At 47.0% G+C, this 60,566-nt stretch overlaps 1 protein-coding gene across 2 annotated transcripts; it reads left to right on the forward strand.

The window, feature by feature from the left end:
• Positions 1-19,058: 19,058 nt before the first annotated feature.
• On the forward strand, positions 19,059-50,133 carry COLEC10 (collectin subfamily member 10). Of its 2 annotated transcripts, XR_014474783.1 has the most exons (7): positions 19,059-19,266; positions 27,336-27,407; positions 27,883-27,954; positions 35,065-35,118; positions 42,344-42,439; positions 44,709-47,812; positions 47,851-50,133. XR_014474783.1 is itself a non-coding variant. In XM_083186729.1 (6 exons), exons 1-6 carry the CDS (start codon positions 19,125-19,127, stop codon positions 45,098-45,100), a joined length of 828 nt encoding a protein of 275 aa, XP_083042855.1. In that variant the 5' UTR covers positions 19,077-19,124; the 3' UTR covers positions 45,101-50,133. The 2 variants fall into 2 exon arrangements, 1 of the variants encoding a protein (XP_083042855.1); XM_083186729.1 differs by having other exon boundaries at positions 19,077-19,266; positions 44,709-50,133.
• The last annotated feature ends 10,433 nt before the right edge of the window (positions 50,134-60,566 follow it).

Consider the following 60,566-nt stretch of genomic DNA (forward strand, 5'->3'; position numbering starts at 1 on the left):
GCATTTCCCTTATTTAATAAGAGAGAACCTTTCGTCAAACAACTGTGTCTTTTTATGAGAGTATGTGACGTGATCAGTGTCACCACATCAGAAACTGGGGAAGAAAAACATTGGTGGATTCTAAAATATTGTTAGCTGAACTCATTGGAAAAGAACAGATAATACCAGTCATTTTCGGCTTAAACTCCTGGACAAACAATATAGCACTAAAACACTGTACGATATTGTTAACTAAAGTCAGGTCCATAAATATTGGGACAGCGACACAATCGTCATATGTTGGGTTCTATACAATACCACAATGGATTTGAAATGAACCAAACAAGATGTGCTTTAACTGCAGACTTCCAGCTTTAATTTGAGGGTATTTACATCCAAATCAGGTGACCGGTGTAGGAATTACAGAGGTTTCTATATGTGCCTCCCACTTTTTAAGGGACCAAAAGTAATGAGACAAACTACACAATCCTAAATCAAACTTTCACTTGTTAATACTTTGTTGCAAATCCTTTGCAGTCAATTACAGCCTAAAGTCTGGAACGCACAGACATCACCAGATGCTGGGTTTCATTCCTGGTGATGCTCTGCCAGGCTCTACTGCAAATATCTTCAGGTACTGCTTGTTCTTGGGGCATTTTCCCTTCAGTTTTGTCTTCATCAAGTGCAATGCTCAATCGGATTCAGGTCAGGTGACTGACTCGGCCATTGCATAACATTCCACTTATTTACCTTAAAAACTCTTTGGTTGCTTTTACCGTATGTTCCGGGTCATTGTCCATCTGCACTGTGAAGCGCCATCCAATGAGTTCTGAAGCATTTGACTGATTATGAGCAGATATTATTGCCGGAAACACTTCAGAATTCATCCTGCTGCTTTTGTCAGCTGTAACATTCTCGATAAATACAAGGGAACCAGATCCAATGGCAGCCATACATGCCCGTGCCATGCTTTACTGATGAGGTGGTATGTTTTGGATCATGAGCAGTTCCTTTCCTTCTCCTCCATACTCTTCTCTTCCTATCACTCTGGTAGAAGTTCATATTTGTCTCATCTGTCCATAGGATGTTGTTCCAGAACTGTAAAGGCTTTTTTAGATGTTGTGTGGCAAACTCTAATCTGGTCTTCCTGGTTTTGAGGCTCGCCAATGGTTTACATCTTGTGGTGAACCCTCTACATTCGCTCTTGTGAAGTCTTCTCCTGATTGTTGACTTTGACACAGATGCACCTACCTCCAGGAAAGTGTTCTCGATCTGGTCAACTGTTGTGAATGTGGTTTTTCTTCACCAGGGTTTTCCAAGTCTTCCGGGTCTTTTTTTCATCCATCTTACCAACAGCCAGGACCTATTTTATTGGGCCCTGTATTATTGTACCTAATGCAGATTTTTTTCTCACGGTCTCATGAGATGTGATAAAAAAATCAGTATTGAATGCAGTCTCTATTTCATAGTGAAACTCATAGGGATAAATGTACTAATGCTTCTAAAAAGGAAAAGAGGTTATAGCAACCAATCAAATGATGTGTTTTATTTTCTAGGATGCAATAGAGAAATGATGATCAATCGATTGTTTCCTGCCTCGCTATTGGCTTCCCGGAACTCCGACAGCTCCGGCTCCTCACTGTGCTGGAGAATCCGAGACAGTGGAAGATGGTGGATGTGTCATGGCGTGGTGTGCTGACTCCCAGGCTCCCGCAGTCCCTGGTCATATCTGCTGTAACAGCTGTGGGACACTGTTTGGAGGGGTTGCCATGGCTCATTGGGGATTTCTTTTTCATGCAGTGATTGACAATGTAGGCAGATTTGAGACCTAGCCATTGTCAACCTAATACTTGTGTAACCTTCCAACCCTGTCTACCTAACCTTCTGTGGTCGACCGAATGCATTTCTACCTAATATGGGTCGACCCAATGACCTATACTCCTTAAAAAAGGCCCTGACTGTTCTCTGTCATACTTGCCGACTTTTTATTAGGGTTCCCAGAAAGGGGTTAGGGGAGGGGACAGTCAGCTGGGTAGTATTGTGGCATGGCACTATCATCATGGTCCAGTAACGCTATGAACACCCACAATTCCTGGCTCTGGCAACCTGAGATTTTGGGAGCGTAGGCAATTACTGAGAGCAGATAAGGGGATAGTGGGTTTGGATAAGCCCTGTTCTCTTCAGGTTGCTACTCCAAGCATGAAAACACAGGGCCATCTGACAGTAGGGTGCAATAACAAAAACTGCATTTGATTTTATTCTGGGATCCTAACGAGTTTCCAAGCTACATAAAAAAACTTTCTTAGAAATAAATAGATTGCACGGTGAAGCTACAATTATACTTGGGTGTGTCTGGCCGTGACAGTGGATAATCATTTTTGAATGAGAAGATTTATTCAGTGTTTGCTATAAGAAGGTGGCCGGCCGCCACCCATAGCTGTAGTGATTGTTGGTATATTGATGACGGTCCCCTGTTGGCAGGAATGATAATGAAGTGTTATAGGTGGGTTAATGACTGACTTTGCAGAGGGTTGTGTTCCAAGAAATCTATTATTAATTATAGGGAGCCTGGACACAAAGTGAATTTGAAAGGCAAAAAAAAGCCAGGATTTTACTGTATGAAAAATTCTGTGCTACAGCTGCTAAATCCAGGTCTGATGTTCCAATCCAAGTGTATTTTCCCAAATCCTAAAGGACCGGCTCATATAGTAATATTCCCCGCCCCCCCTTCACTTACACCCCGATTCCTGCTGCAGTTCCAAAGAACAGGCTTCTTCATTGCAAGATGCCAATTAAAATGCAGCGCCAGGTGGTGAGCCAATCAGAGCTCGTGTACCGGCAACCGCGCTGATTGGCTAACGGTACACAAGCTCTGATTGGCTCAAAGATTTTTAATTGGCGTCCTGCATTGAAGAAGCACGTGAATTAGGAACTGCAGCAGGAGTACCAAATACCAAATCCCTGACAGCAGCCCCATTTTAAAGCAAAATCGGGGCTGCAGTTTCAGAAAACACCTTTTTTATTCATCTTTTGCAGCGCCCTAAACATTCACCACCTCTTACAAATACCGCCCAATTTTACACATTGTCTAAAGAAAGTGTACGGCTTTCCGCTTGCAGATGTAATTCTAAACTCGCCCGTACTGTATTTACACATCCCCTCTCCCCACACAGACCTTTCTGTCTTCAGACAACTACAAAGTAAACGTCGGGTAGAAGTGTAAAAATCCTGCACTTCAGTAAAATGGCTGAACTTTTATTATTATTATTATTTTTTAAAGAATACGTCTCTGCCAAACAATTTCTGCCAGTTTAACGAGTAACTGTTCTGCGAAATGAAAGGGGTCCTTTTCCGACATCTGGCAAGCGAAAGGTGTTGACATTGCAAGAAGCTGAGTTTCGGTGCTGGAGCGGATCTGAAGGTCGGTCTTTAAAAACTTTTACAAATTCTGGAGAATAAAAACATAAAACTGTGTGTGTGGGTGTGTGTGTGTGTGTGTGTGTGTGTGTGTGTGTGTGTGTGTTGTTAAAGCGCCTCATTATCATATATTGTATTTAAAATAATTTTCCATTCATGGTAACCGAAACGTACACAAATACGTCTTGATGGTTTTGCAATACTTTTGGAAAGATCCCATTACAGCCTAAGCTTAATGGAGTTTTATCCCTGTAAAATATCACTGATGGAAATCTGAATGCGACATAGAATTGTCTTATGTCTGAGGATGTTGATGTAACTAAACCAGGTTTCACAAATACTGTATGTTCCACTTGTGATTATTTGCAGTCTGAAGGCTGTTACAGATGCACGAGTGGATTTGGGAAATTCATGTGTTATGATACCTGACTCATAGCTGGTACAGAGTATGAATCATAAGCCAGCTCTCGGCAATGCTGCAAAATGTCTTCTAAGTGTAATGTGACAGATCACACGTCTGAGCACTGTTCATTTCTTACAAACAATATATTTCCAGTAGCGGAAGCAGGGGGGGTTTCTGAGTAACCAGAAAACAACATTCTCCCATCACAGAGGAGAGGAAGCGGGTACAATATTACTAAACCCCGCCCCAAATTTCTATGGGTCAGTGAAGAAGGGGGGGAGGAGCCAATAGGACACCATTCAAACCCTCACGATAGACTTGCAAATTACTAAATTTTAAGGGGGCAGAGCTTAGTTATATCCTGCTGGACTACAATATACAGATGAAGCCAGCCTAAACTTTGCAGGGGCTGGGGATACTTTCGCCAGCCCCGACAGCCGCCGGTTCCTCGGGTCCACACTGCCTCCCCTGTCGCTGCCGCCGGTCCCCCTCGCGTGCCCGACCCCCCTCCTAACACTGCCCATCTCCCTGAAGCAGAGACGGGCAGGATGCCGCTGCCCCTCTGACGGAGGATTGGGAGGCGCATGCGCGTGAGACGCAAATGCTTCCCAGTTCAGTGTCCGCCTGCGCTCGCCAGTGTTTAAACAATTCTGCCCCCACAGTAGCGCTAGCAGGCAGCGGAGGTCAGCGGTGGTGGCAGAAGAGTTTAAACACTGGGCAGCCCTCTGATTGGCTGAGCTATCTCAGCCAATCAGAGGGCTGCCCAGTGTTTTAAACACTTCTGCCGCCACCGCTGACCTCCGCCTCCTGCTAGCGCTACCGTGGTGGCAGAATTGTTTAAACACTAGGCAGAATAATAAAACTTTATTACATACATAGCCCACACATTTTGATAGGTACTCTTTACTTAGAACGGCGCCCACGATTTTGATCGTGGGCATCGTTAGTAAAAAATCTCGGGCATTGAATGCACTAAAAAATCGGGTGCGATGCGACCGACGAGATGCCCGCGATTTCCCATAGGGAACAATGTTAAATGTCTCAATTGACCCGATTTTTCCATAGGAAACAATGTTAAATGGGCCACAGAGGCCAAATAGGCACCCTGAAGTGTATAATGGCCACCCGAATTGTTAACGCCACCCCACGATCAACGTCAACCCGAAGCGTGGCGAGCGGCGGCGGTACGCGTCCTACGACCTTTTCATACCCCCACTATCCACGTCGGCGTGGAGTTGAGAATAGAAAGTGTGGCGAGCGCAGCGAGCCACCGAGCCCGAAGCGTGGCGAGCGCAGCGAGCCCCGCGAGGGTACGCGGACAGCTGTGAAGCCCGCGAGGGGACGCGGATACCTGTGAAGGTATCCGCGTCCCCTCGCGGGGCTCGCTACGCTCGCCACGCTTCGGGCTCGGTGGCTCGCTGCGCTCGCCACACTTTCTATTCTCAACTCCACGCCGACGTGGATAGTGGGGGTATGAAAAGGTCGTAGGACGCGTACCGCCGCCCCTCGCGGGCTCGCTGCGCTCGCCACGCTTCGGGTTGACGTTGATCGTGGGGTGGCGTTAACAATTCGGGTGGCCATTATTCACTTCAGGGTGCCTATTTGGCCTCTGTGGCCCATTTAACATTGTTTCCTATGGAAAAATTGGGTCAATTGAGGCATTGAACAGGAAAATTGGGTCAATTGAGACATTTAACATTGTTCCCTATGGGAAATCTCGGTCATCTCGTCGGTCGCATCGCACCCGATTTTTTTGTGCATTCAATGCCCGAGATGGCCATGATGGGCGCCCTTCTAAGTAAAGAGTACCTTTTGATACTTACCTATCTTGAGCCCGTAGGTAGGTGTCATCCATCCATCCGGAGGGGCCCTTCCCCAGGACCCCTGCCCAGGCTGACCGGTCAGGGGGTTAATGCTTTGGCCGGGGGGACTTGTATAAAAAGTGGGTTGGGATCATTTGGTCTACAGCATGATGGTCGACAGTCATTAGGTCGACATGGGAAAGGGTCAACATGGGTCTAGGTCGACATGGTTCTAGGTCGACATGGTTCTAGGTTGACAGGTCATTACTTTGACTGATCATTAGTTCGACAGTCAAAAGTTTTCACAGTTTTTTTACCTGAATGTCAACACAGTCGACATGGACACAGTTGAAAGTGCACTGCATCCCCTCGCATCGCTTGCTGCGCTCACTATGCATCGGGCACGGTGCCTTTCTACGCTTGGCACACTATTTCATTCTCCCACAATGCCCTAGTGGATGGTAGGGCATAAAATACCACCTGTCAGCACGTCGGCTCAAAAAACAGTGAAAAACCCCATGTCGACCTTTTGACTGTCAAACTAATGACCTTTCGAACTAACGACCTGTCGATCTAATGACCTGTTGACCTAGAATCATGTCGACCTTTTCCTATGTCGACCTAGACCCATGTCGACCTTTTCCCATGTCAACCTAATGGTGTCGACCTAATGACTGTCTACCATCATGCTGTAGACCAAATGACCGCATCCCATAAAAAGTCTCCCCCAAGCTGTGGCATTACCGTGCTGGCTGGTTGGGCCTGATGCTGGTTCTTAAAATACAGGGAACCCCTGCTCATTTTGTCCCCCGTATATTGGGAACCAGGACCGGCCCTTGGGCCTGGTGCTGGTTTTAAAAAATAAGGGGAATCCTATTCATTTTTTCACCTGATTTTTTAAAACCAGGACCGGCTCTGAGAGCCTGGGGCTGGTCGTGGCCGTGGGGTGTGTGTGTGTGTGGACCCCACGCCGTTTTTTAAATGTTGTTCACTTGCGCCGATCTGGCATCACTGTCCATCTAGAGACGCCATTGACCACTATCGGTCAGCCATGATATTGTCGACCTAAACATGGTCAATTTGCTGTCCGGATACGAATGCCCCATCCCATCTGCATGTAGGTAGGTGTCCTCCGTCCATCGTTTCTATATTAACGTTCCAGAACCGTTTATTTCTGCAGTTCTCCTTTAAATTTATTTAGCATAATTTAGACTGTTGGGAAAAGTAAAACGAGCTCTGGATATTTTCCGCAGATACTAAGAGATGTACCCAAAGTCTGTGACATGTCAGGAACACCCATCACTTTCATCTTTATTTAGTACGACCAGCAGGGAGTTCCCCCCGGTGGTCAGCAGTAAATTGCTTTGGTTTCTCAAAGCCGAGATCCACAAGCCAGAAGTAATACCACAGCTTGTAACTAAAAGTGTAACCTCAGTCCTTCATATAAAGTCCTTTTCTTTTGCTTCTTTTAGTTCCTATCTCCTCCGTTCCAAACGCCACCCCCAATATCAACGCCAACCTGAAGCGTGGCGCGTCGCAGAGAGCCCGCGAGGGGCGGCGGTACGCATTCTCTGACCTTTTCATACCCCCACTATCCATGTCGGCGTGGATTTGACTTTAGATAGTGTGGCGAGCTTTACATGTATTACGCGTCCCCTCTAGGGGCTCGCTTAGTAGATGGTATACGCTGGGCAGGAAGTCTAGCAGCAGAGGTGCAAACCCGAAACCTAGGCATTTTGTTGTGTGCATCCAGTGTGGTTCGTAAAGTAGCCTCTTATTTCAGAGATCTCCTGAGCAAATGGCACCACCAACAGGCAGAGAAAATCATTGAAATTGAAATGCCCTTTTTATTTAAGCTATAGCCACCTTGATATACACTTTTTCACCTATTTCACTAGCTGATGACATACACAGCTGGTAAAATCTGGTCTTTTTTGGTCATATAATATATATGCAGTAATGGAATACTGACCGCCTCCCAAGTACTGGAAGTATCTACCTTTTCATGGTGTCCGGCTTTTCAGCACTTAGACCAGGGGAAAGCAGAGAGCTGACATCACTGAGAAGTGATGTCATGTTCAAACAGAGGACCTACACTGATGACATCAGAGTCACCCACAAACCAGTTTATCAAGTACCAAACCTGTGCAAAATAATGATTTTTTTTTTTTGTTTTGATGATTATCACCCTATGACTAGGGATGACCATCCATGGTCCCTGACTGATGGCAAATGTTTTTATCCACCCACCGATGTGCAGAACTCAGCTATTGATTACTAAATCATCAATGACTTTTCAACCACCAATGATAAAACTATCAGTGGCCATAACTTCCAGGTTTATGACCCAGAAGTCATTGTGCACATGATGCCCTACCACAGCGGACACTCGGAGGGATCCAATTGGATCTCTCTCAGTGCATTTTGCAAAAATAGCAATAAAATGTATCTAGTCTCATGTCCATTGAATGCATCCATACCTGTAACATATGCATTGGGAAAAACACTTGGTCCTGCATTTCCCAGGGTCTCGTAGGGCTTCTTTGGAAAAAAAAGAAACCTATAAAGAAAAGCTGATGATGAGTCAAAGGCAAACAAATGTCTTCTATCATCGTCCATGTTAGTGTGGCTCTTGGAGTGAATGGTTGAAATGTTATTTTACTTTACTGTAGTAATTACCATGGCAACTGCATTATACACCTTTTACATACAAATATAGAGAGACATAATACCTCCCAAGGGACCTGATCTACACTGGTTCTGAGATGGGGGAGTTTTGGCAAAAGGTGGGTGTTTCTGAGCAGATTTTACCTTTTCAAATTTTGGCAAATTTTGGGCACTATATAAGTATTTATTACTTTACCGCCATCAGTGAGAACTTGCTACACTTAGACATGGCCCTTGCCTAATAGGGGCATGACCCATGCGCAACCCCTTTTCCCTAACTCTGGTGCGCATAGCGCTGAAGGGTCATAACATACGAGACATGTCCTAAAGAGGGCAGTAGTTGCCTATAGCAACCTATCTAGCAATTATCACGTACATTCTATAAAATGGTAGGTAGAGGCTGTTATGTTGCTATGGATAACATCTTCTCTTGTGCATTCTTTAGAAGGCTTGATAACAATCCTTATAAGTGACCGAGATGTACTAAGCCTTGGAAATTACCAGCCAATCAGCCCCTAACTGTCATGTTACAGACTGGGATTGAAAAATGACAGGAGCTGTTTGGTTGGTCATTTATCACTCTCCACTTTATCACATTTCAAAGCTTAGCACATCTGGCCTAGTGCGCCATATCTTCCAACTGTCTTTAATTCGGGACAAACGTCCTTGAACGAGAGATATCAAAATAATCCCCTCATACTGTAACGGGAAAGGTGTTCCTCTGTGTACAATAGCGATCTTATGGAATTGCAGCAGCGGCCTTCGGAAAAGTATTAAATTCTTTAAATGGCCACAGAAAGATTTACAAAATCTCTATTTTCCTAAAATGACCCATAACACACGGCGTGGGGGTGATTCAGGGCCGCAGACAGGCACAGGACTATGGTGTATTTACCTGGTACATTATCATCCATTGAATACACTAGAGGCCCAGCCCATGTGTAAGCTGGCCACACCTCCTCTGGAGGCTGACCACACCTCCTCTAGAGGCTGACCACACCCCCACACATAGTCTGACACTGCCTAATCCTAACGTATTTGCTCTTGCGATCATTTCATTGAAACAGTTAAATAATGCGTTGGCCAATATAACACATTTCAATAGAATGAAAGTAATCTGACTCATAATTCTATATTTATAGTTATCTATTGTCAGCTGCGGTCACTTCATGCAGCTGATACTCTACCGTTTCATGTTAATAAAAGACTTTTAATTGAAAGATATTGCTCCTGAATAAATAGAATTTCGGGAAATAAAATGATGAATCATTCCCTAAAACAATAGCCGCGTCTACACGTATGATGGGCCTTCTATATTTCTGTATGTATAAATTATATTTCATGTGTCATCATGCTTAGAGGGCTGTATTTAGATCCTCGCGTATGAGTCACAGTGGATTCACAGACTTGGACGAAGATCATGCAGTTGTACAGTGGGAGTTGCTGTCTTTGAACTTATTTGATGTGAATTCAGATACTTTCTAGTTAAATGCCTGAGGAGGCCGCACAGCGAACGCTATTTATGGCGTAAATTATACAGAGAATGCATTGTTATAGATCGGTGTATGTACAATAATTAGCGCTAGATGCCTGATCCGACTCATTACACAAACGGATCACCGGACTTGTTTGTAGTCGCTTGTTTTAATCTGACCGGAACCGTGGGCCGTTCCGGCACTCCAAGCCTTTCTTCTGGCCTGTAACATTCCAGACAGCCTCCATAGACTACTGCATATTTTATGATTTACTTTAGTAATAACATTTAGGGGGGTATTCAATCCCCCGCCGCTATTTCTGACAGGGGAAATAGCTGCGGGTGCTTATTCATTGCTGTCTTTCCTGACAGCATTGAACAGGCTTTTCGGTAAAACAAGCCCGAACTTAAAAACGGTCAGGCTCATTTTGCCGAGAATGGCCATGGATTGTCAAACGCATGGCCAGATCTCGACGATCCACGGCCTTTTCTCATGGATACGCCTCCTTTTCGGCACTCGGCAGGAGGGACATTGAATCCCCATTGGTGCCTATTCCCCCCCCCCCCCATGGGCTCGATTTAGGGGTCAAGCCACCCTTAGGCAGAACATTTTTGTCTCCCCCCCATTTGGCATGTGGTGTGATGACATCACACGCATTAGTCCGGACCCGGATCAGCTCAGCCTGAGCCTGTGAGCCTCCATGACGCGAGACCGCGATTCACTGGCCACTGGCCATGCACATGATAAAAGATTTGTGATCTCCCAAAACTAATTACAAATACGTCCACCCCCCCTCCCCCACCGCCGCCATTGCCTAACAGTAACAGACATACTATCGGAACGCCAGCTGTCAGGATCAGTGGTGTTGAGAAGGGGAGAGGGTCTGCTGGAGGGTCCCCCCTCTTGTTTATTTTTTCCCGGAGGCGCTGTCCCCCATCCAGTGGCCATGCCCCCTCCATTTTACCAGGGCCCGGCTGGCCAGTCGGCGCCCGCTGGTCCAGATACAGGCTTCAGCATTTCCAGCAATGCCGGAATTCTGGCATCGGTGTTAGGGTGACCCATTGGGATTCTGGCTCCGGGATTTTGACTGCGTCTTTATTTTGTGTGCACAGAATTTATGGATTCATTGAGCTTACTTTGGTTCTAGTTTTGATGGTGTGACCGATGGTAATGAATGAAGAATTACCTGGTGGAATTTGAGTGTCTAAAGGCACCAGGGAAGGGATTGTGGCAGTATTTGCATACAGTTGCAAGTGCAAAAGACTCACACATTGACGCCTCAGCGTCTATCATAAGGGCCTGATCTAGAGATGTGGGCAATTCACAGGCAATGCCGAAGTTCCTGTAGTCCATTGATTGTTTGCAATTTATTTTAATTATGGTTTTCCTTTCCCTTCCATTTATTGTGTTATTTATAATGTTCTCTCAAGTAGAACAGCAAACTAAGCCGAAACCTCCCGACCGCGCTTCCCCAAACCGTATAGTAAAGGTTTTCTTTTAATGACTTTTTGTGAGGCCGGTAGTGGGGTCGACATGGAAAAGGGTTGACATGAATTTTTAATGTTTTTAGGGTGTCTATGTCAACATAGGTCGACATGGACACTGTCTAAGAGTAACGCGTCCCCTCGCATGGCTCGCTGTGCTCGGCACACTATTTTATTCTTCCACCATGCCCTAGTGGGTGGTAGGGCATGAAATACCGCCTGACGGCACATGTCGGCTGAAAATTTAGTAAAAAAAAATGCATGTCGACCAAAAGGTTGACCTTTTGACCATGTCGACCTTGTCGACCATTTGATTGTCGACCGTTAGCGGTCAGTCTATGATCAGTCCAGATACCGGGAAATACAGGACCTCCCAGAAGGAGAGAGCTATGTCTGAGATAACGGGAATACACACGGCAGCGCCGGAGGAATCTGGTTTGCGCTGGGCAGCAGCAGTAGTAGAGAGACGTTACACTATCAGACCATAACCTGCGCAGTGCGCCACATGCAGAGGAATGTCATTAATCAGGAAACCATGGTAACAGCCTTTTTTCAAATATAGGCCACAATATTCCTGCGTCTGTTGCACATTTTAAACCTGTGACAACAATGGGCCATCGCAGGAACATCCCAGCACATATGCAGTGCGACGCAGAGGCATGCACAGAAATAACCGCGTTTGACTAGAACTTTAAATAAAGCTCAATAATAATAGTTCTCTCCCAGAGATGCCAAAAGTGGCTGGTACCCCACATGGAATGGAAGTGCCTCCACACCGCATTTAGCGGGGCCCCCGCATCAGTCCCCACACCACCTCCCTCTGCCTGTCAAATTTGGCGGAGCTTAATAAGAGCAAGCCCCGCCCCTGGAAAAGCTGGCATTTACATTAATGAGGGCAGGGCTTAATGACCACAATGCCTGCAGCAAGTGAGCCTATGCAACCAATCAGCTGCTTTGTATAGTTTATAGGGGGGGGGGGGTGAGTCCTTGCAGACCAATTGAATAAAATTATATTTTGAGCCCCCTGTCATGGTCCGCCAATAAGCCACACCCCCAGAACATTCAACCCCGCCCTCCAAACGCCCGCAAATATATAGAAATTGGCTCATTGAGTATACACAGTTGCTGTTGTGATTATGCATGGCTTCTTCCCTCCTGCACTCTTCTAGCAGCCAACGACGCACCCATCCTTCCACCACCCACAGCTCCAATGCACCCGCACGGCCCACAACCACAGCACCACCGCAACTGTCCCTCACCCCGCACCAAACCACCCCAGTCAGGACAGCCCCACCACCCCCAGTATCCACGCACCTGCCACTACCCCACACACCACCCCCAAGCACCCTCCACAATGCCAAACACCCTCACCCACCCACACCACCCCCACACACACAACCGCTGCATAACCACATGCACTCGCAAAAAACACTACCGCCCCACCCCCACACAAAGTATACCCACACCCAACCCTCCTACCACCCACGCCACTCCACACCAAACTCAAGCCCATCCACAGCACTCCCATCGCAACAACACACCCACCCCTTAAATCCCGCTACATCTCCATACCATCACGCTAACAACTTCAGCACACACACACATACACCTGTCCCTACACCACATTCACCACACACATATGAAAACAACGCCCCTACAACTCCACCACCCACAGTACACTCGCTCCACACCCTCCCACAACCACAACCTCCCTTACCTGCGCAAACCCCACACTTAACACCCCCACACCCGTGCTACTCAAGCACCCACCTATGCCACCCCCGCACGCAAAACCTCCTCAACCAGCACTAAGTTCTTTCACAACTTCATTCTGTACATCTTACTCGCTAAGCACTCTTCATACCAACAAAACAAACAAAACCCAATTCACAATCATACACCCCTTTCATCTACAAAATTTCACCTCTAACTACAGTAGCAATGCAACGCATCCTCCATAAAATACTAACGATATTTGATACAATACAAACGTTCACAAGTTAAAGGGGCGGAGCCCCTCATGACGGTGTAAAGAGCGCCCGTAGGACGGGATGAATCACCTAGTGTTACTATATATTTCAAAAAGAGTGCTGACATATTCGAAACCATGGTGGACATTCTTTAATTTGCTGACTCTATGTCGACATGCATCAATGTTGATCCTTTTCATCCTGCACATGTGTTTACCTCAATTGACCATAAAGTTTAGTACTACATTATTTCATAAGCCTCAAAAGTTCACCCTTTATCTATATAACTAGGTGATTCAACGCGCCCTACGGGCCCTCTTCACACCGTCGTAAGGGGCTGCGCCCCCTTAATTTGTGAACGTTTGTATATGAGAAATATGATTAGAATTGTATGAAAGATGCCCTGTATTGCAAAATGGGTGTCCGCGAATTGCGGGAGGGAGGGTCGCGGGGGGTGCCGCAAATTGTGGGAGGGGGCGACGCGGGGGGTGCCGCAAATTGTGGGAGGGGGGGTTGCGGGGGGTGGGGGGGTGGTTGCTGTGAATTGCGGGAGGGGTTGCAGAGAATCTCTGGAGGGGGGGTGGAGGGTTGCCGCAAATCGTGGGAGGGGGGGTTGCGGGGGCAGGGGTTGCAGCGAATCGTGGGAGGGGGGGGTCGCGGGGGGTGTGCCACGAATCACGGGAGGGGGGGTCACGGGGTGGGGTGCCAAGAATCGCGGGAGTGGGGGTCGCAGGGGTGGAGGGGGGTGTGTGCCGTGAATCGCGGGAGTGGGGTTGCAGGGGGGGGGTGTGTGATGCGAATCGCCACAAGAAAAAATCAACACAGAAAGGTCAACACATGTAAATGTTGACATAAATGTGGCACTTCATTGGTGTCCATGTCGACACATGACAATGAATATGAAAACATTTAAAAAATGAAAAATAAATCTTCAAAAACTCATGTCAACCTTTTTCATTGTCGACCATAGCCATGTCAGTGTTTTGCATGTGCCATGTAATCCTGGGGCTGCTGCGAATTCTGGGGGGGGGGGGGGTGCCGCGAATCACGGGAGTGGGGGTCGCAGGGTGGAGGGGGGGGTGTGCCGTGAATCGCGGGAGTGGGGGTTGCGGGGGGGGGGTGTGTGATGCGAATCGCCACAAGAAAAAATCAACACAGAAAGGTCAACACATGTAAATGTTGACATAAGTGTGGCACTTCATTGGTATCCATGTCGACACATGAGAATGAATATGAAAACATTAAAAAATTGAAAAATATATCTTCAAAAACTCATGTCAACCTTTTTCATTGTCGACCATAGCCATGTCAGTGTTTTGCATGTGCCATTTAATCCTGGGGCTGCCGTGAATCGTGGGGGGTGCCGCCAATTGCGGGAGGGGGGGTCGCGGGGGGTGGGTGCAGCCAATCACGGGAGGGCGGGGTTCACGGGGGTTCCGGTGGGGGGTTGCCGCGAATTGTGGGAGGGGGGGTCGCGGGGGGGGGGGTGCCGGGGGGTGCTGCGAAACGTGGGAGGGGGGGTTGCGGGGGGGAATGTGACGCGAATCGCCACATGAAAAAAAATCAACACAGAAAGGTCAACACATGTAAGTGTTGACATAAGTGTGGCACTTCATTGGTGTCCATGTCAACACATGACAATGAATATGAAAACATAAAAAAAATGAAAAATAAATCATCAAAAACTCATATCAACCTTTATCTTTGTCGACCATAGCCGTGTCAGTGTTTTGCATGTGCCATGTCATCCTGGGGCTGCTGCGAATTCCGGGGGGGTGCCGCGAATTGCGGGAGGGGGGGTCGCGTGGGGGGGGGGGTTTTGCCGCGAATCGTGGGAGGGGGGGTCGCGGGGGAGGGGTGTTTTTGCTGCGAATCGCGGGGGGGGTCGCGGGGGGGGGTGCCGCGAATCGTGCAAGGGGGGGTGTTTTTGCCGTGAATCGCGGGAGGGGGGGGTTTGCCGCGAATCGCGGGAGGGGGGGGTGTTTTTGCCGCGAATCGCGGGAGGGGGAGGTCGCGGGGAGGGAGGGGGGGTATGCGGTGGGGGGCGCTCACCTGGTGGCTGTGGAGTAGCAGTGCTGGGCAACATGGGGAGGCAGAGGGTGTCTGGCACTGTCTGTGGGCTCACTGGGCTGGTTGTCAGTCATGTGAGTCAGTCATGTGAGTCAGTCATGTGAGTCAGTCATGTGAGTCAAAGGCTCCACCCAGCGTTATAGCTCCAGACACACTTTGAGTGACAGATGTAGCCAAATATATAAGAGATAAGTTGAAGAGTATGCGTGCGTGTGTGTGTGCGTGTCCGTTGCATTGCGGGCCCATCGTGGCACTCAGAGCCTCCAAATTTGGCAACAAGGTACCTCTGGACCCGGTGGTGTGCACCTCGAAGCTGTTTTTGGGAAATTTCACTTATAAATGTAAAAAACACCAAGATTCAATTTGCCTTAATTAATGATCTGGGGAAAAAATCAACGATCTGGGAAACCGAAGAAAAGGGAACAACACCACACCTGTGTTCATTGCTGTCATTTAGTATGAATGCAAACACATTCTAGCATTATGGTGAAGGCTTTCAACAATTGGGAATAATTAGGGAAATACATAAACCACACATCACACAAACACACGTACACATTGTACACACACCCACACACATCACACACACAGTACACCATATACGCACACACAGCACACTACTCACACATATACTGTATACGTAGCACACCATACACACTTTCACATTGGACAGATACACACAACACACACACACACACACATATACATAACACACCACAAGCAGTACAACACACGACCATATACACTACAACACACTCAAAAACAGTACAACACACACAAACACACACTTATTTCCCTTTTACTACAAAAAACCCGGATCCGACATGGCATTTGGAACACGGATCCAAGCCAAGTCGGATCCAGGATTTTCACCGTTTACACTTTGGTGTCTACCTGCAGTGTAGACGGAGGTGGCGCTTGAAGATGACATCATCTCCAAGCGCTGGGACCGCGATCACACCTGCCAGGACCACCAATCATCGCCCTAGGGGCAAGCCCAGCACCAAAGTAAGCTTCTGGGCTGCCCCCAGCCCCGTGCACCCCCCGTCTGCGAGGTGAATGGATGCCGCACACAGACATCCATTCACCTCCTCCCTAACTCCGCTGCTGTCTGCAGAGTACAGAAGACAGCAGCGGAACTGTGTGTGACCCCCGTCCAATCTCCATACTGACGACAGGATGCTGCGGTCTGGAGGTTGGGCTTCCCCCATTGATGTAAACAGGACGAGTCAGATGAATGTGACAGGTAGCAGGTGGGATGAATGTGACATGTAGTGTGACATAGAGGTGCATGTCCCTGCGTTACCCCACCATCTCTGTCCCTGCATCACCCCGCCATCTCTGTCCCTGCGTCACCCCACCATCTCTGTCCCTGCATCACCCCACCATCTCTGTCCATGCATCACCCCGCCATCTCTGTCCCTGCATCACACAGCCATCTCTGTCCCTGCATCACCCAGCCATATCTGTCCCTGCATCACCCCGCCATCTCTGTCCCTGCATCACCCCGCCATCTCTGTCCCTGCATCACCCCGCCATCTCTGCCCCTGTATCACCCTACCATCTCTGTCCATGCATCACCCCGCCATGTGGCATAATGTGAATTTTGGCTCGATCCAGGTGGCATAATGTGAATTTTTGCTCAATCCATGTGGCATAAAGTGGATTTTGGCACTTTCTCTGTGGCATAATGTTGGCTTAATCTGGGAGGCATGATGTGAATTTAGACTTATTCCAAGGTGACATGATGTGAATTTTGCCTCAACCCATGTTGCATAACGTGAATTTTGGCTCAATTTATGTAGCATAATGGGAATTTTGGCTCTTTCCGGGTGGTATAATATGAATATTTTTGCTCATTCTGTGTCGCATAAGGGGAATTTTGGCTCTTTCCGCATGGCATAATAATTAAGGGGCAAGTGTAAGGAGTTCTTCTACTGTTTTGCATAATGTGTACAAGGGGCATACAGCATGGTACACTACACTCAAGACCATGCCCCCTTTTGAGTGGTGGCACCCTCTTTTTCTGGAGTGTGCACATAACCTCAGCCTTTAATTTCCCATACATTACCATATCCCCACTTCAAAATTTCCACTTCGACCATTGCACACACATATTTATACGTATTTTAACTCACACACTTACACATTGGACAGATACAACACAACACACCACACAACAGTACACACACCCACAACACTACAGATCAGGGTTGCCGACCCTCCCGAAATTTCCGGGAGTCTCCCGAAAATCGGGGCTCCCTCCCGGCCCCCGGAAGGGTGGGCAACCCTCCCGGATTCAGGGGGGACTCCCCCTGTCCCCCGGATCGCGGCATTAAAATGCCGCAATCCACGGGTCTCAGAGGAGGGGGCGGAGCTAAAATGACACAATCGCGTCATTTAGCCCCGCCCCCTCCACAGAGATCACTGAATTTGCTGGTTTAACAGCATGGGGGCGGGGCTTAGTGATGTCACGCGTAAGCCCCGCCCCCTGAGTGGTTACTGAATCTCTCCTCTCCGGGCTTCTCCCGGAGAGGAGAAAAAGAAAGTCGGCAACCCTGCTACAGATACAGATACACTACAACACACACAAAAACAGTACAACGCACAGAAACACACAAAAATAAATGCATCATAGGTGCTAAATCTCAGGAGTGGATGTGGAATTCATCAACACACACAAGCTATCAAGTCAGGAGTGGTGCGTTTGAGACAACAACACCACACCTGATTTCATTGCTGGCATTGAGTATCAATGCAAACACATTCTAACATTATGGTGGAGGTTTTAATAAATTACAATCTTCAGCCATAAACACAGCATAAGAAAACATTTTACAGCAATTTTTGGAAATGAAAAAAAAAAAACCAAGGTTGTCCCGGGCAACGCCGGGCAGGTCAGCTAGTACTGTATATGTTTGAAACTGTTAGTCGACATGTGTCGTCAGGTACTCTCTTCTGTGCTTTTACATAAGCTATGTTTTGTAATATAAATATTCAATAGTGTTGGTAGCATGCATATTGTTAAGGCCCATACACACTGGGCAACTTTGAGCTGAAAGCCGCTCCAAACACCCAGTTTGAGCGTCTTTCAGCTCAAAGCCGCCCAGTGTGTATGCCCCAGCGATGAGCCGTGGTAATGGTAATACCAGCAGATGAGTGGCGCTATGCAAAGCCGTCCTCTTCCCACTGACGGCGCCGGGCAGGGGGAAAGCGGCTCAGTGTGTATGCACAGAGCGTCTTTCCCCCCAGCGATGAAAACAATTATCGCTGTCCATAAACAATGGGCAAAATCGCCCAGTGTGTATGGACCTTTAGAGTTGCAGATGAAGTCACCCACAAGAGGATGTTCGCACGCACAGTACCTGATCTTGTGCACGCGGCAATGTACGCAGGAGCACACAAGTGTGCGGGTAGTTTGAGTCCACTCCCATTTGGGCACCGTTGTGAATATTCACGTTCGCATGTGTTATGTGCATTGCTTTGCAGACTGCGTGCTTGCGATAGACGTTCGCACGGGTGCGTGCGAATGTGCATGTGAATGAATCAACCTGAATAAGGTCCATAATATAATACTCCGCTATAAAACTTTTTTTGCCCCAGTACTTTTGTGTGAATGAGACCTTCTGCTGCCAGTATCCGGTCAGCGAGTCTCCCATGTATCCGCGGCACGGAGTATCTACTGATAAATGTAAACAATTGTCAGGCCAGGATAAATATCCTGACACTGAGCAGAGCGCTCCGAGATAAGCCGCTCCGCCAGCCCTAATTGGTCGCACTAATGAGCCGCATTCTGCTTTTACTTACAGACACTCGGAAATCAGAGGTCTAAGAAGAGTTTCCAGCAGCCACCAAACATGATGTCCGCAGCCAGTCCCCAGCTGAGCGTCTACGTTATGTTACTGGTGCTGTTCCCCGGGGACCTCGCTTCATTCACGGCCGAGAACCAATCGTCTTCTGATATCTGCTCAACGCACACGATCATTCCTGGGCCCAAAGGTGAGGAGCACTTATTACAGGAGGTATTCGCAAAGCTGCGAGTTTTGCAGCTTTTCGAGTCATTCGAGTTTGAATGTCCTTGCACATATGTGGATGGATGTTTAGCATAAACGTCCATTAACAGCCTTGGGTGCGGGCAAAAATCATTCAATTCGATTGATTTCTTAAATGCTCGCAAATTGAAGTCACTCTCTGGTGACTCAAATTTGCGGCACCCTGCTATGCGAACAGGACGGGCAGCCGACATCCGTGACGTCAGCTGCCCACCCCTGACACCCACTTCACGCTGCCATTTGCATGGGAACGCCCATGGAACGTTGGAAGTTCTCATTGGCTTGACCCATGCCCGCTGTCTTCCCGCCCGCATTGCTCCTTGCAAACAGGCCAGCGACTTTAGTCATGGACGTGGCGACTCGCATATTCGCCGCGTCCCTTCGCACACAGAGCCTGCACATGCGCATAAATGTTCAGGAACAAAAACATCGCTCCCCTGTGCAAACACGCAGGGGAGCGAACAGACCAGAATTACCTCCTGTATGTATGTATGTACATACGTATGTACGTATGTATTATGTATGTATGTATTATGTATGTACATATGTACATATGTATGTATGTATGTACATATGTATGTATGTACATATTATGTATGTATGTATGTATGTATTATGTATGTATGTATATAAGTATGTATTATGTATGTATGTAGGTATTATGTATGTACGTACATACGTACGTACGTATTATGTATGTATGTATTATGTATGTATGTATTATGTATGTATGTATGTATTACGTATGTATGTATTACGTATGTATGTATTATGTATGTATGTATGTATGTATGTATGTATGTAGGTATTATGTATGTACATACGGACATACGTACGTACGTATTATGTATGTATGCATTATGTATGTATGTATTATGTATGTATGTATTATGTATGTATGTATTATGTATGTATGCATTATATATGTATGCATTATGTATGACGTATGTATGTATTATGTATGACGTATGTATGTATTACGTATGTATGTATTACGTATGTATGTATTACGTATGTATGTATTATGTATGACGTATGTATGTATTATGTATGACGTATGTATGTATGACGTATGTATGTATTACGTATGTATGTATTACATATGTATGTATGTATTATGTATGTATGTCCAGCCTGGTTCAATAGAGAGGAAATCTCTAGAGTGGGATGGAACCCCAGGACAGGATTGTGCCCTTGATAGAGAAATTAGATTGTAAGCTTACTGGGACAGGGACATGTGAATGTGTACAGCGCTGCGGAATATGTGTGCGCTATATAAGAAACATAATAAATAATACATAATAAATGTTACGGGGCAGATGAATTCATTCCACTCATAAAAGGGCACAAAATCATTTCTCTCATCATAGTTTGGGATGGCAAACAGGCATCAGGTCAATGTGCCTTAGGTCAACACATGACAGGTCAACGTGGCAAAGGTCGACAGGTATTAGGTCAACAATGGCTAGGTCAACAGTCAAAAGGTTGACATGAGTGTTTCACCTTTTTTTGTCCCTAATTTTGACATGGTCGACATGGACACCGTCAAAGTGTGCCGCATCCCCTCGCCATGCTCGGCACTTCACGCCCTAGTGTATGGTGTAGGCACTTTGGCTCAAAAAACTGTGAAAAACTTATGTCGACCTAAGCCATGTCAACCTTCAGTGGCCAATCCAATGTATGTTGACCTTTTCTGTGTCGACCATATAATAAATATTTTCAGGACCCTCCGATGTTCTCCTGCCTCCTTATGAAAGCTATACAGTGTTACATGGGAACAGTTCCATCGGTTTCATGTAAATCCTGGAAGAGGACACAAGTACGTCGTGATGAAGACAGACCTGGCACAGGATTGTGGTACTGCTTGTGCCAGTTGCCCCCCGCTGGCATGTAACCCATACCCTGTACGACTTCCTCTGTACCACAAAGCGGATTCCCTGGGCGAGTGGATTGTTTTCCTAGATTTATAATAAGGGCACTGCTGTGTTATTGGAGGTTTCTGGTTACCCATGTTGGCAGGCTCGGAGCACGGTATGTAATGTCTCTGATGTAGAGCTTGTTTCCATCCTGAAGGAATAGACGTTCCCCCCATATACAGTAAGCTCACTGTGTAATACATTGTTTCATTCTAGGATATAGGGAGCCATTTATGAAGCAGTGATAACTCCTTTCTCTGTCTCTTTTGTATGCAAAATGTCTCTTTAACCCTTAACAACTAGAATGAAACCTCTGGCAACGAGCACGTAACCCCTGGCAATGAGCATGTAGGTAAGAAATCAGGCCCTGTTTTCACTTCCAGATTCAAAATAGATTTAATATGATGCATGTTCTCTATATATCCTGATTGTGGGGAAAGTGATAAACTATAGTATTTCCTGGTTGCCATGGGCAACTTCCCCACTGGCACATTTTCCAACTCTTTCACTGCTTCATGAATAGGGAAGATGCCACCTAGGGGCATGCTGGTAGAATCCAGGTCTCTAGCGCCATCTAGCGGATCTCTCTGTTGTGATTAATGAAGATGTTTTAGAAAAGGACCGATGGGTGTTGTATAGCTCACAAACAATGGGGGTTGTGCTGGTTGATTCGCTCGGATGCTCATGGACCCCCAATTATTGTACCATTTCCCTTGCCATGATTCAGGCCAGGTGTCACTGCTGTCTTTACCTTTCCAAATGGTGGGTCCACACATATGGTAAAGTAGGAAAAAGTAAATAAAAAGGGGAAAAAGACATGTAGACCTCATGTAGACATGTCGACATGTGTCGACCTATTGCTTGTGTCAACTTTTTGTCAATGTTGACCTTTTGATGTCGACCTATTGACTATCGAGCTAGACATGAGGGCAGTGCTGTAACTAGAGGCATATGGGTAACTGGGCCTCCATTTAGCTCTGAGGGTGCAGCTTAACATTAATTGCATATATATATTCATTACCAAGTCGTATACAAGCCATATACAGCACAATGATGCAGTGCAAATCTACGCACCCCCACCCACTTAGCCCATTTTCCTTATTATATTAATGCCCCTTACATATTATACCACACACCACATTATACCACACACCATAATTTCCATTACACATAATGCCACACTAACTGTAATGCTTATTTCACTTTATGCCACACACCGTAATGCCTATTACATATTATACCACACATCGTAATTCCTATTACATATTATACCACACAGAGTTATGCTGCCGACACATCGGTAATGGACCCATTCTGAACATCCGCAGACCCCCACCAATCGGATACGTATGTAAACCATTGGGTTTCCTACTAATGCTGTGTACACACGGGGGAGATATATTGCTCAGCCATATATTGCTGAACAATATATGGCTGAGCAATATATTGCTCAGTTTCTACTTTACATCAGCGACCAGAGATGGTCGCTGATGAAAAAGAAACTGCCAGGGGAGCCCGGCAGTGGTAATCAGCTGGTCGCAGGAGCATGTTCCTGCGACCAGCGATCACCACAGGGGCAAAAACGGGAGCGCGCACCCGGCGATATATCGCCGGTGCACACTCCCATTGCGGGCAATATGGTCGCTCAGCGACCATATTTCCCGCGATTTTGCACAAAATCGCCCCTGTGTGTACGCCCCTTAAGGCCCATGGTCCATTAATCTCAGTGAAACCAACCACTGACACAGTCCCACCAAGGTTTCCCCGCTCAGCCCCTACCCCGGCACTAAGCCGCACAGGAATGAACGTGTGGTTGTATTAGTTAAATATAATTATTTCAGATACCATTCAGGTCATTAACTTACAGCCACATATATATAACAGTAATGGCTTGGCACTTTAAGCACAGCATTGTACCAAACGTATTTATCTCCATCTCCTTTGTATAAATGATGCTGTAATACCATCCCATACTGTGAAAGTGACGATCTTGCCAAGCAGCCCACACTTCCCGAGGAATGTGTGATTCTTCTCCCCACATCCCGCGCAATTGTAGCCCAACGTTCCTGTTTTGTGTTCCCTTGTATTCTTTCATCCGAGGGAAACCTATCATTTATAGAATTTGTTTTGGATCTCCAGAATGGACATATCCCCTAATTAGCTCAACTGCATCCCTTACCTCATAATATTTCCAGCGATTTACTTTCATCTGTTTTAGGATATTAATGCAGCAAAAAACACACTCATCAGCCATAACATCGACATCACTGACAGGAGACGTGAATAACATCGATTATCTCGTTACAACAGCCCCTGACAAGGGGCAAGATATGTTAGGCAGCAAGGGAACACTCCGTTCTGATGTAGCAGGAACAATGGTCAAGCGTAGGGATCTGTCTGACAACGGCCAAATTGTTATGGCTAGACCACAGCGTCGAGCATCTCCTAGATGGCCGGTCTTGTGGGGTGTTCCTTGTATGAAGTAATTAGTACCTACAAAAGTGTGATGATGATAAGGCCATGGGTGCCTAAGACTCATTGATGCGCTGGGGCCTGTGGTCCAATCCCGGTAGAGCTACTCTCGCACAATCAGCAAAAAATCGAATGCATTGCTCATTGCTGAATGCTGCACTTTGCACCGTTGAGGAATTAAAGGGTAACGTCTTGGCGCCATGTACAATGTACGGCGTGGAGTCCATGCTTCAGTGCAGAGGCATTTTAAGCTAATTTTGAGCGATTTTGCGCTGAAAAGTGCCCAGTATGTATGGGCCTTAAAAGAAGCACATGAGGAGAGAGGGCCCTGCTCGTGAGAGCTTACATTCTAAAGGGTGTAAATGACCTAATGTTGTGATACATACTTCGTTATATCTTTATATATAAAAGGCTAACTTCTCCTCACCTCTATGAGGTGAAGTACCACCAATGACCACTAGAGACCACTTGATAGTACCACCAATGACCACTAGAGACGACTTTCATAACAGAAAGTGAAAACATTTTTTGTAGGGACACTGATCTATTGCAAACTTTATGGATATGGAGAGAGGGAGCTGTGAAGACAGAGATTGGAGGTAAGAGCAGATAGGGACTGGGGTGGGGTGGAGAGTTTGTGGGATAAAAACTGTCACAGCTCAAAGTGAAAGTAAAAACGGTCACAGCTCAAAGTGAAAGTACATTGCAGAAGCCATCATTTTGACAGGCTATTAACTAGCTGTCATTATAATCGGGGTCTATCTTTACAATTTAAACAGTCAGAAGATATCCCGTGTGATGCTCCCCTTTCCCTGTTGTTATCAAATAATCCATTGTTGTGTCATCATTCTGCCTCTCTCAGCCAGCATAGCAATGTGCAATAGCTGCAGCATGGTTACTGTGGGCAGGGTATTATTCACATACCCTCAAACATGACCCATTCCACCAGGTATAGAAAGCTCTGTTCCTGGGCTTCCTTTGCCAGCACAGTCCAAAATTCAAATAAGGGAGCCCCACCAACTGCCAGCTGGTGATGTTTGGAAGTGGCAGTTGGTGTGTCTCCTGTAGTTAAACTTTGCATGCCCAGGGAAGTCCAGGAACAGAGGAATTTGTACCTGGTGGAATGTGTCATGTTGGAGGGTATACTATTGGCATGGTCATGATGTGTGTGGCTACAATGGGCATGCTTATAATGGGTGTGGTTACTATGAGTGTGACTACCATGGGCATGTTTTTTTTGGGGGGTGTAGTTTTGGTTACTATTGGTATGGCCACTATGGTTTTGGTTCCTATGGACATAGTATTGTTTCCTTCCGGTGTTATTTATCCAGCGTCTCTCCAAGGTCATAACTAGGGGGCTAAGGGGGGAACCACTAAGGGGGCACTTGCTCCAGGCATCGTATTGGAGGGAGGGTGCAAAAAAAAAAACAGTGTAGTGATGTCAATCCATATCAGCAGCATTTGGATGGGGGCCCCAAATTACTGCCCTGGCCCCTGGGTGAAAAAATCCTAGTTTCAGTCCTGGCTTCTCAGCCCTCTTATGCCCATTACCTTTAGTAATGATTAGAGACAGGATTATATGCAACATAAAAAGCTTGAAATATGCATGAAAAATACTTAAAATATGTATGCAAAGTGTTAAAATATGCTACATTAAATAATAAAAAAATAATTTTTAATTTATTTAAAAATCAGCATGCAATTAGTTGCAAATAAACCTCAAAAATAGGCCCACAGCATCTGCAGATGTCTAGTGCTGTACACAGATTTTTTTTTTCTTCCTGGCTGCTACTGCAGCATCCAAAGCTCTTCTTGCATCAACTACACGGACCCTCATCTCCAGCACCGATGGATCCAATGTCAGCATAGCGTGTGAGGGCGGCGCAGTGGAAGGCTTCCTCCCTGCACTGCATTACTGACTGTGACACGGCATTTCCTCTGCGCCGCGTGATGTCACAACCCTTCTGCCCGCCTCCTCTGCTGCAGAAGTCTGTCTCTTGGTGTAAAGTCCCAGGCCAGGGCAGGCAAAAGTTCAGGAGCTTTGTAATGGCATCCGCCCCGACTGACTTTTATCAACATTGATTGTCAGCCTAGAGCAGTATCAGACATAGCATACATCCAAGGTTCCCCACACTGCGCACATATTGCCCCAGCCTGCACACTCTACCACTACCTGGCCAGCAGCAGCAGGGCAAAGCAGTGCTGTAACTCGCGGGTGGGAAGAGGGCAGGGCCTAAAATATGCACCATCACTAGTTTTTAGGTAAAATATGCAATAACCAGTGAGAATGGGCAAACTATGCAAATGCATATGCAAATATGCAATTGCATATAATCCTGTCTCTAGTAATGATAGATTTGTTACTGCATCATTAGATCCATCTCTGCCACAGCATGTGGACAAGCACAGCAACAGTCCAGTGGCCCCCATGCACTAGACAGTACCACCACTGGTATATTACCAGTGTCTTATATAGCGCACACATATTCCGCAGCGCTGTACAGAGAATATTTGAACATTCACATCAGTCCCTGCCCCAGTGGAGCTTACAATCTATATTCCCTACCACATGTACACGCGCGCACAGACATTCTAGTGTTAATTTTGTTGGGAGTCAATTAACCTACCAGTATATTGTTGGATTGTGGGAGGAAACTGGAGTGACCGGAGTAAACCCACTCAGGCACAGGGAGAATATACAAGCTCCGCACGGTCCCATGGAGGGAATCGAACTCATGACCTCAGCGCTGTGAGGTAATAATGGACTACAATTTACGGTTGGATACATACAAATGTAAAATAGCTCATAAACAATTCAAAGAAAATAATTTTTAGAATTCCATTAATCACATCATACAGTATTGTCTATCCAGGATATAGAGTATAGACCCACTGAGGAAATATTACACCTTAAGCATAAAGATTTCTGGAAGAAAAGCCCCAGACTTGCATCACTCACTTTTCAGGTGCTTTCCTCATGCAATAACAATATCTCCTATAGATGCGATTGTTTACTGTATGTAAGAGAAGGACAAAAGCTTGTTTGATGATTCACGGCATACCATCCTGTCTAGACACGGGTCACACTGGGGTGGCTGCACAGGGATCCTAAGCAACCAAGCTCTCGTCCGGTCTTAAAGAGAAAATAATATTTTATGTAGTGAATATTAAAAGGAGAAATATGCCCAAGTGTCCCTCTTTCAGCCAACAACTCCGATGCATCCTGTCCACCAATCCCTGAGCAATGGGTTATTCAGTTATACTTGTCTACTGTCCCAGAACGAATCGTGCATTTTTGGGTCCCCTCTCCACTTCCTATTGAAATTGGTGGGACAGGGGTGTGATCACAAGGTTGCCATTGTCCCTATGTGTGATGAATGAATTTTCAGCATTGTGTCATGGGACAGGGGGTTGGGTCATGATGCAATATGCAGACACACACAACCCCCACCCCCAATTTAGCCATTCCCCCTTCAAGAGTGCTGGAATTGTAAACTGTACATAGATTGGTGTCACGGCCAATAATACTAAACCTTAATAACATTTGTAATGGTAGATGGACTTTCCATGCTATAGGTTTTGTATGTGATGTGACTTTGTTTCAATTGTTATTATTCCGTTGTTTTAGGTGATGTCGGTGGAAAAGGTGAAACAGGTGAATTTGGAAAACCAGGAAAGGAAGGGCCACTGGGCCCTAAGGGTAAGAAAGGGAATTTACTGTTCGGTTTTACTTGGTGGTTTAGTCCTACTGTCTGTGATTGTGCCCCGGGATACGGTCACTAGATTGACACCATGAAGGTCGACATACATTACATCAACAGGGCTTAGGTCGACACATGGAATAGGTCAACATGGCTAAGGTCGACAAATTCTTTTGTATGGGTTTTTTTAAAATACTTCTGCCCGCCTTTTGCCACCCGCCTCTCGGTGCTCCTCGCTCAGCAGATAGGATGCGATAGATCATGCGTGCTAAAAAGCACCCGTGATGTGCCGCTGATGGGCTGCCCGTACGACTTCCCTCCGACTCCTGTCCGATGCCATACACATGCGATTTGAGCCGATTTTACACGAAATGGGGTAAAATCGGGCCGAATTCCAAAGGGAATGTATTGGTGAAATGCGTAGCAAGTGGAAGCAATTTGACTGCTTATTTATTAATGTATTTTTATTTTCAGGTATTAAAGGAGAATTTGGAGACTTTGGTGACCAAGGGCTTCTCGGTAAAATCGGGCCAATTGGAAGTAAGGGTAAGCCAAATTGTTTTCCTCTACAACTACGAGACTCTATTTACTAAACCTCGAGTGGAGATAAAGTAGCAACCGACCAGCTCATAACTGTCATTTTGAAATGCTGCGTGTAACCTGCCAGTTAGGAGATGATTGGCTGGTACTTTATCTCAGTTCACTTGATCTGTCCCCAAGGCTTAGTAAAAAAGACCCCTTGGTTACAAACGAAGAATTAGATTGCCACAATTAAAATATCTTAAGTCGTCTATTCACTCCCGAAGATCCTCTTTGCCTGGCAGATGTTTCACCAAAGTCCGTGGTGTTTGGCAAAGCAGGAAAGAGTTGGATGCGAAACGCGTTTTGCACCCAACTGGGACCAGCTCTTATTCCTTTGTGGTTTTTGCCTCAACTATTTTTGAGTATAAAAAAACAAGTGCAACTTCTGATTGGCTGGGGCCTGGATTGGCCTCCATGTTTATTCCCCACTATCACTAGATGTCCGCATTGGAAAAACATTTGGTTGAGCGGGTTGAGTGGATACGGACAAAGTTAGGTGGTGGCAGGTACAGTACTAGAAGTAAGTAGTATATTTTTCAAATATTTTTTTTTTAAACTTTGCATTTAAACATTGTAAAACAAATGCAGAATAATTTCCCATTAGCTTACAGATAAACAAGCATTTCCCATTGTATTACAATGTATGTAGAAGCCATGGAAAGCTTGGTATAGGTTTTAAAAAAAATAACCTATATATTTATATGGGGTTTATAAAAAATCAGAAATCCAACTGAAATTAATTAGCCGTTAAAATATAAAAAAAAAACCATACAAACACATTAGGGCTGATGCATGTATACTTGCACAGGGAAGGGGGGGGGATTATATATACCTATAGGGGTCAGGCAGGGGCATAAGGCATAATTAGATATTCATAGGACCCATAGCAAAGGTTTGTGAATTTCCCTATGTACCAGCTAATGGTTATACAGTGCATATAATTTACACAGTAAAGATGGGCCCCCTTTAACTCTAGGCCTCATAGCAGCTGCACCCCTTGCACCTATGGTAGTTACACCCTTGGGGTCAGGTCATAGTAAATAAATCCAGAAAAGCAGTCCAGTTTGTAGCAAGGTTATCAAGGTTATTTTGACTAATGTGGATCTGTTTTTGTTCCTACAGTAATTTTGACCTCAATAACATTAATTCCCATTTATCTGTCCTAATCATTTCCTTGCCACTTTGTGTGGTGTACGGAATGCTGCCAATTTTATGTTGTTTTTTTACAGTAAACGTTCTTTTTATTATTAGAACTGATGTTTCCTTTAGCATTAAGAAATATCTTGATTTCAGGTGCCCTTTCTTAAACTTTGTGTCCCCTGGACCACCTTTAGAAGATGTTAAATATTATCGGGACTGAAAGCAGCCACAGCACTAGAACTGGGTTGCTTCTCCTGCTCTTCTATCGACTGATCCATATCCAGATTTTTACAGAGGTGAAGCAGGAAGGCAATCCGACAAGATGTATTAATATGATGTCTGCCAGAGGGGTGCCGGATGATGCTGCGACGGGGGGATTCCAACAGTCAGTATCCCGAAGTCGGAATCCGAACTGCCGGTGCTCTGACAGGGGGGATAGCGACTCACAGGGGCTATTCTCCCTTGTGGGGGTCCAAAACCCCCATAGAGGGAAAATAGAACCTGTGGCGAGTGTAGCGAGCCACCGAGCCCACAGCATGGCGAGCGCAGCGATCCCACAAGAAGCTTCTTTGTGCTCACCCGCTGTCGGAGCGCCGGCAGTCGGGATTCCAACGTTGAGATACTGACCAACGCAATCCCCCGTCAGTCAGAGAGGCCGGGGGGATCTGTGAGGCCATTATGAGGTCGAGATGGTGTAGCCATACCTCCACCCTTTTGGTGGGGGGGGTCGCCGCCGCTAAGTTTCACCCAGAGTTTGTGCAGTCTGCTGGGGGCCTGCTGTACCCAGTGGACTCATGGGGTGGGGGGGATCCTGCCAGACGGCCAATGGTGATCACCGCCTCTGGGTGTCATGTTGGGGCCCGTGGCTGATGCACCTCCTGTCCCGGCTGGGAATGGGGGAATCGCCGGGTCCTCCACTGCACTCCCGTCCTTGGAGAGAGGGAGCTGGTGATCTTTCCTCCTCCGGGGTTCCCCAGGCTGATGATGCTGCTGGGGGCCGCGGCGTCCTGCGTCCTGCACCAGGGGACACTCAGCACTCGCTTCTGCAGCCTCATCTGCCTGTGTATAACGTACCCGGGGGCCTGTGTATAACGTACCCGGGAGCCTCTGTATAACATACCCGGGGGCCTGTGTATAACGTACCCAGGAGCCTGTGTATAACATACCCGGGGGCCTGTGTATAAGGTACCGGGGGGCCTGTGTATAACTTACCCGGGGGCCTGTGTATAACGTACCCGGGAGCCTGTGTATAACGTACCCGGGGGCCTGTGTATAACGTACCCGGGGGCCTGTGTATAACGTACCGGGGGACCTGTGTATAACGTACCCGGGGGCCTGTGTATAACGTACCCGGGGGCCTGTGTACAACGTACCCGGGGGCCTGTGTATAACGTACCCGGGGGCCTGTGTATAACGTACCCGGGGGGCTCTCAGCCTACGCTGACATTCCTTTTACGTTGTTCTGTCATTTCCACGGGCTGGGAACTAGTACTGAAGAATAAAGACAGGAATTTGCCAGACTTGTACAGTCATAAAAGTAAATCTGTTTCTCGACAGATATAATTTACATACAGATACAGTATACTTGCAGTCAGGCATTAACCTGTCCTATACTGCCCCCTGCTGAGCAGGAATCCTAAGTACTTTCTTTCACTGACACTGTACATGACAAATATGGGTTCTATAAATAAATGTATTGAATCTATATACTGTATATGTCTAGTGTTCATGTGTCTAGGAAATACTGCCATCTGTTGTCAAGCAGTGAAACTACAGATGGAGCCGGGCTCCCCCTTGCTGGCGGATCGCCAGACTGTCTCCGCTGGCGATCCGCCAGCAGCCCGGCGCTCCAACTGACTGAGGCGCAGTTTCCGGGCGGCGGGGCGATGGGAACCTGTCCGTCTCCGCTTCAGGGAGATGGACAGGGTTAGGGTGGATGTTCGGGAGGCGGTGGGGACCCCGGGTGACCGCCGACAAGCCGGCGGGGAAGCAGGGGAAGCACCATCGGAAGGGGACGCGCGCACACAAGATGCGCGCGCGTCCCCTTTCGCAGATATAGATGGCGGCTGGCGGGGGATGGCGGCTGGCGATTCTGCCGCCATCCCCTGCAAAGACAAGCCGGCTTCATCTGTACATCTACAACACAGACGGTAGCAGACTAGCTTTCAAAGCTTTTGCTTTGAGCGGGCTTACTTGTATATATATATATATATATATATATATATATAGATAGATAGATAGATAGATAGATAGATAGATAGATAGAGAGAGAGAGACAATGTACTGAAGTACTACGGCGGCACTTAAAGGACTTTCAACAGGTCACAAAAAACTGCAGACTACACTGGCAGTTGGTGCTGACATTTCGATAATTTAATATCGTTATCAAAGTCTTTGATAACGATATTAAATTATCGAAACGTCAGCACCAACTGCCGGTGTAGTCTGCAGTTTTTTGTGACCTGTTGAAAGTCCTTTGAGTGCCGCCGTAGTACTTCAGTACATTGTCTCTACATTGCTTTGTGGAAGGCACCGAGGCCATTGGATTACAAGGAGGAGTGCCGGACCCCCCAAAATCGTGTTATATATAATATATATATATATATATATATATATATATATATATGGATAGCAGTTGTAAGATGGTGCCCTTGTTTAGATCTTAGTGATTAGATCAATATAGCCTTGTGACAGTTTGTAAAACAACCAAAGTCCAAAATTTATAAACATTTGGCTGTTCCAGACCATTAAAAGGTTCATTGGTGAATTTCAGATATTTCAGAATAGCAAACAGATGTTCCCAACGCGTTTCGTCCCTACATGGGACTTCATCAGGGGTTCGCAGATAACACAAAAATGATTTCCAACGATTTTCGTACGCAGTGTATCTACAACAAGGGGTTTTTATTAGGTCCTTAAATGGTTCTGAGGTACACTGTCGCTTTAAGACTTCTCATTCAATAGTTGAGTCAGTGTAGGGGCCTCTTATTTCTGTTAAATGGTAACATCTTTATAGGATTTAAGAATTGTTGACAGCTCCATGCTTTTATTATACCCAATGAAAGGTTATTCTAAACTCTGAGGGTATTCCTGATTAGTAACCCTGTCAATATAGAATTAAAAATAGATTACTCAGTACAGAGTCAGGGATTGTTCGGGATGTAATTCTCGCCTTCTAGATGTGTGCACTGGTAAAATAATCATAGATTTTTTTTTTTTGGTGGGGACCAGCCCCAGGGCCAGGGCTGGTTCCCAAAATACGGGGCCAAAATGCGTAGGGGTCCCCCGTATTTTGAAAACTAGCCCCAGGCCCAACCAGCCAGCAGGGTAATGCCACAGCGGGGGGGAGACTTTTTATATAAGTCGTCGTCCCCCCCCCCCCCCCCCCGGCCAAAGCATTCACCCTACTGACCAGTCAGCCTAGGCAGGTGTCCTGGGGAGGTGGGGACCCCCCCAATAAAGGGGTAACTCCCCCCCCTCCAGAACTAACCTGCCCAGGCTGAAGCCTGGTGCTGTCCCTGGTACTCCTGGGCGGTGGGTACCAGGCTGATAAATGTGTAAAAAAAAAAAAAACTATTGTGTATTGCTGTGGCACTACAAGTCCCAGTAAGCCTTCCCCGCATGCAGGGACTTGGAGAACCACAAGTCCCTGCATGCAGGGCAATAAAGGGCCCGCTGGGAAAAGTAGTGCCCCAGCAGTACAAATAGTTAAATAAAAACACACAGCCATACTTACAGTACAAGTTTAATACATTCCAACTCACCTGTCGGTCCCCTTCTCCAATGGAATCCATAGTGAGGTACCTGTAGAAGCAAATTATACAGCAAATTATACATAAATAAATATGCATATTAACTAGAGATGGGTGCCGGGACAGAAGATTTGGATTCACCACGGGATTTGGATTTGGCTTTGTGAAAAGCTTTGGATTTTTGTCAAAAAATGCACAAATCACGTAATTGTTGCATTTGTTTTGTCCCTAGAGTAATATTAACCTCAATAACATTAATTTCCAACCATTTCCAGACAATTTTGACCACTGTGGTGTATTGGGGTGCAGTACACACAAACTATAAAGAAGAGCAAAATTATTTTTTGGTTTTATTTTTTTATGCGCAGCTTGTATAACACTGGGTCAGGGCCGGCTCTACCATTAGGCAGCTTTAGGCAGCTGCCTAGGGCGCTGGGTTCTGGGGGGGGGGGGGGGGGGGGCGCCAAAGTGCCCACCTTCCCAGGGTATAGAAGGAAGGGGGGGTACAGTAGGTTGATGTTTTGATTAGGGTGCTGAGAAGTCTTACACCGGCCTGCACTGCGTGGAGGCAGAACAAACACACATGGAACTTCTGACAGTAGTATATGGTGTATTGGGGTGCAGTGCAGCACACCATACAAACCACAATGAAAAAAAGAATAATGAACAGCTGACTGACAGCCTGCCTGTGTACTGTACCCCACTACACTGACTGACAGCCCCTGCCCTGTGCACACTAACACAGCCTGCCTAACACATGACCAGTACAATAACCCAGCACAAATAACCCAGCACAACCCCATCTGCACTTCACAACACCCCTCTGCACAGCACAAACCCCTCTGCACTTCACAACACCCCTCTGCACTTCACAACACCCCTCTGCACTTCACAACACCCCTCTGCACTTCACAACACCTCTCTGCTCTGCACAACATGCCCAGACCCCTGCACTGAAGAGCTGTGCGCAGCTTGTGGAAGTGTGTGTAAAATGGCGTCGAATTTTTGGGACTTTAAAGACTCACGTCTCGCGAGAATCCAACGTGAGATTACCACGTTCGCTCGCGCTCGGGTTTCCGAACAAAGCCGGAAACTCGCAAGTGCGGCTTTTGAACGTCGAGCCAGGCTGTGTTCGGAGCGGTTCGGATTCCTCGGAATCCAAACCGCTCATCTTTAATATTAACCCTTCGTTGCTTCATTTTTTAATTTATTTTTTCTTGCTTCTTGTGTATTGTACTGACAAGGAAAATTAATGAAAAAAATCACTGGCGAAATATAAAAGATTTATTTTGAAAAACCCTCTGTAGCAAATTTGATACAACATGTAGTGGTATATCTATATATTATATGTATATATGGGTATATGTATATGGGTATAGGTATATGGGTATGTAGCAAATTTGCAACAGTATGCAATGAAGGGTTAATAGTAAGTATAACTACAATTGCGGTTAATAATGGCATGGAGAGTATACTAGGGTAGCATGCAGGACTTGGATTACTGCACTTTTATTAATTGACCACTAGATGGCAAAGTCAGTAAGGAGATGTGGGGTGAAATGTAATAGGATGAGAGATCCAGAAAGTGAGAGATTTGGTAAGAAATCTCTTAAGTTTTTTAAAGCGGCAATCATTTACACTGCAAAATCAGTTTGATTTTGCAGTGTAAATGATTGTTGCTTTAAAAAACCTGGAGACTTCTTACCAAATCTCTCACTTTCTGAATCTCTCATCCTATTAAATCTCACCCGTGATTTCTTCTTATCCATAACTGCTTAGCTTCAAAGACTGACGACCACAGAGAGCTCTCAGCCAATCAGCAGCCGCCCTATTCAAATGAATTGGAGTTTTGAAATCTCCTGCCCACCTCCGGCCTCTCTATCTGTCTGCCAGCGGCGGGGGTGCGATGGTGGGGTGGTGAGGGAGCGCCACCAACACCCTTGATCATGGCCACACAGAACGATTGATGAACCCTCCGATCGTTCACTCTGTCTTTCTGTTTGTGTTCTGGATTTCAAGGGAAATTGGATAGATCTCGGATTGGATCCGATTTCTGTCTGTGTGTGGGCACCTTAACTGATCCGGTTGCCGGAAATAAATTTTTTAAATATAATAAAGTATTGGTAATAATTATATTTGCAAAGCATACAGTAAGTGCAAGTGTCTTGGTCGTGTGTTTCAGGTGACAAAGGATATAAAGGCTTGGTCGGAGTTCAAGGAGGAAAGGGAAAAGCAGGTACAGTACGGCAATTATCTATCACGTGTTGTACTTTATCTGTCATTGTACAACTCACTAATACAGTTACAGAAGCCAGATAGTGGGATGGTCTGTAAAACATTTCCCTGTTCTATTTGATGCTTATTTATTTACAGTTTCTTTTATAGCGCATCATATTCCGTTGCGCCCTTTCATATATTCATAACAGTGTAAATGTGTTTATGTACAGTAGGTAATGTCTCAGCATCTGTAGGGTTTCGAAGAGTTCTCAGGAATTGCGGTAATCATCTGAAGCCAGATAAAGAGGCTGGTGCAGAATACGGCCCAGGAGACAGAGCTTGCCCCGGGCATAGGTCATTTAAGCCAATGCTTAGGGTCCCATTATTCCAGACTTACCATCTTTTAAATTTGCCTCTCTGGGACAGGAGACCTAATGCTGCACATCAAGGCTGATGTCAGAAAGCCCCGCCCTTTCTGACATATATACACATACATACATACATACATACATACATACATACATACATACATACATACCACATGGAAATCCTGTGTTTGTCCATCTGCACCTTACTCTGTAGGACTGTAGCAGACCTCACAGTCCCAATGCTGCCTCTGATTAAAAACCCTCCCATGACTATGCTGCTGCTGTTGTCCTCCATGGGCCTGAGAAGCCTGTAATGAACTCCACCAATCAGAGCTCAGCACAAACCTCTCAGCCTCTGCCCTCTTGTGCAAAGTGTCATGGGACTTAGTCAACTCCCAGTAATGTACTGCACACTTGTGCAGTCAGTGTTGCCTTGGCTCCCGATGCTCAGCACCATTAATCATTGTCACATTGGCAGATAGGTGAAGCTGCAGCACTATCCTTCTCCCATGCACAAAGCCTTCAGCTAAAAAAAAAAAATGTTTTTAAAATACATGCCAACCACAGGGGGCCCCTAGTTACAGCGGGGGCCCAGGGGTACTGACCCCTTTTGTCCCTGCTTTAATCCGGCCCTGACCATGGCCAAGCTGGGAGTCCCCATATAAACCTTTGGGAGTATCTGCTATCCTATAATGAGCTGACAGAAGGGGGTTCATTTACTTAAGCTTCTAAAAATTAAAAGAGATGATGTAGCCCAAAGCAACCAATCAGATTTGGCCTTTCATTTTCTGAAATGCAATAAAGAAATGATAGACTGTCTCTGGTTGCTATGGGCAACAACCCCTCATTTTTAGAAGCTTTAGTAATTTCCCCCAATGTCAGGTTGAAGGAGCTGTCACTAGAGCTGTGGGGTCTGGCAGAGGCAGCTGCAGGTTCCTGACAGTAATTCTCACTTTGTACATTTTTTTGTGGAGATGGATCCTTGGGATCCCTCTCCAGTAACCGACTCTTGGCCTGATGGCTGCAAGCTGGGCCTGATCCTGGAAGTAAAGGGAAAATGTTGGCTTTCAGTTTATTTTTTTCAAATTGATGCCTGAATGGGCTTCTGTTAGACCCCGTGCTCCGATGTGAGCCTCTGCATGCATACCAATAATATGGGGTAATAAGCAGCAGCGGATCTTGATTGTATGAGGGGGGCTGTCACACAAATCCCCAACCCTCCATTCACCCAGCCCCTGCTGCCACCTCGGCACATGTACATTGCAGATGACATGCACAGGCAGGGCCGCCGAGAGGCAGGGGGGGCGGGTACATTTTACCTGGGCCCGGGCCTGTCAGGGGGGCCCGGGCCAGGGGACAGTCACACTTACATTTTTTTTTTAATGGCAGCGGTGTAGCAGAAGCGTAAGCAGGAAGAGGGGTTGTGGCGGCTGGCGGGTGAGAGCGGGTCAGCAGCGGCAGACTGTGTCACTTTCACTCACTGTGTGTGGAGTGTGCTGCAGTCTGCAGACAGTGACAGAGGCCCCATCCACTGCTGCGGAGCGTCTGCAGAGAAACTCTGTGTCTGCAGACTGCAGCTGCTTTCACAACACTTGATGTGAGAGCGAGGGGAAGGTCGGAAGGTCATGTGCACGAAGCGCGGCATGTGACAGGGGAGGCTGGAGCCGGAGGAGCTCCTGAATCTACTGTCTGACTCGAGTCCTGCCCTGTAAGTGCAATTTTTTCTGCCCTGCCTGTCTTAATACTAAATTGTTCTCCATATATATGTATATATGTGCCTTCATCATTGGATTATCAATATATAGATATAAATCTATATCTATAGATATATATATATATATATATATCTATAGATATATATATATCAATATATCTCAAATTATATATATATATATCTATAGATATAGATATATATCTATATATTGATAATCCAATGAAGAAAGCACACTAGCAATTATGAAGAAATGACTGTATTAGCACCTAGCACTTGCAGGGTCTCCCCCGTCCTCAGGGCGATACAGCATAAATACTGTATACACTCAAAAAGACATTCAATTTCCCATATAAATACCCCCACTGTAGTCTCCGCTGGGCGCCTGGGTCCATACTACTAAAAGTGCTTGGCACCATACTTCCCATATCGCGCACAGTAGGAAGTCAGGGCACACTCGCATTCATTCCACTGCTCCCCCTCCGCGTTCCACTGGCTGGCAGTACCCAGCTCATGACAGGCGGATCCACGGCACCCAGCTGTAACAGAAGAGGCGATTTTAGACCTCAGTGAATGAGTGCCGTGGATCCGCTTTTATGATGTAGCTTGGTACTGCCGGCCTGTGGAAAGCGGAGGGTGATCAGTGGAATGCAGGTGAGTGTGTCCTTACTTCCTATTGGAAGTACGGGTAGGTCGGACCCGGGAGCCCGGCGGGGATGGAGAGATGGGACTACAGTGGGGGTATTTATAGGGGTAAGTGAATATCTTTTTGTGTGTATATTTATGCTGTATCGCCCTGAGGACAAGGGAGACCCTGAAATTCGCTAGGCGCTAATACAGTCATTTCTGCTTAATTCCTTGTGTGCCTCCTTCATTGGATTATCTGTACAGACTTCTGGAGTACACCAGTTTCACTACGTTGGAAAGGTGGAGTGCCGACATAATAGTGGACTCACTCAGGACAAAATATGCGCTGACACTTGGAGACTAGGTTATACGTCTCGAAGTGTCAACGCATATTTTGTCCTGAGTGCCGCACCTCCTACAGCGTCTGCAAATTGTTTTAGTGAGGGCACCGGAATCGCTGTTAATTTCGTTGGGAGTGCCGGACCACCCACACACTATATATATATATATATATATATATATATATATATATATATATATACCCAGTATATGGTATAAAGCAAAGGCAAAGGCCTTTTGTATAGTAAGAAGGATCTGTATGTATATATGCTGTATATACAAATATAAAATATTTTCATCCAAAGACAGCAGCAATAAGGGACATTTTTAAAGAAGTCTGACCGAGTGCTGCCATCTTTGGAGGATTTTTTATATATATACATATATATATATAAGAAGAACTTACCCAGCCTAGGTGTGTAGGACAGGAACAGACCAGCACTCATAGTTAGAAGCAAAAAAAGTGTATTGAAAAAGTTACAGCATGTTCATACAAGTGTACAGTACAGTGGCTGACCCAACAGCCGTTTCGACCGGATTCCAACCAGTCTTCAACAGGGGTCCAGTGCAGCTATGACAGATAGTGGCAGATGAGGCGGCTCTACACAGGCACGCTCCGCACCTCCGTGAGTGGTGCTGAGTGACAGCTCCCGACTTGGCGCCCGCAGGGAGTGTTTGGCGCATTTTTTATCATGTTTGATTGGTTTATGGTACTTTTTAAACACTTTGGGATTGGGTGGATTCTGCGCTAATTTTTAGCTGCTCTTATGGGTTAAACAGATTTGATAGTGAAAAAAGAGCGCTTGAAGGGATATATAGGTGAAATTAATGGGGTATGAAAAATGATGGTATATGAATATAATAGAGTGGTACCTCCACACATGACCCTCTCCAGGACGGAGAGGGTCATGTGTGGAGGTACCACTCTATTATATTCATATACCATCATTTTTCATACCCCATTAATTTCACCTATATATCCCTTCAAGCGCTCTTTTTTCACTATCAAAACTATTTAAACACTATCTGTCATAGCTGCACTGGACCCCTGTTGAAGACTGGTTGGAATCCGGTCGAAACGGCTGTTGGGTCAGCCACTGTACTGTACACATGTATGAACATGCTGTAACTTTTTCAATAAACTTTTTTTGCTTCTAACTATGAGTGCTGGTCTGTTCCTGTCCTACACACCTAGGCTGGGTAAGTGCTATTTAAAAATACTGTCTGGACCCTGCACCAACCGTTCTGTCCTTGATAAAGCACCTTGATAAAGGAGCCTTGTGGCTTTGAAACTGTTGGGGGACAAAACTGCCTGCTGCGTCTTCATTCTGAGTGCCGGCGCATCCCCTTAAGCCAGTGGTAGCCAGCCACGGTCCTCGAGAGCTACCAACAGTGCACATTTTCCAGACAACCTAGCTGCTGCAAAGGTGCACTCATTACTAGCTGAAACATTTTAAAAGATCCACAAGTGGAGCTAATTACTTTACTTGTGATTCTGTGAGGAGAGCTGGAAAACATTAACTGTTGGTAGATCTCGAGGACTGGAGTTGGCTACCCCAGCCTTAAGCTATATATATATATATATATATATATATATATATATATATATATATATATATATATATATATATATATATATATATATATATTACTTATGACCCAGCTGCTGGGAGGCATGCATGCCATACTTCTGTGAGTGGGTTCTTCTCATGTGCTAAACACGCCCTTAACATGCCTTGGTCACAACCACCACCCCCCCCCCCCATGGGGGCCCCTGGAAGTTGATGTACCGGGGCCCAGGATTTCTCTTGGCAGCCCTGTGCACAGGGACCGACACATGCGCAGTATCGGCCTTGGTACTGCTTCGGCTGCAGCCCATAGAAGCCAAAGAGGCACACCTCCTATTGGGACTGCCTTGGGTGACTGGCAGGTCAGACTTCCAATAGGAAGTCACTGCAAGTCACAGTGATGCCAGAGCTGTCTCACAGTCTGCATCTGGCTTCCCTGACTCTGAGCACCGGGCCAAATTCGGGCCAGTGACTGATGTAGCGGGTCTGCCCGTGCGTATGGGCGAAAATACACATGTGCAGACCAGAGAGTATCACACTCACCGGGTGTACGCACTAACATAAGATGTAAGGGTCAGAGAGCGGGCTGGGGCAGAGGAACGCCCAGCGTTAAACGGGCATCCCCATGAAAAAGCTGGGTGATCACCTGGGAACGCAGGCGGGCTGATGTCTTCTAGGAGCGGGCAGCTGACTTCACATTACATCAGCGCCCGCCCCCTGTTCAATCATCTCCGGCCCAGATAAAAGCTGGTTCAGAGAGTTGGGCAGGGGGAGCCGGGTTGCAGAAGAAATAAAAAAAAAAAACATAAAAATGAATGGCCAGCCACTGATTGGCTGTGAGAGTTCACTCAGCCAATCAGTGGCTGCCTATTCATTTGTATGTTGTTGATTTTTTTTTTTTTCCCATCGCCCGGCTCCCCAAACCACCTCTCTGCACTCCCCTGCCCGGCACCCGGCGTCCCGCACCTGGATCCTTCCATCCGGCTCTCGGAGTCCCCCCACATCGGATGCAATAGTGGATGCTTTTTTTTTTTTTGATGTCTGCACATAAGTAATATTATTAAGGTCGACATGACTTAAGGTCGACATGCAGGAAGGTCGACATGACTTAAGGTCGACATGGGTTAGGTCGACAGGTTCATTAGGATGGCAGGGTCATTACGTCGACATGGGTTTTTTACTGTTTTTTTGAGCCAAAATGTGCCGACAGGCGGTATTTCATGCCCTTATAAAGACCACTCAAAGTGTCCTTTCTGTAAATTAACCCACTATTGAAAAAAATAATTACTAAAATGTAACTTTTATTAGTGTATAAAAGAGTGCTAAAGTACACTCATTGGTAGTTCAAAAAATATTATAGATTGTGATAAAGAATAGAAATTTGTGTTTTAAAAATATAGGGGATTTAGGATACTCTGACAGTTATGTGTGAGGATTCAGCTATTGATTTCCTCGTTTTTTATTTTCCTTTTTCATATATTTTCAATATTTCTTATGTTTTCTATGTGTTCCCCTTATTTTGAGATATTCCCACAGAGTGAAACTGATCTGGATGTTTCTGCGCTAGTGACTTATATGATGTTACTCTGCAGTTCTTTGTTCTTTACAATGTATTATTATGTTGCAATTGTGCTCATTTGTAATCTTCAGGCAAGATGCTCTGACATTGTATCACCTTAGGTTGGTAATTATCAGAGTATCCTATATCCCAGGGCTGGGCAACACGGGCCCTCCAGATGTTAATGAACTACACATCCCAGGATGCTTTGCATTAGTTTTGCTATTTGGCCATGCTGAAACTGATGCAAGGCATGCTGGGATGTGTAGTTCATCAACATCTGGAGGGCCGGTGTTGCCCAGCCCTGCTATATCCCCTATATCCCCTATATTTTTAAAACACAAATTTATATTCTTTATCACAATCTATAATATTTTTTGAACTACAAATGAGTGTTCTTTAGCACTCTTTTTAATAATAAACTAATAAAAGTTAAATTTTACTAATTATTTTTATCAATAGTAGGTTAATTTACAGAAGGGACACTTTGAGTGCACCCTCTGATCTCTACCAATCCTCTTTTTTTGCTCTTTATTAGCTTATGAAAATTAGATAATAATGAGAAGTTGGTAAAAATACACTAAAAAATAACAAAAGGAGAAGTGATTTCCTCTGTAATTTGTATAAAAGGAAAACTCGGTGCGGAACAAAAACTTCACTCCTAAAGGTGCCCATACACGTACCAATTACCCGGTGCTTTTTGTGCTAAAATAGCATCGTTGTGCATATGTTGTGCATGGGATGCGATGCTATTTTAGCACAAAAAGTACCGGGTAATTGGTACGTGTATGGGCACCTTTAGTATTTCATGCCCTGCCATCCACTAGGGCGTGGTGGGAGAATAAAATAGTGTGCCGAGTATAGCGAGGCACCGTGCCCGAAGCAATCACGTCATATTTTCCCCGCCCACAAAATGGCTGCCACTACTGCGTATCTGTGGCTGTTACGCTTTGCTTAGCATGGGCCTTTCGCACTAGCAATCCAAGAATATCCAAATGATACCTTTTATAGGTTCTCTATCAACGGCTTCTTGTGTTCGTTTTGCAGTGTTATGATGTTTTTGTTATATTTAGGCAGTTTCTGTGACTGCGGGAAATACCGGAGAGCGGTGGGCCAGCTGGATCTAAGGGTCAGCCAACTCAAGTCCTCATTAAAGTTTTTCAAAAATGGTGAGTATCACTTTTTAAGATTTAGGCCCTTATTCCGATCTGATTGCAGTACAAATTTGGTCTCAAAATGGGTAAAACCATGTGCACTGCAGGTGGGGCAGATGTAACATGTGCAGAGAGAGAGTTACGTTTGGGTGGGATGGGTTGAAACTGAAATCTAAATTGCAGTGTAAAAATAATGCAGCCAGTATTTACCCTGCACAGAAACAAAATAACTCACATAAATCTAAATCTCTCTATATATGTTACATCTGCCCCACCTGCAGCGCACATGGTTTTACCCATTTTGAGAACAAATTTGTACTGCGATCAGATCTGAATAAGGGCCTTAAGCTGGGTACACATATGTACAATTTCATTTTTCTTGCGACCGTTCGATCGACCGAATACACGTTCGGCCGTCCAAAACATACGACCGATCTGCGCGTACACATATGTACAATTTTACTTGCGACGTCCGATGTACTCCCGTCCAAACAATCGCAAGAAAAAGATGGGCGTGCTGCTTTTGGGAGGAATGATCGCAGGAACGGGCTGCATATCGATCGAACGTGCGTACACATGTCACTTTTCTTGCGATATGGAGCCGTCCTGTCAGAAGAATATTAAGCAGCAAAGAACCTTCGACCGACCGACCGTGGACGGCCAAGAGCGTTTTTGGCCGTTTATCGATCGCAACGAAGGGATCGGGACTGCGTACATATATATACAATCGAACGGCCGTTCGTCCGCAGAACGGAAGAACGGCCCGACGATTGTACATATGTGTACCCAGCTTTAGTACATCTGCCACAAACTCAGGTACAGTACAAAGTGTAAAGTATCAGCTCCTTACTGCCATGTTACAGGTGGCATAGAGAGATAAAGTAGCAGCCATTCAGTCCCTAACTGCCATAGAGAGCGATACAGAATGGGCCAATCAGCTCCTAACTGTCATGGTACATGTGGAGGAAAAAAGTACCAGCAAATTAGCCCCCAACTGCCACGCCACAGGCATATGAGAGAGAGAGAGAGATAAAGTACCATCCATTCAGCCCCTAACTGCCAAGTTACAGATTTTGTGTTTGAAAAATGACTGTTGGTTGGTCAGTACTTTATCTCTCTCCACTTATCACTTATCAAGGCTTAGTACATCTACCCATAACTCTGCTGTAAAATACAGACAGTGGTCACATAGCGTAACATTAATAGGAACTGTTAGGGCGCCATTCTTACCTGTGTATACAACTGTCCATAAACCACAACAATCATGTATATGTGTGTACCAGAGCGGTCTCATTTTACCAATGTCAAGTATTAATTGTCATTTGTTCAGCTTATTATTATTACTGCCATTAGCTTAATGAGCAATTCCCCCCTTGTTAGTCAGTCTGTTAATGATTCAGCCAAGGCATGCCTTGTGTATACCGAGCTGTTACGCACTACAGTCAGTTTGTTTAAAGGGAGGAATTGTATTCTCTGCCCCTGGCACCAGGATGAAGTCACGTCTGTGCATATTAATGGCTGTGGGCTGAGTGTATGTATGTGCACTCACACAGGGTGCAGTCAAAATCCCAACGGTCAAAATCCCGACAACCATTGACCGACGGTCAAAATCCCGACAAGGTCAAAATCCTGACAAGGTCAAAATTCTGACAAGGTCAAAATCCCGACATTTAAAATCCCAACCGACATATAGAATGTAGACAGGTGAAAAAGTCTACATGAGTTTCGATCGACAGGTCGCGAGGTTGACGTGTTTTTTCACTGTTTTTCCACCCGACATGTAGCAACAGGCGGTATTTCATGCCCTACCATCCACTAGGACGTGGTGGGAGAATAAAAATAGTGTGCCGAGTGCAGCGAGGCACCGTGCCCGAAGCATCGCGAGCGATGTGAGGGACTGTGGTTGACTTCCAACTGTGTAGAAGGGGGACTAAGGAGGGTCTGCGGACCGTTTCGGGAGATGGTGGAGTTGGGGAGATGCTGGCGGGGGATTCAGGAGGGGCTCAGGGCACTGGCGGGGGGTGACAACGATGGACGCTGCTACATCTGTATATATGATGTTTTTGAATCTCCTTAATCACATGGTGTTAGTAATGTCAAATAAAATGTGCGGTCTCTGTATTGTCTGATTTAGAATCAGTCCCTTCATGTGTGATCTCGGAGTTAGCGGACAGACACCTCATTGTTGCCCCCCCGAAGCCCTGCTCCACTGATCAGACTACCGAATGTACGTAGGTTCCAAGCTGTATAGAATAACATTAATCTGTGTTTTCTGCCTCACTAGTGATCGCTGGCATCCGGGAAACCGAAGAGAAGTTCTATTACATTGTGAAGGAAGAACGCAACTACAGGGACGCGCTGACTCAGTGTAGGATCAGAGGGGGCACGCTGGCGATGCCCAAGGACCAGGCCACCAACTCGCTGATTGCTGACTACATCTCTAGCATGGGATTACTGAGGGTCTTCATCGGCATCAACGACATTGTGAAAGAGAAGCAGTTCATGTACACAGACAACACTCCGGTGCAGAGCTTCAGCAGCTGGAAGGACGGCGAGCCCAATGACGGCTCGGGGTACGAGGACTGCGTGGAGATGGTCGGCACCGGAGCCTGGAATGACGTGGACTGCCAGCTCACTATTTATTTTGTCTGCGAGTTTGTGAAAAAGGCGCAGTAGTCTCTAATTACTGCCCCGTCCCAGACTGTGCCCCCGTATTATACATTGTTATTACTATTACAGGGTCAGTTACTTAGATTCTATGTACCAGCCAACCAGCCCATAACTGCCATTTTCAAGCACAGCGTGTAACATGACAGTTAGGAGCTGCTTGGCTGGTACTTTGTCTCGCTCCAAAGCTTACTATCTCTCTCCAAGGCTTAGTATATTGGGCCCGATTCGGATTAGAATGCAGGGCTGCTGATTATTGAATGGCTGCGTATGTGCACGGTACGCGTGAGCTGCTGGTGCGACGGGAGCCATTGCAGACCGTCGCAGCTGGCTGGCCATCACATGCTACATGCAGGGTGATTGACGCAGCGTTTTCTGGGAGTGTCCCAGAAAATGCAGGCGTTCCCTGTCCGTTGGGATGGGGTCACTGATGTCATCAGTAGCCACCTCCCAATGGCCATCGCAGAACTGAGGAAGTCAAGACGTACTCGACGCTGTGACGGGACTGGCTGGCCGATTCTTCAGGTATCTCAATCTGAGAGTCACCACCGGAGACTTATGGATACCCCAGCTCGTGCGAATGCTAAACCTTGGATCACTGCCACCAGCAAAAGGTCTCAATCAAAATCAATAAAAAAAATGCATTTGGTATGAAATCCCGACGGTCAAAATTCCGAATGGGTCAAAATACCGACAAGGACAAAATCCCGACAAGGACAAAATCCCGACATTTAAAATCCCGACAAGGTCAAAATACCGACATATAGAATGTACAGGTGAAACTGTCAACATGACTTTCCGTCGACAGGTCGACATGGTTTTTTTCACTGTTTTTTTACCCGAATGTCGACACAGTCGACATGGACACAGTTGGAAGTGAACCGCAGCCCCTCGCATAGCTCGCAATGCTTAGGGCACAATGCCTCACTGCGCTCGGCACACTATTTTATTTTCCCACCACGCCCTAGTGGATGGTAGGGCATGAAATACCGCCTGTCGGCACATGTTGGGTCAAAAAACAGTGAAAAAACCCATGTCGACCTTGCGACCTGTCGACCGAAAGTCATGTTGACTGTTTCACCTGTACATTCTATATGTTGGGATTTTGACCTTGTTGGGATTTTAAATGTCGGGATTTTGTCCTTGTCGGTATTTTGACCCATTCGGGATTTTGACCCTTTCGGGATTTTGACCGTCGGGATTTTGTCCTTGTCGGTATTTTGACCCATTCGGGATTTTGACTGCCCAAAGAAAAATATGGAAATCAGATATCCTTTTGCAAATACAAATAAACAGGTAATAATATTAGAGAACTTAGGAATCCGTTGTGGGGGACTGCACAGAACACACACGGGTCCATTTGCGCGTCCGCGTGCGTTCACACGGGGCTGATGTTTTGTCTTTGCGCGTTTCTGAGCATGTGCATGCGCTGGGAGCTGGCCACGGCGAACAAACTCCACCTTGCGGGGGGGGGGGCACCCATTAGCATATGGGAATGCCCAGCGTTTCATGGGCGTTCCCATGAGAACGCTGGGCATTCTCATGCTAATGGGCCGATGGTGCGGGCGGGCATCACCGATGAGAACGTTGGGCATTCTTATGCTAATGGGCCGATGGTGCGGGCGGGCATCACCGATGAGAACGTTGGGCATTCTCATGCTAATGGGCCGATGGTGCGGGCGAGCATCACCGATGAGAACGTTGGGCATTCTCATGCTAATGGGCCGATGGTGCGGGCGGGCATCACCGATGAGAACGTTGGGCATTCTTATGCTAATGGGCCGATGGTGCGGGCGGGCATCACCGATGAGAACGTTGGGCATTCTCATGCTAATGGGCCGATGGTGCGGGCGGGCATCACCGATGAGAACGTTGGGCATTCTCATGCTAATGGGCCGATGGTGCGGGCGAGCATCACCAGATGTCAGCTGCCCGCCCACTTCCCTTAGAATGGTTGGTGACCATCGAATGATGTGGGTGTTCCCCCGCAGGCTGCGAATGGACGTTTACAAAAAACATCCAATCAGTCACAGCGAATGTACGTGCCTCGCGAATGGTGGGCCCGGTGTACCACCATCCGCAAGTTGGGATCTGGTTGACTCACAAGGATGCAGGCAGACTGCGGGCATGCAGACAGATGGCAGACATGCAGACATTTAACGGGCATGCAGACAGATCGCTGGCATACAACCAGATTACAGACAGACTGTGGGCATGCAGGCAGATCGCGGGCATGCAGACAGATTGCGGGCATGCAACCAGATTACAGACATACAGACTGATTACAGGCATGCAGACTGACCACGGGAAGATTGCGGGCATGCAGACAGATCATGGGCATAAATACTGTTCACAGGCATGCAGACAGATTACAGGCACGCAGACAGTTTACAGTTACGCAGACAGATGGCAGGCGTGCAGACAGACCATGGGCAGATTGCGGGCATGCAGACAGATCACGGGCATGGAAACAGATCGCAGGTATGCAGACAGATTGCGGGCATGCAGACAGATTGCGGGCATGCAGACAGGTTACAGGCATGCAGACAGATTGCAGGCATGCAGACAGATCACAGGCATGCAGACAGATCACAGGCATGTAGACAGATTGCAGTCATGCAGACAGATAACAGGCATGCAAACAGGTTACAGGCATGCAGACAGATTATGATCATGCAGACAGATCACAGGCATGCAGACAGATCACGGACATGCAGACAGGTTACAGGCATGCAGACAGGTTACAGGCATGCAGACAGATCACAGGCATGCAGACAGGTTACAGGCATGCAGACAGATCTCGGGCATGCAGACAAAAACACCTTCCAGAATTTTGTGTGTGCAAAGATCCATCTGATTTTAGGCAGATCTCTTGCATGTAAATAAGAAGTCATACGTCATAAATTTACAGAAGTTTCTAAAAAGGAAAAGAGGTGATGTTTCCAAAGCAACCAATCCAGGGCCGGGAGGGTCTGATATTGGGTCAACCTCCCGCCCCACATTCCATGGGAGCAAATTGTGCCATTGTAGCTCAACTACCAACTGTGCAATGCCTGAAATACCGGCATTGCATGGGGGGGGGGGGTGTGGTCATGAGGACGCGATCGTGCTGGTCACACCCCCAAATGGATGATCCACTGGCTGCCCCATCCCCAATCTGCCCCTTTCCCGTGCCTCACTAAACTGGCTGACAGAAATTAGGCAACTCTGAACCAAACAGAATCTGTCTATCATTTTCTAGGATGCAGTAGAGAAATGAGGTGGGGTGATTCAGGTTGGATCGCTAGGCAGTGGACGTTCACTGCATAGTGAGCCCCTTTATGCCACGCGGCCAAATAAATGCACCTTGTAAAAACATTACATATTACTTAGTATAGGAGAGTAGTGACTACTGATACTAGTGAGAATGTAACATAAGTAGTACCAGGGTCACCGCATATCAAATATATAGGGATAAACTTTTCCATGATCAGTATATGTAACTGAATAACATGTAGAATTACCAAGACAATTCTAGAAGAGAATACACAATCAGAACAAAAGAGAGGCTGCACAATGACAACTTAAGATACAGCGCCACCTAGTGTCCATCCAGTGTAGCATCTCAAGTAATAATGTACTTGTATAGACTTGTACAAAAGAAAAACGTGCAGTACCACTTATAACCATGAGGGAGCGATGCAAAGCCCATGCAGCCAAAGTGCATGTTTTCTTGTGCAAAGTCATTGTAACCTAACCTCTAATATATCTTACTTACTAGTGATTACAATATATTGTGTGTATGGTGTGCTAATGACAAAATGTAATGTGACTAATACAATTAAGCTTACAACAGCAGTATAACTAGACCTGTTAAATGGTGCATAATCTAAAGCTTACAGCTAAAGCACTCTCTCATATATACAGTATATTTTTCCTTGAAATCTTTTTTATAATACACAAAATAGCTTACAGTTATTACTGTTGTACTGCGTTGAGTCTGGGCGGTTTATTGTTTTTTTATCGATATTTAATCAATGTTGGGTTTGCAGGGCTAAAACACACATTTACTAACATTTAAAATTAATATAATATATAAATGGGTACTTGTGTAGTTTCACGGCGTCAGCATGGCACTTTGCGTCTGTGTCCATCTGCAGGGCTGTAAACTCCATGCCAACGTGGATAGTTCGCACCCCCACTATCCACATTGCATACCTCCCAACTTTTGAAGTTGGGAGGTCGGGACGCGGCTTTGAGAAAAGGGGGCGTGGCCACGCCCCCGTTTTCGCCGCTCGTCGGCGCTGAATAGACGCTGTGCGCATGCGCACAGCGTCTATTCTCGGCAAGCTGGGGGGGCTCCCAACTGTCCCCCCCACCGCGGGACAATGGCGGCCCCAGGCGGGACGCGGGAACGTCCCCGAATATCGGGACGTTCCCGCGGTAAGCGTGACAGTTGGGAGGTATGACATTGGCATGGAGTTGAATTAAGATAGTGTGCTGAGCGTAGCGAGCCACTGAGCCCGTATCGTGGGGACACAGACGCAAGGGGACACAGACGCACAGCGCCGTGAAAGTACACAAGTACCACTAAATGTTCAAGATATGCATCTCTCATACACACTCATTACTCGCTCCCACTTACACTTGCAGGACTTCTGTCGGGCAGCACCCACCTTTATAGACGGCCCTTCCACGCACACTAAGACTCTACTCTAGCCTCCAAAATTTCAAGCGTTCCCTGAAAACTCACCTCTTCAGGCAGCTTATTATATTCAGGACCCCACACAACCTCCAGTAGCATTTATATCTAATTGCACCCCACCAGGACCGTTTAGTAATCTGATGGGACTCCGTGCTATGGAATCCTATCCTTATGTATCCCTCCTATTATCCCTATAGATTGTAAGCTTGCGAGCAGGGCCCTCCTACCTCTATGTCGGTTTGTATCTACCCAGTTTGTTTAATCGCTGTTGTTTCCAATTGTAAAACGCAACGGAAAATGCTGCGCTATATAAGAAAATGTAGATAAATAAATAATAAATAAATGTGAGTTTTATCCATGGAAGCCCAACATTGATTAATCGTTCTGAAATTAATCAAAATTGATTAAAAAATCATCCATCATTAAATATATCGGTATTGCCATCCGTGCCTAAAGGCCCCATACAGCTATGCAATTTGGGCCGATTTCACCCGATTCCGATGGATTGTGCCAAGAAATCTGGAGAAATTGTCCCAAACAAGTATTTGATATCGTTCCCGTGTGCATCGGAGTCGGAGGTCAGATCTGCCTGCACATCTGATCTCTGACTTGGACTCCCTCCTGGCGGACGAGGACTGGGGTCGCATGCGATACTGTTGCTCCGAGCAGGCATGTGCACCCCTGTGTTTGCAGGTGTCTGCCCAGCGTTTCCATGGGCGCGACCACCATCGACCACCCCTGCCTGCCTGCCTGTCATTGAACAAAAAATGCAAAATCATGCACTTGGGTCTCAGAAATGCAAAGACTCAATATAGTATAAATGGCACTATAATGGAAACTACTGAGGAAGAGAGGGATCTAGGTGTCACTATTTCAGGGGACTTAAAGGCAGGTAGGCAATGTAACAAAGCAATGAAGAAGGCAAGTCAGATGCTTGGTTGCATAGGGAGAGGTATCAGCAGTAGAAAGAAAGAAGTAATAATGCCACTGTATAGGTCATTGGTACGACCTCATCTAGAGTATTGTGTTCAGTTCTGGAGGCCATATCTCCAGAAGGATATAAATACATTAGAGACTGTACAAAGAAGGGCAACTAAGATGGTGCATGGCCTACATCACAAAACTTACCCGGTGTGAGAGGGATGTAGAGGCGGTGCGGTGTGGTGCCTGCTGCCGTGCAGGTGTCGTCGGACCACTTACCTGGCGCCGCCCCCTCTCACCTTCAGGCCGTGCCAAATCACGGTCCTGGAAATTCCGGCACCCGGACACGAACACCTAGGAGGAAGGAGAGTAGGTGAGAGCTGTTCCTCCTGGAAGCAGACCGAATCGCCCTCCGTCCCGCAACGTCTCCGGGAAAGTGAGCTCCGGGAAACTAGGTGAGGCCTTGACCTCGCACGGAGATGTGAGGTCCACGTACGCCCTGGATTGAGGAAGGAAGGGAGACAGGCAGAGACACACACACAGATGGACAGACAAGATGATACTCACCGTCGCCAATCTTGTTTCTTCTCCTTAACGTCCCTTACAGGTCCCTGTAAGGAAGCGACAACACCAAAACAACACCATGCAGGGCCTAACACTTACTAGTGTAACACGTAACTGGGTAACTACATCACATAGCCCTCAAACTGACTATGTGTGTGTGGTGCAAAACAAACTAACAGTACTAACAATTCTACACAGATGCCCTGCACGGAAAACATACAACACAGTACACGATACAACATAACCCACAGTCTGTTTTCAGATGTAACCACTCCCTTCTTGACTAGAGCTGGCCATCTTTACACACTCTAAAGATTCCCATTAACTACTTGGGGACCCACGAGGGGACTGCCGCGGAGCACGTCCACCCCAGAACCCCAATCACCCACGGGACTCTACTATACTGGGCCTACTACCCTCCCTGAATCACCTACAGGCCTAGTGCCTGCCTATTAATTACACCAAAGTGACTTTGGCCTAATACCCAGTCACAATCCTACAGACCTTATCTGCAGCTCAGGCCTAGTGCCTGTCTGTGGCCACAGGCCTAGTGCCTGACTGGGAGCACAGGCCTGGGGCCTGGTATGGTGCACAGGCCTGGGGCCTGACTTAATTAGCCTACGGGCCTAGCACCCGGCCTACGGGGGCCTCGGGCCTTGTGCCGGGTTATGGGGCCACGGGCCTAATGCCCGAATTTGGGGAAAAAGACCTAGGGCCAGGAGGGCCCAGCTAAATACAAAAGGGCCAGGAGGGCCCAACAATTAAATGCCCACGGGCCAAAAGGGCCCGACTATAATGCCCACAGGCCAAGGGGCCTGATTATGCCCACGGGCCTAGTGCCCGATCACCCGTTGGTCTAGGGTAGGTGGCCGGGGGCCGCGGGGGGAAGCTTCCTCAGCTCTAATGCTTCCCACCCCCACAGGCCTCTCCTGGACCAGCGGCCGCCATCTTCTTTCTTCTGACGCTGGCCCGTCTAGGCCAGCGACGGCGCAGCTTCGTCTCCTCCTGCAGAAGGCGCCGGAGATCTTCTTTCTTGATCCCAGCGTCTTCTGGCCTCTTCAGCAGCCGCCGGAACTCTTCAGTCCATCGCCCCTGTCTCCTTTCCCCGCCGACGTCTTCTCACTTCACGGGTGCTCCTGCACTCTGCTGCCGTGGGACCCTCCTTCTTCTTCGCCTCCCGGCGGCGACTGACGTCAGACGTCAGGGGATGCAGAGGAACCAGGCAACAGTGCATACACACACTAGTCAATGTGAATGATTTGTCACTCCAAACAAGAAATCACCCAATATATTGTGTAATGTGTACCCAGCTTTAAGGGGTGTACACACAGTGAGATCTTCGCAGGAGATTTTCAAAATCTCTTAGAAGGTTAGCCAAAATCTCCCTATTTTTCTCCTGCTTAGTCAAAATTGTCTAGCATAGATTGCTTAGCACAAGTTGACTGTGCAGGCAAGGCAATATTGACTAAATCATAGACTTTCATTACTTAGACAAAATTGCTTAGTCAAAATCTCCAGTGCATCTAGACAAAATCTCTCTCAAAATTGCTTAGTCAAAATTGTCCATTAGCCAAAATCTCCCCGCGTGTACACCCCTTTACAGAAATGTTAAGGTTTAGCATACACAAGGAGATTTGTAAATGTGAGAATACGCTGCAATACCAGATATAGGTGACAGGTGGCAGTGTACCCTCAACTCTGACAAATGTAATGGGCCCTACATACGCAGAGATGTGTGCCAGAGATACATAACGGGAGATTCAGCACAAGAGATTTCACTCTTGTGACTCATTTCAGACAATGAGCCACATACAGAGAGATTTGTGTCAGAGATTCATAATGGGAGATTCAGCACGGGAGATTTCAAATCTGTCACAGAAAGTGAAGTAAAAACACTGCACTTCATCACAAAAATGTCATTATTACTGAACACATCTAGCACATAACTTTATGTCTTCTTTAATAAGTATTCTTTCACCTCCCCTAATATGCTACCCCCCCCAAAAAAAAAATTAAATCATGGTGGCTAGTGGTTCCCCCTGAACCGAATGCAAACCCATATGCAAACTATTAAACGTTGGTGGTACAGTGGGAGCTGACAAAAAAAAATACTTACCAAGTCCGGGGTCCAGCGTCTCATCCTCTGTCATACAGACAATAATTTTGTAAAAAAAATAATGGCATGGGGTCCCCCCCCCCAGGTATGACCAGCCCCGGGCTTTTTGAGTGGTCCTGGTTCCCAAAATCCAGAGGACAAAGTGCGTGGGGTCCCCCGGATTTTGGGGACCAGCACCAGGCTCTTGAGCTGGCCCTGGTTTCCAAAATACGGGGGACAAAATGAATAGGGGTCCCCCATATTTTGGAGACCAGCACCAGGCTCAACTAGCAAGGGGTGTAATGCCATAGCCAGGGGACACGCTTGATGGTGTCCCGTGGCCAAAGCATTACCCACCCTAACTAGTCAGCCCAGGCCGGGAGTTTTTGGGGAGGTGGGGACCCCCCAAATAAGGGGGTCCCCCCTCTCCAGGGCACCCCAGGCCTGGGCTGCAGCCCGGGGCTATCCCCTGCACCCCCTGGCGGTGGGTGCAGGGTTGATAGCTTATTTAACAGTAATATTGTCTTTTACAGTAGGACTACAGGTCCCAGCAAGCCTGCCCCACAGGTACCAGCATGTGGGGCATTAAAGGCCCGCCGGTACCTATAGCCCCCCTGTAAAGGAAATATTAAAATAAAACAACAAACACTGGTTTTAAATGTTTTATTTAATAAAAACACAAACACAGAGTTTTTAGTATTTTATTAAACTGCATCTGGTCTTCACCTGGGGGCAGCGGCCCCCTAAGCTCTTTTGCATGGCCGCCGCCTCCCAGGGCTTCGGCCTCTTCATCTGTGTTCTTCACCTGGGGGCGGCGGCCTTTTAAGCTCTTTTGCATTGGCCGCGCCTCCCAGGACTTCAGGAGCTCTTCTCTCCTTCTCCGCCGTCGGACTGACTGCTCCTTCCCCGTCTCGAGCTGGCTAATATAGCCAGCTCTAGGGGGCGGGGCAATGACGCGGCGAGCCGTGATTGGCTGGCCGCGGCCATTTTGAAATTTAATTTTTTTTTTTTAAACATTTCCGCCGCACTGCCGCCCCGCTGCCGCCGAGAGGAGAGGTGAGGTGGGGGTGGCGATGGGGATGGGTGCTACTGCTGGTGGGGGAGGGGGGTCAGGGGTTGCGGCGGCGGCGGGTTCTGCGGCGCGGGGTGCGGCGGGTCTGCGGCGTCCGCAGTCGCTCGGCCCTGCTCATCTGCCCGCAGCCACACATGCGGGAGATGAGCAGGAGCTTTCTGAGCGACTGCTCTGAATTGAACAGCCCGTCCGTTCTGAATCTATGACAGATTCAGAACGGCGGGTGCGCGCATGTAAATCGCTGTGTGGGCTATATACACAGCGATTTACATGCATCTTCAGGCATTTTCTGAGCGATTTGTTAGAATCGCTCAGAAAATGCCTGAATATCGTGCTGTATGTGGGGGCCTTTACACTCCTATTCACTGTATACTGTGTTCTCTGCCTTTCTGCTAAAGGGCAAGACAGAGCGCCCACCTGCATACCTCCCAACTTTTATGGTTGAGGTAGCGTGACATGCTGCATAGTCTCCCGAATAAGGGTGTGGAGCTTCAGTTGGAGGGGTGGGGCTACATGTAAAGGGGGGCAGGTGACAAGACCCCTTTTTCTTCATTTTCAGGGGCGGTCCAGCGCAAGCTGAGCAGTTGGGACTGATAGATGCTGTTCGCATGCGCACGTCATCTATCCAGAAACCATCGGCTGCTCTGTGTACCTGATTACCTGCTCCCCACAACTGCGACACACTGTGACCCATGGGAGGGACAGCGAGACAGCCTCTAGACATCGGTAGCAGGACGGTCCCGCTGTAATCGTGGTGGCTAAGGAACCTTGCATGAAAAGTGTCCCCAAGCTGTGGCATGTCACTGCCCGGTGCTGTTCCTCGTATTTTTGGAACCAGGACCGGTCCAAGAGTCTGGTGCTGGTCTATTTAATACCGTGGATCCCCACCAATTTTTTTCCTTATACTTGAGAAACCAGAACCGGCTTGAAGCCTGAGGCTGGTTATGCCCAGGGATGGGGGGTGAGGTGTGTGTATGCGGGGGGAGGGGGGGGGGGGGGTAGAGTGTCAGTGTGTTACGACCTGTGCATCAGCTTGGTGACCTGGAAAACATGTACTGTCTGGGGACCAAGCTTGGGAACCTTTTAACCAATGTACAGTATTATTCATTTCCAGCTATTTATATAGCGCACACATATTCCGCAGCACTGTACAGAGAATATTTGGCCATTCGCATCAGTCCCTGCCCCAGTGGAGCTTACACTCTATATTCCCTACCATATGTACACGCACACAGACCAGGGTTGCCGACCCTCCCGGAATTTGCGGGAGTCTCCCGAAAATCGGGTCCCCCCTCCCGGCCCTCGGAAGGGTGGGCAACCCTCCTGGAATCAGGGGGACCCCCACTGAGCCCCCCCGATCGCGGAATTTAAATGCCGCAATCCGGGTCTCAAGGAGGGGGCGGAGCTAAAATGGCACAATCGTGTCATTTTAGCCCCGCCCCCTCCATGGAGATCAGTTATTTCGTCTATTTGCCGTAATGGGGGCAGGGCTTAATGACGCACAGCGTCTATTCCCACAGACAGGGGGCTGGGGGCATGGCTAGAGGCTCACAGAGCCTCTGGGTCATGCCCCCATAGCGTCAAAATGGTGGCGTGGCCTCACGGGAGAGCCGCGAGTATAGGCCACGCCCCCGGAATTAGGCCACGCACCCGTAATTTTCGGCAGCAATGTCCCGCCTCCATCACTTCGAAAGTTGGGAGGTATGCAGACATTCTGGGGTTAATTTTGTTGGGAGCCAATTAACCTACCAGTATATTTTACAGTTGTGAACTCAGTGCTGTAAGGCAGGAACGCAGATCACTCCAGTCTGGTTTTGCAGTATAAATGATTGATGCTTTAAAAAAAACTGAGATTTTTCACCAAATCTCTCACTTTCTGATTCTCTCACCCTATTACATTTCACCCCTGGTCTGTGCTACCAATGGACAGTGCCATGTTTTCAATGTTTCATTTAACTATGAAGCCTTGCAATACGGCTGATCTTTCTTATCTATATATGAATCAATGTTGTTGCTTCATATTTATAACTGGTTTTAATCATACTTGCTGACTTTTGTGTTCTCCACTCTGGGAGAAGCCCGGAGAGGAGACCCGATAGTAGCATGTCAGGGGGGGCGGGGCGGGACAGATGCTATCAAGCCCCGCCCCCATGGCCGTCAAGCAATGCAATTCGCGGGTCCGCAAATTGGGGGAGGGGTTAAAATGACACAAAATGACACGATTTGTCGCGGACCTGCGAAAAACTGCATTTTGTGCAGCATGGAAGGGGGGTGAGTGGGCTGGCTGGCCAATGCGGGAGGATTGGCCACCTTTCTGGGGGGCTGGGAGGGGGACACGAATCGGGAGCCTCCCAGCAATTCTGGGAGGGTAGGCAAGCCTTGTTTTAATACATTTTAATTTACTGTACAATCGCACTATGGCCCTTTATTCAGATCTGATCGCAGTTTGTTCTCAAAATGGGCAAAACCCTGCTGCACTGCAGGTGGGGCAGATGTAACATGTGCAGAGAGAGAGTTAGATTTGTGTGTTATTTTGTTTCTGTTTCTGGCTGCATTATTTTTACACTGCAATTTAGATTTAATTTTCAACACACATCTGCCCCACCTGCAGTGCACATGGTTTTGCCCATTTTGAGAACAAATTTGTACTGCGATCAGATCTGAATAAGGGCCTATGACAACAGCAATAACAATCTAACAGATTTAACAATACAAATCTTCCTATATTCAAAGGCTGATGCAGCCGATGGATGGATGGATGGATGGATAGATGGATAGATGGGTGGGTGTGTTTTGGTGGATGGATGGATGGATGGATAGATGGGTGAGTGTGTGTTTTGGTGGATGGGTGGATGGATAGATGGGTGAGTGTGTGTTTTGGTGAATGGATGGATGGATGGGTGGGTGTGTGTTTTGGTGGATGGATGGATGGATGGATGGATAGATGGGTGAGTGTGTGTTTTGGTGGATGGATGGATGGATAGATGGGTGGGTGTGTGTTTTGGTGGATGGATGGATGGATAGATGGATGAGTGTGTGTTTTGGTGGATGGATGGATGGATAGATGGGTGAGTGTGTGTTTTGGTGGATGGATGGATGGATAGATGGGTGAGTGTGTGTTTTGGCGGATGGATGGATGGATGGATGGATAGATGGGTGAGTGTGTGTTTTGGTGGATGGATGGATGGATGGATGGGTGGGTGTGTGTTTTGGTGGATGGATGGATGGATGGGTGGGTGTGTGTTTGGTGGATGGATGGATGGATGCATAGATGGGTGAGTGTGTGTTTTGGTGGATGGATGGATGGATAGATGGGTAGGTGTGTGTTTTGGTGGATGGATGGATGGATAGATGGGTGAGTGTGTGTTTTGGTGGATGGATGGGTGGGTGTGTGTTTTGGTGGATGGATGGATAGATGGGTGAGTGTGTGTTTTGGTGGATGGATAGATGGGTGAGTGTGTTTTGGTGGATGGATGGATGGATGGGTGGGTGTGTGTTTTGGTGGATGGATGGATAGATGGGTGGGTGTGTGTTTTGGGGGATGGATGGATGGATGGATGGAGGGTGGGTGTGTGTTTTGGTGGATGGATGGATAGATGGGTGGGTGTGTGTTGTGGTGGATGGATGGATGGATTGGATGGATAGATGGGTGAGTGTGTGGTTTTGGTGGATGGATGGATGGATGGATGGATAGATGGGTGAGTGTGTGTTTTGGTGGATGGATAGATGGATGGATGGATAGATGGGTGTGTGTGTGTTTTGGTGGATGGATAGGTGGGGTGTGTGTTTTGGTGGATGGATAGATGGGTGAGTGTGTGTTTTGGTGGATGGATGGATGGATGGATGGATAGATGGGTGAGTGTGTGTTTGGTGGATGGATGGGTGGGTGTGTGTTTTGGTGGATGGATGGATGGATGGATAGATGGGTGGGGTGTGTGTTTGGTGGATGGATGGATGATGGATGGATGGATATGGTGGGTGTGTGTGTGTGGTGGATGGATGGATGGATGGATGGATGGGTGGGTGTGTGTTTTGGTGGATGGATGGTTATGGATGGATGGATGGATAGATGGGTGAGTGTGGTTTGGGGATGGATGGATGGATGGAGTGTGTGTGATGGATGGATGGATGGAGGAGTGTTGGTGGATGGATAGGTGGGTGTGGTTGTGTGATGGATAGTGTGGATGATGGATGGATGGATGATGTGGGTGTGTTGTGATGGATGGAGTGGATGATAGGGGTGGGTGTGTGTTTTGGTGGATGGATGGATGGATGGATGGGTGGGTGTGTGTTTTGGTGGATGGATGGATAGATGGGTGGGTGTGTGTGTGTTTGGTGGATGGATGGGTGAATGCATGAGGTGGCAATCTTGCGCTGAGAGGCAGCATTCAGCTAAGAACAGGGAAGGCTGATGACTGTGTCAGATTGGAATGCAAAAGTGAAATAAAAATGCCTTTTAGAAAATATTTTGCTTATCGTAATGTGAAGGCCGCACATACTGTAGCTCTCCAGCTGGTGAAGTGCAGCCGTCCCACAGATAAGACCTCAGTAAACCTGGTTTTACAAAGCTTCTAAAGTTTCAAATCTTTTAATAACTGTTAATAACATTCAGCATGAGACACATTGATGACCTTCAAGCAAGGGATATCTCTTATATATTTAGCCCGAACTGTCACTCATCCCCTGTGTGTATAACATTACGCCCAGTGGGATACACAAACACCCCCCCCCCCCCCCCCCCCAGGGAAAAGACCAGTGTTCTATGTGTATAACGTACAGTACACCATCCACCATTACTCCACAGCCACCAGGTGACACCCCCCCCCCCCCCCCTCCCGCGATTCACGATTTATGTTTTTTCTTGGTGGGGGGGGGGGGGTTCGGTGTAAGTACAGACAGGGATATACGGTACAAGAAAGTTGCCTTGATGCTTGACACCAGATCCAATTAAAGACCAGTGTTCTATGTGTATAACGTACAGTACACCATCCACCATTACTCCACAGCCACCAGGTGACACCCCCCCCCCCCCCCCTCCCGCGATTCACGATTTATGTTTTTTCTTGGTGTGGGGGGGGGGGGTTCGGTGTAAGTACAGACAGGGATATACGGTACAAGAAAGTTGCCTTGATGCTTGACACCAGATCCAATTAACAAAAGAGTATTGCCAGAATGTACAGTGGGGGTAGCAACATTTAGGGTAATCAGCACTGGCGCGGCCCACAAACACCTTTGCCCTCTGACAGTAGAGAGAAGTCAAGATAAAAGAATACAGGTACAAAGGGTTTCCTATCAGAGGTGATGGCTGGAAAAACATTTTTTAGGAGAGGAGAATCCTGAATCCTTAAACTGCTCCTCAAGAGCATTCAATAGGTAAAAATGAGTGGAAGTAAGGCAAAATTTACCGCAAGAACGATTTAAGGATGAGAACAGTGGCGGATCCAGAGGTCGGGCTGCAGCACAGTCCAAAATTCAAATAGGGGAGTTGCCTCAACTGCTACCCAAACACTGCCAGACATCGCTGACCAGGACTCACTGGCAGTTGGTGTGGCTCCTCTTCCTGAAGTTTAGACCCTGCTGCTGATCCTTGAAGATTTTATACATCTTATGCAAAGACTGCCCCCAAGGGAGGAGAGGAGGGGGTGAACCCTAAGTCCTGCTGGGGGGACCATTGAGGGACACCAAAGTGATTTGCAGCCTGCTATTTGATGCTGAACTACAGTATGTGGATTGTTTGGATAAGATCAGGCCTGGTTATGTCACAGACAGTATCTCGTACACGCGTGATCAGTATAAGACACGTGGTACGTGTTCAGAATATTATCACGCCCTCCACATAAATATGGTGCTTGGGCCAGTGCATCCTTGCCATCTTCTGCACAAGTGTAAACCTTAAATTCTCAGCACTCTTTCTGGAGGTAGTCATGACACTGAGCAGTTTTACCCCTCCAAAGGGAGCCAGCGTTCTGGTTGGTGGATAGCACCACTCAATTTATGACCAACAACTTCCCCCTGCTTGTAAGGCCCCTAGAATTGGGAGCCCTGAACAGCTGCCCACTGTGCGGATATCTTTAAGCTGGCCCTGCCCCTCGGGTATAAGATCTAAGGATATGGCAGGGCCTTACACTGTCCCTTATAA

Source organism: Crinia signifera, chromosome 5 (genome assembly GCF_055691185.1).
Source record: "Crinia signifera chromosome 5, ASM5569118v1, whole genome shotgun sequence".
Taxonomy (NCBI): Eukaryota; Metazoa; Chordata; class Amphibia; order Anura; family Myobatrachidae; genus Crinia; species Crinia signifera.

Excerpts from the sequence above, each read along its gene's own strand:
- COLEC10 (XM_083186729.1), top strand. The coding sequence starts at position 19,125 with ATGATGTCCGCAGCCAGTCCCCAGCTGAGCGTCTACGTTATGTTACTG. Across the intron at positions 19,267-27,335 it reads GATCATTCCTGGGCCCAAAG|GTGATGTCGGTGGAAAAGGT; the intron begins GTGAGGAGCACT and ends CCGTTGTTTTAG. Across the intron at positions 35,119-42,343 it reads AGGAGGAAAGGGAAAAGCAG|GCAGTTTCTGTGACTGCGGG; the intron begins GTACAGTACGGC and ends TGTTATATTTAG.